Raw genomic sequence first — 72,089 nt, forward strand, 5'->3', positions numbered from 1 at the left:
ATATGTTGCCATATATTTTATTCCATGCGCAATACTTGTGCACAATTGTGTTTGCAACACAGATGTGGCCTTTCAGTCACTATTTACATTGTTTTCCAATTATTTGGACTTATTTGTTTTGGAAATGGCCTGATATTGGTAAGATTTGTGTGGTTTATGAAATTTCTGTTGCAATGTAAATAGGTAACTGGTGAGCCCGATGCAGTGAAGAGAGCATTGTTTGCAATTTCAGCAATCATGTACAAGTTCAGTCCAAAGGAAGAGATTCCTCTTGACACCAATGTGCCTGAAGCCCCTCCAAGCATCATTATCCCTTCAGACGTTCCTATTTATCATGCTGGTGGACTCTATCCAAGTGTAGATCCTATTGTCCCATCCAGATCTGTTCCTCCTGTCCTAGGTGCTACACATGTTCCGGAACTTTCAGGGTATGCTGATGCAGGGAGCACTTGGCCTGTTTATTCTTCTGCCCTTCCTGTAGTTTCTGGTTATGGTGGTACATCAAGATCAGAGGAGTTAATTGTGAGAGTGCTGTGCCCCTCTGACATGATTGGGCGCGTTATTGGCAAGGGAGGGGGTTCAATAAAAAGTGTGAGACAGGCCAGTGGTGCTCGTATTGAGGTTGATGATAAGGCTGATCGTGATGAATGTATCATCTCCATCACCTCAACAGAGGTATAGCTTTCTTTCTGCTTCCTTTTTATTTATATTCTGACTTCTTTGTCAAGTGCCCAAAAGTTAGCAGGAGGACAGGGAGAAACTGCTCTGCCGCTTGATTTCCTCACTGTTTTTAACTTTGATTGGGGAATTGTAACCCAGATCAAGTTACTACACACGCGCACACACACACACACATATATATGTACATTTGGATCATCTCTACGTGCTATCATGGGTTTGTAAAATACCTTTATTTTTTGAAGAATTGTTTTTGACTTCATTTATTGTGCCCCATTTATTTTTATTTTGATGACTGTATGTAATGGCATCTAAATACCATCATTTATCTGTATCCATTTATTTAATGTTGGATCATGTTCTGAGTTGTTGGGTTGGGAAACCTGCTGTTGAGGGTATTCTTCATTCCATGTGTATTGATATTTTTGCACCACTTTTTTTGGCAGTCCATGGATGACATGAAATCCATAGCAGTTGAAGCGGTTTTATTGCTGCAAGGGAAGATAAATGACGAAGATGATGACACTGTAACTATCCGGCTTCTTGTTCCATCTAAAGTTATTGGTTGTATAATTGGAAAAAGTGGTTCAATCATAAATGAGATCCGAAAGAGAACTAAAGCTGATGTCCGTATCTCCAAAGGCGAGAAGCCTAAGTGCGCTGATTCCAACGATGAACTTGTTGAGGTATATTTCATGCTGTTTCGATAAGCTTTTTAGTATAATTGGTATTTTTGTGTAGCTTTACCTTGCTTTCCGTTCACGTGTTTTGTTCTGCATAGGTGGTTGGGGAAGTTAGTAGGGTGAGGGATGCACTTATTCAAATCGTTCTGCGGCTTCGAGATGACGTCTTAAAAGACAGGGAAGGTGGTCATAATACTTCTGCTGGTGCCGATTCTATGTATTCTGGTGGTACTGGTTTTTCTATGCCTTCAGTTTTGCCTAGTGTTCCCCCAGTTGCTCCAATGGGTTATGAACAGAGAGCTGAATCTGGGAGTGGTTTAGGCATGCTTTCTTCAGGCAGCCTTTATGGATATGGATCTTTATCAGTATGTCAATGCTGTGGCATTTGATTTCTTTGTTATTTCCTTAGTGTTATGGTCATTTGATATTTTTAGATCTTGTTATTCATTTTTTTTCCAGTTGCAAGTTTTCTTTGGTACATTAATGGCAATGTGCTTGCTTATTTTTCTATATTGTTTTAATATTGTTACTTAGGCATTGTTTCCTAAAACTGAAAATTGAAATATACAAAACTGAAAACTTTAAAAGTTGAATTTTTTAATTTGAAAAACTGTCTGGTATCTACTGCAATTTATGTGCTAAATAAATTTAATCAAATTATTTGATATGTAAAAAAAGTAATACTTTGAAATTTATTAATTTTTCCTTTACACTTCATATCGTGGTGGTGATTTGGTAGCAGCGTCGTGGTGGTGGTGTTGCGAGACAGTGTTTGTGTAGTAAGATAGTTGCGGCAATGACAGTGGTAGTGTTGGCATGACGGTTGTGGTTATAAGGAAGTGGTGTGAGGTAGGATAGAGTTGGTGAAGATGGTGGTAGTGGAGTGAGTGATGGCGGCAGTGGCGGTTGTGTGATGGTATTGATGGTGGTGCTAGTGATGAAGTGATGGCGGAGGTAAAGGGGTGGCTGCGGCGGTAATAGTGGAGTGACAGTGATGGCGGCGATGTTGTGATAGTGTTGGTGGTATATGGTGGTTATATAGTGGTGGTGCTATAGTGGTGACAATGGCGGCAGTGGTGATTGTGTTGATGGTGAAAGATATTGTTTGTCTCACCTATGAAACCTGTTGATTGTAATTCTTGACGATTAGATGCATTTTTAGGGAAACATGTTAATTAACTTGTCAATGTCTCACCTCTGAAACATATTGTTAATTATTTCATCGATGTGTGGCCTATTGTCTAGTTTTTCAAATTTCAAGTTATTTTTTTGTGGGATTTATTGTTTGCTCTTTTTCCTGCATTGGTGTTTATCTCAGTATTTTATTATTTAATTTTTTCACTGTTTTGTCCACTTAATTAATTTTTTAACTCCACCCCTGTTCTTGTGGTTCTTATTTGAGTGGCTGTTTCTCTTTTGATAGATGGGAGACAATGGCTATGGATCTTTGTCTTCATACTCGTCAAAGATGTATGGAGGGTTAGTATTATTATGGCCACGAGTTTCTTACTATATTTCCCTTCTAATTTGATCCTGATGTCTTTATACCATATATTGTAAACAGATTGCCGCCTCCATCAACTTTTGAGATGGTGGTTCCTGCTCATGCAGTGGGTAAAGTGATGGGTAAAGGCGGGGCTAATATAGCTAACATCCGTAAGGTTGGTTCTTTCTTTCTTCTTTTCTTAATCCACTTAAATTTTGGTTGATTATCTTTCATACGGAGGGAGCTCACATTTTGTTTGGCGGTCCATGACTAACATTCATGGGGATCGTAAACTTGAGGATTAAATCACTATATCATTGAGGCAAATATCATACAATTTAATAGTGGTGCCATTAGCATCAAAGAGGGGAGGTGGACTAATGTGCTCGACATCTAATTTGGTTGATTTAGGGCATAGAGTCATAGATTGAACCCTATAAAATGTCTCAGCCTTTTTCGTGTTCGATGCCCAATACTTTAGTCTGCTTCAACTCTTGTTTTTTAACTGTCCATCAGATTTCATCCTGAGATACAGTTGATGGCCAATACTTTAGTCTGCTTCAACTATTGTTTTTTAACCGTCCATCAGATTTCAATCTGAGATACATAATTGCTTCTTGGCGACTGATTATCTATCTGTTGGGGAGGTTACTTGGGCCCATAACTAACCTTGAACTCACACTTTGATCAAATGACATTCTCACTTGCACTTGTTTCTCTTCCAGATATCTGGAGCAGTTGTAGAGATCTCTGAATCCAAATCTTCCCGGGGTGATCGTGTGGCTCTAATATCTGGCACATCTGAGCAGAAGCGTGCAGCTGAAAACTTGATTCAGGCATTTATAATGTCTACCTAAAATACGAGGATGCTTCTTGGTATTTGAAGGTGAATTCTGGTTTAGATCATGGAGCATTCTCCCTCAAATGTTTACTCTCTCTAGTTCCTTTAGGTCATTTCTTGGAGAGGGCTTCATTTCTAGGTTTTGTCTGTTGCAATCCTGTTTTTTTTCGTAACAAAGCCTATCAAGATTGTGCCGGAAGATTCACTGCAGGCTCTATTTTCTGTGGATATAGGTTGTCTATGTTGCTTAATCGATTCTTCATCTGCGGCTGTCTTAGAACTGATAGGATCTTCTCTCCTTTCAAAGTGTTTTATTAATTCTTATCCTTGGTTAGTGTGGATTCCATCTTATTTGCAGATACTGTTTTGCTCTATAACTTTGATGTTCGTGCCAGAGTACTTTCAGTAATAACCATAATTGTCGGATTCATAATACATGGATGTTTTAATTAGTGTTGCCATACAATCCTCTTATTCTCATCTTCTTGAGAAGATATCCTGTCTGATGCACAATGAAATGAACTTGGTTCTAAACTCTTTTTCTTTTTACTTCCCTGACTTGGTTGACAATTACAGATTAGTTTCACAGAAAAGGTACACCTCAATTTCTTGAACTAATGACTTATGCATGCTATATGGCATTGTCCTTTCCCCCGTCTTTCTTCTAATTTGAGTTCTGTGCTTGACCTGTTTATATGAAGAATCTTCAGCTAAAATTAAGTCACGAGAATTGTCGTTTCTTCAAATTCCAGCTGATGCTTTGTCTTTGTTGGGATTCCTTTATAACTTATGCCATCATGAATCTTTTTTGGAAATCTAATTCTGTGATTCCAGAAAAATCAATAAATGCTTTTTATCTAAAAACTTGTCAGGATTGATGGCCTTCTAATGGTCTTTTAGAATTTGTCTATTAATCCTGCCAACCTTTTCCATTCTTAGTTGACTGTTCAATAGAAATTGTGGCTCACAAGAATATACTTAATAGTCCTTGGTTATTTTGTGCAAAGGAGCTTTCCACCTAATTTATTACACCTCTCTGAATGAACCTCACTGCTGCCTTCTGGATTCAGCATTGGAGCTCTTCCTTTTTTTATATAGCCACCACTCTTATATTTTCAAGTGATTGGGTTCCCAATGCCTTCGTATGGCTTAGTTCTTTGATTCATAAATCTCTATTGCTTTGGTATTAGGACCAAAGAAAAAAAAAAAACCCTAGAAGCATAAAAGTTTTCTTGGGTTTTCAAGTAGCCAGTCTGGTTTGTGGGAGCTTCTATTGACACAACAAAATTATCTCCTATTCATCCCTAAGTGTGTATTTTTTAATTACAATTTTCTATCCCTTTCTAAAACTACCATTAAACCCACAAACACTTGAAACCCAATTTGTCTGCACAACCATCTTTTACACCCCTCTCCTTTCAAACCGTAACTCTATTGCACCACCAACCACCACCCTCGGCGCAGCTACTGCCACCACCTCTGACTACCAACAGCGACTGCTGCCACCTCCGATGACTGCAATGCCCGTTCCCCTACTGGCGATCCCCCTCTCCCACTGCAACCCCCCTTCCCAACTGCAAACCCCCCTGCAACTCTCTCCTCCCTACCCTTCTCTCCTCCCCTGTCCTTTTTAACGTCCCACCCATCCCCAACCCCTCCCCCTCCATTTGGTGGTCGGTCGTTGAATGAACACCATTGATTTGGCATGAAGAAACCAAACGAAGGCCATTGGTTCAGCTTCGGTTGTCTGGACCTGAACATTGGCATTGAATTGGTTCCATGAAGCCACACAGAAGCCATGGGTTGGCTCTTGTTATCTGAACTTTTTCTTCTTTTTTGAAAATCCTAGATTTTCTCTCTCCCCTCTGAAAATTCTATATTTGAAGTTTGGGGTGCGTTGGGGGGCTGCAGGGTGGTTGCCACTGGGGTGGGCGAGAGCTGCAGAGGGGGTAGGTCACTGGGATTGGATAGAGCTGCTGTGGGTCGAGGCTGCGGGTTGGTGGTCACTGGGGTAGGGGAAGGAGGTCGGGGGTGGGAGAGGGCTTGGAGGTGGTGGCGGCTGTGGTGGTTGGCAGTTATGGTTGAGGTGGGTGTGAGGTTTGAAAGGTGCAGGGGTGTAAAGAGATGAATGGAGGTTAGTAATGAGGGTATGTTTGAAATTATGAGAGGTGAAAGGAGATAACATGAAGAATTTTGAATTTTTGATGGGGGTTTAATTAAAAAATGTGTAAGGAGATCATTTTGTTGTGTAAGTAGAAGCTCTGGGATAAATATCCAACCCACCCAACCCAGTCCAATTCTCTGTTTCACTGTACTTCGTGTGTTTTCTTCTATCATATTGCTACTTATCAATGCATCGTTTTGGTGTGTTTCTACTCTTTGGACCTTGCTATATACTTGCCTTGCAGGAGATAGCTTAGTTGCCATTGTTCTATACTTCCTATTTAATTAAGATAACAAAAAATACCCATCTGACTTGCACTCCTGCGTAACCTGACAACTGTATTACTCTGTTATGAACTACTCTAGACTTTTTTCCATATTTCATGAAAAATATCTCGTGTTTCGTTCCCATTCCCATCAGACTGAATACTATGATTTGCATTTCAAATAGGCATGAATACATCTATAGGATAACTTTGGCCTTGAAAGTTATTTGGACTTTTTATATGATATCCGTGATTCCTCTATCTATTGTCTCTTCAATTGGGTATATGGCCGTTTTGGAGGGATTCTTCTGCGGGGTTTTGCAGTAGCTCTCTAACTTACCGCTTTAAAGCTTAATGTCCTGTATACTGGGTACGAGTCTGTTGACTTTTTTGAACTAAGGATATAAGTTTGCAGCCTGTCTTCTACATTTAGTAGTAGTATTTCCACTCTGACCTAGAATCTATAGCGTATCTCTAAGAAATCAAGCTGAATATAATCTATCTTCATTCATTTTCTTAATGAACAGCTGTTAGAAAGATCAGTTACAGACCCATAACCCCATCCTTTTAGTGTTACATCTGAACTTAGCTGTAGTCTACCAGACAGATATTGTTTTTGTAGTGAAATGTTGGTGATGACATCTTTCTACTCCAGAAAAGTTATGCTTGCCTTTAATATGTATCAAGGCATCAAATGATACTCTGTTTCTATCTACTCTTGTAGTCTGTTTAGCGCGTTCGTATCTTTCTTCTTGCACCATTTTCCCTGTGGCATATGCCTGTATCAGTTTATCGTTTCAGAACTTAAGTGGGTGTGTTTGGGAACATTGTAGTAATGCAGTGGGTGTGGTAGGTTTTTCTTTTTGGGTGGTGGGGTGTTTGTGCCACAGTTTTGGGTGGGGGGACGGAATTGGTTACAATATAGTTTTATGTAGTGATAAGCACAGAGGTAGTGGCAGCTGTGGCTTCTTCTGGGAAAAAGGTGACTGGAAAGATTGATTTATGTGTGGCCTTACGTTCGGGTTGTGTAAAGCTTTTCTTGTACACTTGGATTTCATTATTTTTGGTTGCTCTGGTTTCAAGCCTTGGTGGTTTGAGTGCTGAGGTTGAGAGGGGTTATAAAGTGTATTTGGAGTTGGAAGTATTTTGGAAAAAAAATTTTGCTTTTGTTTTTGTTTATTTGAGGATGTGTAGGGATATGATTAATTATCTTTGAGCTATGTAGAATTATTAGAGAAATTTATTTTATTTTAGCTGTTTCATATGGATTTATAAGGTTGTTGAGTGGAGAAGAATGATTCATGTAGCCGACTCTATTTGATGGGACTTAAGTTTTGTTTGGTTTGATTTATATGAATTTATAAGGTTGGAAAATCAAATCTCAAAAGATTTATTAAAATTTTTATCAAATATCTCACCTAAGCGTGGGTCTCATGCGGGACCCGCATGGTGTGGGTCCCACACATGTGAGACATTTAAGTAGAAATCTCTAGCATTTTCTGAACCAGTTTATACGTATTTGTCAGTTATGGCTTTGCTTAGTTTGTTGTCATTCTTTCATATTTTCCCCATTTTCATTCCTTTATAATAAATTTTTCTCATTCTCTATTTCCCATGGGTACCATCCTCCCCATTTCTTAATAGGTATGGATTTTTCTCCACCCACTCTAATCCCCATTTTTATTTTTTATATTTAATGTTAACAACCATTTTTTTATTTTATTTTATTTATTTTAAGGTTCACAACAAAAATTAAATATATCTTCAATTTTTTTTCTTTTTTTTAAAATATATTTAATGTTAACAATTTTTTTTTTTTTTTTTTTTATTTATAAGGTTCACAACAAAAGTTAAATATAACTTCAATCTTTTTTCTTTTTTTTTTAATATATTTAATGTTAACAATCTTCTCTTTTTTTTTTTTTTTTATAAAGGAAATAATGATAAAAAAATATAAAATTTAAAATAATAATTTGTATCATGCTAGTTTTTTTTCATGCCTCATCTTTTAATATTTCTTTATACACTTTTTATAGGTTTTAATTTAGATTTGCATTGGTGATTCAAAATGTTTGTTTCATAAACTTTGTAATAAAAGTTATTCATGTAAAAAATTAATTTTATTGGACAATTATAAATTTGAGAATAAATTACATTTTTGTTTTATAAAACAAAATTTGCATAGTTTTGTTCGGAATGCAAATTTTTTTTATTTTTTAAGAAAAAATATGTAAAAAAGATAAAAAAGAATGAAAAAAGAATTTTAATTTTATTATATAATTTTTTTGACTATATTTGCCAAATGGATAAAATAAATTGCATTTAATGCAAGGATTATGAATAGGGGTCATTTTACGAAGTTTTTTTTCAAAAAAATATATTTTATTGAAAATAATTTAAAATAATTTGATTTTTCATAGCAGTGCAAGTGGGTGAACACAAAAATTATATTTTACTTTATAATTTTTACTGGACCTTTATTGAAACGGTATTTATTTTAAATTATTATCATTGAAACATAAAATGTTCAGGATTTTATTTTTAAAAAAAAATTTCTTCAATATTATTTTATCTCAATTCAATGCAGAGTAAGATCATTTTTAATGGTAAATATCAAATTTAAATTTTATTGTCAAATTTTAACTATACTATAAGATCTTATTTTAATATTGGCTTTTTTTTTTTTGATACAATCATCATCTCTCTGCCCAAATTTCATGGATAATAATATCAAAATTTGACAATTTCAATAATAATTTTATTGGTGCACCCAACTACTATAATATATAGTTATGGCAATTCTATTAGCCAATTTCACTGAAATGAAAAAAAAAAAAAAAAAGAAAAAAAAAAGTAGTCCATTTTGGGCAACAAAAAACAATACGGTTATTATTATACTAGTTTTGAGATAGGATTTTTTAAAATCTAAATAGTTGGTTTGAAAAATCATGTTTGAAGTTAAATTCTGAAAATATATTTTAATTAATTTGTTATGATTTTTTTAAAATCATAGTTTTAAAACAAAATTTCAAATTAAAATTTTAGAAAAAAGCTTAAAAATAAATTCAAATTTACTTACATTTTAGAAATAAATAGGATGAATTACACTCATTTCTCTTAAGATTTGGGGGAAAAAAAAAACATAGTTAATTTAACATTTTTGACAAAAGTACACTGTTCTTTTCGTAAGACTAAATCGATCGAAATTAATGCAATTGTAATAAACAAAGACAAATGCATATGTTAGTAAAAAAGTGATAACAATAATATTTTTAAATTAGTGTTGAAAAGGGCCTAACTGTTATTGAATTAAAAATTCAAGAGAAACAAATATAATTATGTTAAAAACGTGGGACTAAATGTAGGCTCATTGGGCATTAGGTTTGTTGGTCGAAAAAGCAAAAAAATTAAATTGCCACATTATATATATATCAATTAATTATTTTTTTTCACAATTATTTATTCACACAAAAAATTATTCAGAAATAACTTTTTTATTTGATAAAAAAAAATCACTAAAAGAGTCAAATTTCCAAATGGGATCACTCCTTTTCTTTTTTCTTTTTTTTTTTGGTTTGAAATTTTCAAAAATAATTTTATGAATTTTCAATCTATATTTAAACCAAAAATAGTAGTCACTCTACTTGGTTTTGGTTTTTAGAATTCATTTTTTCAGATTTTTTTTTTATTTTTCCTTTTTTTCCATTGATTTTTTTTAATATTTTAAGTAATTTTTTTTTAAAAAAAAATTTAGACACACCTAAGATAAATATACTTAAAAAATATAATTTGTGAAAAAAATCTTTAAAAAATTTACTAAATACAAACAATATTAAAATTTAATATAATTTTCGCATTTTTATTTATTTATTAATTTTTTAAAATATTTTTTCACAAAAATTTTACTTTTTAGATATATCTAAGGAAGGTGTATCTAAAAAAAATAATTTTTTTTTAAATTTTAAAAATATTGACTAGAAATAAAAAAATAAAAAAACTCAATTTTCAAAAAATTAAAACCAGACACCCTGAGTATTTTTTGTGAGTGTATGTCACTATGGCATTTGTATTTTATCATAAAATGTATAATTTAATCATAAAATTTTATAACGTTAATCACAAAATGAATAATTTAATCATAAATTAATATAACAAAAAAATATTATAACCAAAGTCACAGAAATATTTTATTACTCTAGTTTGTGACGAATAATAGTACTCCCTCCATCCCAAAATATTAATTCTTTATTCTATTTTTTATTATCCCAAAATATTAGTTTATTTTCAAAAATTAAGCATAAAAATAATATAAATTTTTCATTTTACTCTTCTTTTTAATTCATTAATAATATATGAAGTACAATTATATTTTCATCAAAAGATAATTTTAAAAAATTAATTTTTTAAAATGTAATAATTATCCTATCAAAAAAATTAAAACCTTAAAAAAAAGAATTTCGACTTTAGAAACTTGGTTTTTGGTTTTTTTTTTTTTGTTTTTTTTCATTACAAAACAAATGTTTTACAAAATTAAAAAAAACAAATCAAAACAAAAATATCACATTAAATTCTATAATCATTTCATTTTTCTTTTAACAAACATCATACTCAACTAAAAAAAAATCCAACTACCTTTTTAAACACACAATTTCTACTCCAATAAAATCCTACAATTAAAAAAACTCACTTCCCAAGACTCAAGATTTTGGCCGTGGATACTTTCTGTTGGATATTGACATATTGTCTAGTCGATGAGAACTTTGGGAAATGTAGCTGACATTTGCCTTTCATCGCATAAAAACAACGATCGACAAAAAAAGGATAATTACTCGAGAGAGAGAGAGAGAGAGAGAGAGAGAGAGAGAGAGAGAGAGAGAGAGAGAGAGAGACGGAGAAGTGGAATTTCATCGAAGAAAGTTGAGTAATCGGATGTACAGAAATAGAAGTGGTTGAAGCATAAAAATCGTCATCGACAATGGCTTCCAAGAGGCATTTGCAGAGTTTGTTCAACAGAATTTGCAGGGAAAGTAGAATTATTAAGAGTTTTGGTGCTCTCTCTGAAAAAACCATGCCTTCCTCTTCTCAACACCTCATTAATTTGGAATATGAATGCAGTGCCCACAAGTAATCTCTCTCTCTCTGAGATCCTTTCCATATAGTCTATATCTGGATACACAATTTTATTTTTATGTTTATGTTTATGTTTGCGTTTGTAAATTTGTATTTTCTTTTTGGCATCTCATATTGGATATGATGTTTGGTTTGGATAGAATTATTGATGGCTTAGGATACTTCTATTTTAGTGGTGCTTGGATTGAGTGATTTGAGTAAGAAATTAAGTGAAAGAGAACTCTTTTCTTATATAAGTGAAGTGAGAAATGGTAAAAATTTGCGACAAAGAGAGCTATTTTAGTGGTCATTTTGGTCCCTATACCTTCCATTGGCTCAATTTTGAGCTTAATTTTAGATTTTGTGTCAATTTAATCCGATTGATAACCTCGTTAGTGTTTTTGATACAAAATTATTACTGAATTGGTTAAGGTTAATCACTGAGTTGAGTAACTTTATAATTTTACCCTAAAAAACATGACATATGCCACTTATGTGAATATTTTCCATAAAAAAATACTAAGTGTTGTAATCAGTTGGACCAAATTGAGACAAAATTATAAATTCAAGGTCAAAATTGAGCCAAATGAAATTATAGGATCAAAATGACACAAGGGCTAAAATACAGGACTACGGTCAAAATTTGTCCTATTTTATTTTATAGGTTTTATTTCTCATCGAAAGTGGTGAGAGATTTTGTGGGAAACAAACGGATATTTGGTGGTGAGATTTAGTGAGGAACAGGCTGATTGGTTTTATATCTCATCAAAAGGGCCAGTGCTGTATGTCTGGCCCTTCCCCGTTGCAACTTCAGAGATCTAAGTTTTGCTTAATTGCAAAGATATAAAATTGAAAAAGGTTTACATAATGTTAAGCTGATAAAGTATTTCTACTCTTTCTAAGAAACCGTGGCTAAGAAACTATTATGTATAGTTGCTTATGTTGAGTTCTATCTTTTGAACCTGCATCACTTGTTTCAGAGAGTTGTGAAATATAAAATATACAATTGCCTACTCACATTTGTTTTGAAGTTCAGTTGGATGCATTCGTGCTTAGAACCCAAATTGCAGAATAAGGCTGCTACAGGACAAAGAATCCAGAATTATAATACTTACTTACCAGTCTAAAGTTCCTTTATCGTGTATATTTTCTGAAACAAGATCAATAAACAAGAGGCCAAAAAAACCATTGGGAAAAACCACCATGAAGACAGATAGAGGATCCATTGTACTTGAGCTTGCAACTTCAATGGAGTACTTGTCATTCTGATTTGTTGTCATCTGCTTTCTCTGTTAAATTGTGAAGGAAGAAACATGATTGAAACACCCCTTAGCTCATTTGAATGACCTCTTCCTTATTCCCTAGAACAGTGTAACTTTTATGCTGAAGCAATTTTCTTGTACAAAAAAGTTCAAATGGTGCCAAGTTTCCCCTTCAGTTATCATTTTAATAATTTTTTTCTAAAAGATCATGTACAGTAGTTAGCTTTTGTATTAGAAGAAAATACTGGAAGAAATGCATAATATGGTATACTACCACAAACGTATCAAATATATGTAGTATACTACCACAAGCGATAATTTGATAGAAGAATAACAGCTTTCCATACCAAAAAGAAAGAACGATTTATTGCTATAGATAGGCCAAGCTCATTGTGTCTTGTATATATTGCATGCGTCTTGCTAACAAAGAAAAAGACAAAAATTAAAAAACAAAAAGCACTTGTCACCAATTTCAAAACACTTTTCATTGATTTAATTTTTTTTTTTTTAAAAACATTTTCACCATTTCCAAAATGCGTTTTACACAAATTCCAATATTGAAGCTTGCCCCAAGGCACTTGTTAGCATTTGCCTATGAAGCACGGACACCTCTTCGCAGGTTGCGTACAGTTGTCCGACACATGTTGGACATGGACACACTCCAAACACATGTCAGACACGCTGGAAAGAGTTGGACATGCTGGGACACTTTGGACACGCTGCGGACACTTTGGGACACGCCGGGGACACTTTAGGAACACGCTGAGTACTATTTTTTTCAAAAAAAATTATAATTTTAAATTTGTTTGCTAAAACAGCATACCTAAAGTTGATAAATTTGATGAAAATTAAATATTTAACATAAAATACATATTAAATATTTAAAAATATTCATATAATAAAAATATATATTTTGAACGTGTTCCCAACGTGTCGTGTCCTGCACTTTTTGAAAATTTACGTGTCTGTATCATGTCCGTGTCATGTCATGTGACCATATCCGTGCTTCTTAGGCATTTGCCATGTTGTATAACATCCATCATTGATGTGGGTTATTTAACGTGTCTTGGTGGATTTTTACTTATCCAAGTCACTTTTCTGGCTGAATCACAGTTATCACCCCGTTCCGATTGTATTCTCTCAAGCGAAGGGATCATCTATATGGGATCCTGAAGGCAACAAATATCTTGATTTTCTCTCAGCCTACTCTGCGGTTAATCAGGTGAGATTTAGGGGCTGTTTATTTTAGTTAGTTATATCTTCATATATACCTTGTCAGAGAACCAACATTGTACTGGATGTATCCTTTTGCCTGCCAGGGGAGGGTTTAACAAGTTCATCTTGGGAGGCCAATGTAAATAGGAAGGTAAAATTGAAAAAAGAAAAAAGAAGATGAAGTGTTTTTAAAATTATATGCATGCTAAAGACACTTACCTACTTGAGTAAGCTATACTGCCCAACTGAAAAAGTGGTTACATATGACATTGAAATTTCACTTAAATTGTCAAACTTCTACAATTTTCTGAGAAAATTGGCCATTGGACTCTAAAGCTTAAAATTTGTAGAAATTTTCAAATAAGTTAAATGACAATGAAGAAATTTGAATATATATATATATATATATATGTATGAGATTAAAAAAATGAGACATACAGGTTTTTATTTTAAAACAAGTTTGCAGCTGAGGGGAAACTGAATTTGTAAGCCATGCCTACTAGATGCAATTCAAAGGTTATGATTGTGTGATCAAATTTTCAAATAAATAATTGTTGGACAATCTTCACTGTATTTAAATAGATTAAATTCTGTTGTGTACAAAACAACAACAAGAATATAAAGAAATAAAGAAAAGGAGAGAATTTGTTTGATTACAAAAATCAAACTCGAAATAATAAATAAATAAATAAAACCACAGATTTTATTTTGTTACAAAAACAAAATTAAAATCTGATTAAATAAACAAATAAAAACAGAATAAAATTAAACAACTTACTTGGTTAATTTATTTGAATAACTTTTCTGATCAAGTCCAGTGTTTAACACTGTGTCCTTAAGACAGATTCGTCTTCTCCACGGTGCTTTCAGAATTTGGACGTCTATCTCCCAGGATGAAATGATCTTACCACAAACAATAGCAGCACTACAAATTGTTTGCCTTACGAACACACTAAGTGTTTACACTCTTTCTTTCGGAAATAAAATGCAGCAAGATGAAGAATATAATTTGCAGAGGATGGAGTACGAAAAATTGGAGTCAAATCCAAATAGGAGGCTAGTCTATTTATAGAGGTAAAGGTGGCTCTTGGTTTTGAATTGAACAGGTATGAAACCTGTTAGTTTCAAATTTGAACAGATTTGAATCTGTTGGGTTAATTTATTCAAACAGATAAAAACGGGAAGGGCTCTGTTTGGATGAGCAATAAATCCAAATCAGTTTAATTCTGTTTGAAAACGGGAAGGGCCCCTGTTTGGATGAACATAAAATCCAAACCAATTTAATTTGAATTCTGGATTTTATTTTAATAAAAAATAAAATTAAATTCAAATGTTTTTGGCCCAAAAAGATTAAAAGCCCAACCACACACCCCGCACCCGCGCCCAAGCCCAGGCCCAACCCAGCCCAGGCCGCCCGACCGGACAGACGGCGGCGGCGGCGCGCGTGTGGTGATTTTGGGTCCAATGGGTCTAGCCCATTTTGCCCATAACCTCTCCCTCTAAAACACTTGGGTACCCCTTGGGGCACACCCCAAGTATCTAACCCAAGCCTTATAAACCCTTTCAAAACTTCCCACCAAATCAATGTGGGACAAGCCAATTTACAACCTTAAGGAATTTCCACCAAAACTCCATTTCCATGGAGCACACTTTGGCTTCAATTTCCCATTCACTCGGTAATGGTTTTGAGCAACCAAATATACCACGTGAATCACAACGCGGCATAGAACGCGTTACCACTTTGACCCGAGTAAATCGACACTCGGGGCCCACCTAAAAAATAGACCAAACTTGAGAAAAAATTCTGGTTTTTACCCAGAATTTTTCTACCATTTCCAACAATCCCCCACATGAATGAAATTTGATGACAACGGAAATGCAACAATATGCAGACTTAACGAAAGAGTATAAGTCGAAAATATCTTGCATCAGGATAGGTAGTTTTCGGCCTTGAACCTTCCCTAGTGATAACCTATCGGACTTACTGGCTAACCAATGGACGCGATGCCTTGAATTGTTCAGCCGTTTGTGTAAGCCAAGACAATAGATTTCACACAAAATATCTTCTAACACATCGTGGTTCTCACTGTTGTGTTCATTTTGGCCTTGAACGCACCTGGTTTTCATGAGTATTTCTAAAGAATATAGCCTTTTTCATTCTCATAGAACCGGCCCCAGTTCAACACTCATATAGGTGATTCTTATTGTGAGTATCTCCTTATACTCGTCTTGATTTTATGCCTTAATCAAGATATAAGTAATCATTAAAAGCAAAGCTTATCCTTATACCCCTGCAGACAACATATGTTGCAGATATCACTCTCACTATAGGAATGGGTAGGAATTTTAATCCCTTGGTGATTTCTGGCGAACCATACATAACTTAGTTGTCCCTTTGAACTTACTTCTTGGGATCTCCAGTCATATAAGTAAGGTTACCATTATGACGACTCTTATGTAATAGGCTTTAATCCCATCCCCTTTGATGAACTATACACTAGCTCTTTTGTCAAACCTTTTGTTAACGGATCCGCAATATTCTCTTTAGATTTTATATAATCTATTGAGATTATTCCGTTTGACAACAATTGCCTTACGGTATTATGTCGACGACGAATATGTCGTGACTTACCGTTATACATGTGATTCTGTGCCCTGCCTATTGCAGATTGACTATCACAATGAATGCAAATAGCTGGCACAGGTTTTGGCCACATTGAAATGTCTTCTAAGAAGTGACGAAGCCATTCTGCTTCTTCACCTGCTTTGTCTAAAGCAATGAACTCGGATTCTATTGTGGATCGTGCGATGCAAGTTTGTTTCGTGGATTTCCAAGAAACAGCCCGCCCGACCAGACGGCCGGCGGCGGCGGCTGCGCGCGCGTGTGGTAATTTTGGGTCCAATGGGTCTAGACCATTTTGCCCATAACCTCTCCCTCTAAAACACTTGGGTACCCCTTGGGGCACACCCCAAGTATCTAACCCAAGCCTTATAAACCCTTTGATAACTTCCCACCAAATCAATGTGGGACAAGCCAATTTACAACCTTAAGGAATTTCCACCAAAACTCCATTTCCATGGAGCACACTTTGGCTTCAATTTCCCATTCACTCGGTAATGGTTTTGAGCAACCAAATATACCACGTGAATCACAACGCGGCATAGAACGCGTTACCACTTTGACCCGAGTAAATCGACACTCGGGGCCCACCTAAAAAATAGACCAAACTTGAGAAAAAATTCTGATTTTACCCAGAATTTTTCTACCATTTCCAACAATAATCTCAACTATGAAATGTTTCTATTATACTTGAATGAGGTATGAACTGTCAACCATTTAGACACCATGATTACATTTTGTGCATTCCCATTTTATGATATGTCTATAATGTTTTGAAAACGAAAATTGGTACCCAACAAAATTTTATTCACAATTTAAAATTTTTTATAAACATGAAACGAAAAATAATCATAAGAAACAACATCCAAACTTAGTGAAGAAGTCTCAGCATTATTTTATTCTGGCTAATATTAAAATAAAATTAAAAAAAAAAAAAAAAAACCACAGCTCTTGAGTACCAGGTGCAATATATAAAAGTATAAGAGGTAACGATATGGCTGTAATTCAGAGTTCCTATGATGAATCATAGGAGTTTCGGCCGCACCGGTCACATACATCTGAGGTTGTTGGGGGAACTGTTTTCGGCTTTGACTTCTGCATCTCTGGCAGATCGATTTGCAAAACGTCGTGCAGTGCCTTTGAGCCCTCTTGGAGCTCCTCCAAACTGAAAGTTCCGAATTAGGTCAGAAAATCACATGATATCAAATATGTAAAAACGAAGTACAAATAGGAAGCTATGGACACTAATTTCTCGTCATACAGTCCATTAATTGTATCTATCTCAGAAATTCAGTTACAGACCGTGCAAAATATAAGTCAGAAGTATTAACAGTTAAAACATGTGAATTCTGCACGGGTGTACGACAAGTTCAGAAATTTAGGAAACATTCAGTACTGGTAAACTGGAAACACACAAGATATATATCAGTAAAACAAAGTCACTGCGCAAAACAAAGTCAACAAACTTTTATATTTACCTCATTTGGTATTATCTCGGGTCTCGTATGTATGCTTTTTAATCTAACTCTACACGCCACTCATGCAATACAGCATTCTCATTTAAAATTTGCTCCTTTTGTCATGTATTTTTTTATGCGAAGTATTTAGTTCCATAAAACAAAGTCACATTTTTGCCGCCAAGTCAAAATCCCTTTTTTTTTTAAATTGTGTGTTCGGGAGCAAGGGGAATTACAACATCCAGGGAAAAGTGGAGAACATAAAGGGTTATCATGGTCAATCCAAATACTTAGTATGACGCTTCATTGAGTTGAGCTCAATGCATCACTTCAAAAGTGGCATGAACAATTGAAAACTTCGGATTGACACAGTTGTCAACAGGGTATGCCCGGTGAAGACGTCACTAAACCATGATGATCCTGTGAATAAATATAAGATTTTAACATATTGAAACCATAAAACATTCATCAAGCATCGATCCTTACCTCATGCAAAGGGGAGGAGTGAGTCGAACAATGGTATCGTGAGTAGGCTTTGCGAGAATTCCTCTTTCCTTCAACTTTATACATATATCATAAGCAGAGATGGGGAACAAATTCTTGGTGTTAAGCTCCACAGCATTAAACAGGCCTTTTCCCCGCACTTCCTTTATAACATTAGGGAATTGCTGTTGAACCTTGTTTAGCTGATGCCTAAACTCCTCTCCCATTTTTGCCGATCTGCAGAGTAACAAGTAGTGAAGAGAGAGAGAGAGAGAGAGAGAGAGAGAGACAACAGTAACGAATTTACATTATTGAACAGGGAAGACCAAGTCAGATTCCCAGATGACGGGGCTAGGAGTGATAATATCACAAACTCAAGGGGTTAAGTGTATCTAAGTAGTTTAACAACTTTTCATAGATTGAAGCCTGTAGAGCTGCAAATGAACCAAGTTGTTCATGACAGCATGGGTGTGGCTTGCTAAAAAGCTCATTCATGTGTTGTTCATTAGTGAAATGAGCCGAGCTTGAACATTAGACTAGAGCTCATTAGCTAAATGAGCTGAGTGAAGCTAAATGCCAGCGCAACCATTGCAAGCCCAATAATAAGCCAAGCAAATCGAGTAAAGCACAAGATAAACAATTGATGACAAAACTCAACTTACGAATGCCAAGCACAAGAAATTCACCTTTTGTTCCGCCAACTAGAAGAACTGACATTTAAAATATTAGGGAGTTCACTCAATGTACTAATAGTATATATAATAGAAAATCAAACTTAAAAATAAAAAATAAATCAAATCAAATGAACACTCTTTGAATTTAGTTTCTTCCAAGTGCCCCGTGTCTGATGATTATAGCATAAGTCTTGCTATCCTAAACACCAGGGAATAGGATTAATACCTCTCAGCGAGTCGCTCATCTCTGATAACCTCTAGTGAAGCAGCAGCAACTGCACTAGCCAAAGGATTTCCGCCAAAGGTGCTGATAACAATGTAAAATCAAAACCATGTCAGCTTCTGCTAAATGCAGCCTCATAGCAATATTATGAATGACAGAGTGAAAAAGATAATACAGATCGGACATAAACGGGAGCTTTTATTTCACACACACATTATCTCAGTTCAGAAATCACCTTCCGAACAAAACTTTATGATTCAGCTATATCTCTGGTTGATTTTGGAACTATTGGTTTTCATTTGGAAGTTGATTTCGGAACCATGTAGTTTTGTTTAGAAATCAACCTCCGAATGAAAAATGGTATGTGAACTGAGAGAAAGTTGTATGTGAAAACAAAGCCTCCCCACATAAGCTGATGAACATACCAGTGTAACCTTATAATCTCCAAAATATCATATTTGAACAGTTTCGAGTTGGTCAGGAAGAGCTACTACAAGCCTAATGTTTTGAATCAAGTGACAGTTATATTAGAAGCTAAAATGAGTCCATTCATGATGTTCAAGTAAAGCACAATTCAATAGGGAATTCATGTATTAAAACCAGAACTTTATCCCTACTTAGCATCAAAATTGAGATGGAAAACTAAAAAAATTAAAAGAAAAAGAGCAGCTTGTTCATTTTTAGCTAACTGGGGGAATGTAATGTTCTAGCTATAAATCATAGCCATTATTTCCTTCAACAAGAAAAGTAGACAATGTATGCTCGACATCCATAAACTCGTTCTTTCATTTGTTGAGTTCTCTTCCTATGACTTCTCAAAATTCAATTGTGCGGCAGCCAAACTAGACCTGGCCCACCACCCCCACCAAGTTATATTCCAGAGGTGGCATGACATATTGAACCAGTCAAACACATCATGCAGAGAAATGAACCCCAAAGATTTATTCCAAGTTTCTATGTACCAATAGACTATGCTTACGACACAGTAATAACCCAAAATAAATGGAATAATAACCACGCCTAACTCAAACAAAAGCTGTAACCAGTCTATCTGTGATTGAACTGCATTTGGGGTTTGGGTACTTGGCTACTTTTCAAAATCAAGATAGCTCTTGGTAGCTTAACGCTGTAATTTGTTAAGTAAGCAACATTCAAATTCAGTAGCAGGGAAACGAAAATGGACCCAACAAATTTATCAATAAAAGTGAGGCAGTCATAAGTCTGACCTTCCATGCTCTCCTGGCCTAATACAAAGCATAACATCTTTGTCTGCAAGCACTGCACTTACAGGAACCACTCCACCACCCAATGCTTTTCCTAGTATCTGAACAATGTAACCATAAAATAAGTTATCTTACAGCATGGAAGCAAATTTAAGCTGTTAATAAAATATTCACAGATACTTTAGACAATACAGGGTTTCATATAGTATTAGTAACACAAAGTTTGAAAGAATATTGCCTCACACACACTGAGAAAATAGGCATTTTTCTTGAGATGTCAATACATGTATAAAAGAATGAAAGTTCTTCATACTAGCGTAATTGGCGGGCCGAGCTTGAGGATAGTTACATCCTAGATTGATTTCATCACTTGGTTTGGATCAAGTTACATAGTTGCCACAACAACCTCTCGAAAACAAGTGTTTTAGACTTTAAATTTATGAAACATGATGACAGAACTGAAAATAAAATAAAAAATGTAGATCTTGCACATTGAAATTTCTCTCTTCCTGTAACTAAGCCCTTTTCTTAGTGCTGGAGAGAAGATCCATGCCTTGAGATGTAGAAAAGGAATAAATAAAACATCTACAGAGAAGAACCAACTTGCAAACCAAATTCATGAAGCAAATATCTTACCAAAGAAAATTTCTAAAGCAAAGAGTTAAAATACATTTACCGATAGATTTAGTTGACTTGGTTGATATGGTTTCAGATATAATATAAACAATAGGGTTAAAACTTAAAAGTTAGCCACATTCAAATCAAATAGTGGGGTGTATGAATCTAATATGATAAAAGGCCTTACTACAACATCTGGGCGAACTTCTTCCCAATCGCAAGCTAGCATTCTTCCTGTCCGTGCCAAGCCAGTTTGTATCTCATCAGCAACCATTAAAATATTGTATTTTGAGCAAAGATCTCTGACAGCTTTTAGATAACCATCTGGAGGAATTATAACCTAACAACAAAGTATGTGAAACAAAATTATCTAAAGGTAAAGAAATTAAGAAACAGAAAATAAATCACTAAATTATACATCCATGCCCCAGCTAGGGCAGGCCAAACTACCATAGAACTTGTTTCAAACAGTATATCACAAAAAATAAAAATAAATAATATATATCTTCCATTGAGATTGAAGAAAATGGCTACGACTTAGCCTAAAATAATGAGCCAGTTTGGCTAGAAGCGACAAATTATAATATATAAATTATTATCCTATCATTGCTTGTTGCTCTGATTGAATGAAAATATAAAATAAAAGCACATTTCCAAATTGATCATATTTTAAGTTACCAAGGACACATACCCCAGCCTCTCCTTGGATAGGTTCAAAAAGAAATCCGACTATCCGATCTCCTTTTTCTGCATACCATGAAAGAGAAATAATATATTTGCATCATTCATATTCTAATCTGCCAAAGTTGACATAACATGGCATTTCATAAGAACAAGATTTCTTAGGCCCAAAGTTGTGAGCAAAATATTTCATTGTAATTTAAAAATATCATCATAATTGACAAAATTCCCATGTTTAGAAACCTTTAAATATCTTCTCAAGACCAACTTCATCACCAAAATCAACTTTGAGGTGGCCAGGCAACAAGGGCCCAAAACCACGAGTAGCCTCATTGTCACAGCTCATAGAAATAACAGCCAATGTACGACCATGGAAGCAGCCACAACACGAGACAATGATAGCCTGCGAAAAGACATTATTTGAATAAAAAAATCGAAAGCGCAAATAGGATGTTATACTACTTGGCAACAAGCCAACAAAAAACATTAAATGCTAAAATGTTAAAAAAGTAATTGCCATAATAAACCGGGAAATTTATTAGAAAATCCTCTTTCAAGTACTTGTATCCCAATTAGTTCATAAGATATTATTGTATTCCAATAAGTCCTATTATTTTGGACATTTGATCCACCAAATCCTAATTCTCATATTTAAGGTATTTTATGGACAATTTTACCCTTACAAATATTTTTTGTACCCTCAGCAATTTGATGATATGAACATTCACATTAAATAAATTTTACAGTGTGAATGTTTACATCATGGAACATACACACTATCAATGTGAACATTAATGCACGCTTTACCTTATTATTATTAGGGGTATTTTGGTAACTATGTCAACCATAGGACTTAATAGAATATAAGAAAATAATTTGGACTAAGTGGAACATAAGTAGGTAAAGAGGGATTTATGAATAAATACCCCTAATAAACCAGGCAAATGCTAACGAATGCCCTCGAGGCATTGTTTAATATTGGAATTGGGGTGAAAAGTGTCTTGAAAATAGGTGAAAAGATTAAAAAGCGTATTGATTTCAATGAAAAGTGTATTCAATTTAATAAAGGCGCATCGTGTTCTTCTCCTTTTTTGTCTTTCCTTGTGCCCTATGGGCACTTGTTTTGCAAGACCCAATAAACAATGCAATAATAAATGCAGACTGCTATCTGGATTAATGAACCCCAGAAATTTGTAGAAAGGGATGAAAATAAAGAAAAAAATACATTGCTAAATGAAATTAAAAATTCCACCAACATGACTCCAGAAATTTTAGGTATGTTTAAAACAGACATTTGGAGTCTAAGATAAAGAAGGAGACGGATCGAGGAATTTTCTATAAATGATTATCATAACTAGTACACCTAAATCAAGTATGTGAGTTCCTTTTCTAAAATAAATAAATAAATAATAAAAATTTGAAGAAGCACTGTTTTTAAGCATAAGACATCGGGATGAAGACGTATTTAGTACCTCATCTTTGGGAATCTTTTTCTTCTCATAGCCCCATTTCCTTGCCAACTTCAGAGCTGTTTCTACACCTTCGGCACCAGTATTCATTGGTAAGACCATTTCATAACCAAACATGCTGGTTAGATGCTCTGCAAATATTGGAAATCTGTCATTATAGAAGGCTCTAGAGCTAAGAGTGAGCCTTTCTGCCTGTTCTAGTAATGCTTTAACAATCTTTGGATGACAATGTCCCTGCAGAAAGAAGCTATTAAGTTAGAACTTAACCTCCGTTTGCTATGCAATGCAATAAAAAGAAAGTGAAGTGAACCAATACAATAAGTCCATTCAAGTGTAGGCTATAAATGTTTATAGACGGATCTCTTCATCGCCTTTGGGCTCTATCAACATGTTGGTGTCAAGACAGATGTAAAGAACAAATAATCCCTTCAGAAGTATTCATTTCCTACAACAAACTTCTATATTATCCTATAGGCTGCCCTCTCTGATGCAAATGTATACATCTCCATAAAGCATGTGCAAATGCAATGCAGATACACAAGACACAAGCACTCTTCAATTTCTTCTCTTTTTTTTTTTTTTGGAAATTTTAAGAAAAAAGTAGCGCTAAAGAGAGTTTTTATCAAAATATTACTATAGAGAACAATTCAATGGCAAGTTGTGATCATGCTACTTAATCCTTCACTCTTGCAAGATACTTCTGATTTGTATATATAATTGTTCTCTACCTATTTTAAAGATGGTAAAAAAAAATCTTAAAAGTACATAATAAATAAGTCGAGGTACATGATATGGAGAGATATGAAAACAACACACAACACATATCATGAATGAACAACTACGGCCCCAGCGCCACAGCTATTGTGTAAGAAGATTTGCTAGTGCTTTTGCTTTAGAATACAACATGAGTATTATGTGTTTATCGATACAGAAACCTTGTTTAAGCTTTTTACAATCTTTGGACTAACCTTACAAGAATTTTCTTTCTTTCTTTCTTTCTTTTTTATGGATACCCATTAAAAAAAATAAAAATAAAAAATAAAAAAATGGGAATGCACAAAATGTAATCATGGTGTCTAAATGGTTGACAGTTCATACCTCATTCAAGTATAATAGAAACATTTCATAGTTGAGATTATTTATTTGAAAATTTGATCACACAATCATAACCTTTGAATTGCATCTAGTAGGCATGGCTTACAAATTCAGTTTCCCCTCAGCTGCAAACTTGTTTTAAAATAAAAACCTGTATGTCTCATTTTTTTAATCTCATACATATATATATATATATTCAAATTTCTTCATTGTCATTTAACTTATTTGAAAATTTCTACAAATTTTAAGCTTTAGAGTCCAATGGCCAATTTTCTCAGAAAATTGTAGAAGTTTGACAATTTAAGTGAAATTTCAATGTCATATGTAACCACTTTTTCAGTTGGGCAGTATAGCTTACTCAAGTAGGTAAGTGTCTTTAGCATGCATATAATTTTAAAAACACTTCATCTTCTTTTTTCTTTTTTCAATTTTACCTTCCTATTTACATTGGCCTCCCAAGATGAACTTGTTAAACCCTCCCCTGGCAGGCAAAAGGATACATCCAGTACAATGTTGGTTCTCTGACAAGGTATATATGAAGATATAACTAACTAAAATAAACAGCCCCTAAATCTCACCTGATTAACCGCAGAGTAGGCTGAGAGAAAATCAAGATATTTGTTGCCTTCAGGATCCCATATAGATGATCCCTTCGCTTGAGAGAATACAATCGGAACGGGGTGATAACTGTGATTCAGCCAGAAAAGTGACTTGGATAAGTAAAAATCCACCAAGACACATTAAATAACCCACATCAATGATGGATGTTATACAACATGGCAAATGCCTAAGAAGCACGGATATGGACACATGACATGACACGGACATGATACAGACACGTAAATTTTCAAAAAGTGCAGGACACGACACGTTGGGAACACGTTCAAAATATATTTTTTTATTATATGAATATTTTTAAATATTTAATATGTATTTTATGTTAAATATTTAATTTTCATCAAATTTATCAACTTTAGGTATGCTGTTTTAGCAAACAAATTAAAAATTATAATTTTTTTTGAAAAAAATAATACTCAGCGTGTTCCTAAAGTGTCCCCGGCGTGTCCTCAACGTGTCCTCAGCGTGTCCCAAAGTGTCCGCAGCGTGTCCAAAGTGTCCCAGCATGTCCAACTCTTTCCAGCGTGTCTGACACGTGTTTGGAGTGTGTCCATGTCCAACATGTGTCGGACACCTGTACGCAACCTGCGAAGAGGTGTCCGTGCTTCATAGGCAAATGCTAACTAACAAGTGCCTTGGGGCAAGCTTCAATATTGGAATTTGTGTAAAACGCATTTTGGAAATGGTGAAAATGTTTTTAAAAAAAAAAAAATTAAATCAATGAAAAGTGTTTTGAAATTGGTGACAAGTGCTTTTTGTTTTTTAATTTTTGTCTTTTTCTTTGTTAGCAAGACGCATGCAATATATACAAGACACAATGAGCTTGGCCTATCTATAACAATAAATCGTTCTTTCTTTTTGGTATGGAAAGCTGTTATTCTTCTATCAAATTATCGCTTGTGGTAGTATACTACATATATTTGATACGTTTGTGGTAGTATACCATATTATGCATTTCTTCCAGTATTTTCTTCTAATACAAAAGCTAACTACTGTACATGATCTTTTAGAAAAAAATTATTAAAATGATAACTGAAGGGGAAACTTGGCACCATTTGAACTTTTTTGTACAAGAAAATTGCTTCAGCATAAAAGTTACACTGTTCTAGGGAACAAGGAAGAGGTCATTCAAATGAGCTAAGGGGTGTTTCAATCATGTTTCTTCCTTCACAATTTAACAGAGAAAGCAGATGACAACAAATCAGAATGACAAGTACTCCATTGAAGTTGCAAGCTCAAGTACAATGGATCCTCTATCTGTCTTCATGGTGGTTTTTCCCAATGGTTTTTTTGGCCTCATGTTTATTGATCTTGTTTCAGAAAATATACACGATAAAGGAACTTTAGACTGGTAAGTAAGTATTATAATTCTGGATTCTTTGTCCTGTAGCAGCCTTATTCTGCAATTTGGGTTCTAAGCACGAATGCATCCAACCGAACTTCAAAACAAATGTGAGTAGGCAATTGTATATTTTATATTTCACAACTCTCTGAAACAAGTGATGCAGGTTCAAAAGATAGAACTCAACATAAGCAACTATACATAATAGTTTCTTAGCCACGGTTTCTTAGAAAGAGTAGAAATACTTTATCAGCTTAACATTATGTAAACCTTTTTCAATTTTATATCTTTGCAATTAAGCAAAACTTAGATCTCTGAAGTTGCAATGGGGAAGGGCCAGACATACAGCACTGGCCCTTTTGATGAGATATAAAACCAATCAGCCTATTCCTCACTAAATCTCACCACCAAATATCCGTTTGTTTCCCACAAAATCTCTCACCACTTTCGATGAGAAATAAAACCTATAAAATAAAATAGGACAAATTTTGACCGTAGTCCTGTATTTAGCCCTTGTGTCATTTTGATCCTATAATTTCATTTGGCTCAATTTTGACCTTGAATTTATAATTTTGTCTCAATTTAGTCCAACTGATTACAACTCTTAGTATTTTTTTATGGAAAATATTCACATAAGTGGCATATGTCATGTTTTTTAGGGTAAAATTATAAAGTTACTCAACTCAGTGATTAACCTTAACCAATTCAGTAATAGTTTTGTATCAAAAACACTAACGAGGTTATCAATCGGATTAAATTGACACAAAATTTAAAATTAAGCTCAAAATTGAGCCAATGGAAGGTATAGGGACCAAAATGACCACTAAAATAGCTCTCTTTGTCGCAAATTTTTACCATTTCTCACTTCACTTATATAAGAAAAGAGTTCTCTTTCACTTAATTTCTTACTCAAATCACTCAATCCAAGCACCACTAAAATAGAAGTATCCTAAGCCATCAATAATTCTATCCAAACCAAACATCATATCCAATAGGAGATGCCAAAAAGAAAATACAAATTTACAAACACAAACATAAACATAAAAATAAAAATAAAATTGTGTATCCAGATACAGACTATATGGAAAGGATCTCAGAGAGAGAGAGATTACTTGTGGGCACTGCATTCATATTCCAAATTAATGAGGTGTTGAGAAGAGGAAGGCATGGTTTTTTCAGAGAGAGCACCAAAACTCCTAATAATTCTACTTTCCCTGCAAATTCTGTTGAACAAACTCTGCAAATGCCTCTTGGAAGCCATTGTCGATGACGATTTTTATGCTTCAACCACTTCTATTTCTGTACACCCTATGGGAACGATATCGCTTCCCAGTCTCACCCATTCTTCTATATCAATAATTGCCTCCTGATGACACCAGAAATAAGTTTCAAAACTAGCCATCCATCAAAATCAATGAAAAGGAAAGAAAAAAACCGAAGTTTGACTTATAATCTTTTGTATAATAATAAATATCTTATAGAATTGAATGCTAATTGTATTAGTCTCAGTTCAGTCACCCCAAACAACAAATCCCACAAATTCTTATCAATGAAACAGAAAAATTCAGAGTCAAGAGAGGTAGAAAAGAGAGGATCTGAATTTGTATAAAATTCATAAGACCCATTAATGAAACTGAAAAAAAAAATTAGAACTTTAATAGAGATAGATGGTTAACTCAGTTAAACAAAACAAGAATTCTTGAGAGAGACAGAAAGAGAACTGTGAGAAGACAACAGTTTCAGACAAACAAGGTTACAACACATAAAAAAATTGAAAAAAATAAAATAAAATAAAATAAATCTAGTAAATAGTTTATCGGATACAAATCCAAAGAGCGAAGAGTCTTTCAATAAACAAAAAATACAAATTATAAGAACTTATTATAACCCTAATTCGCTAACGCTGATATACTGTTGGAAAACCTAGGAAACGATCGTACCTGCTGATGAGAGAATCCAATTGAACAAAAACCCTAGGCGAAGGAAACACGAAGATGCTTAGAGAGAGAGAGAGAGAGAGAGAGAGAGGGCGCTGAGCGATGAAGTTATAGATTGCGAAAGCATTGGTAAATTCGAGGTACTATCTAGGGTTTGAGATTTTCGAACCGGTTCAATCCGGTAACCTTCGGGTTTTTTAGTATGTTTGCTTTTTGATCTGTGGATAGTGGGCCTGTAGTTTTTTTTTGAATCGAGTGGGCCTGTAGTTGGACCGGGCCATCTCCTTTCTTTATATATTTTTTTGTTAAATTAGTAAAGACCTTGGGAAATTAACTACTTTAGTTAGTTATTTAATTTTTTGAACTATTTTAATTTAGTTAAAATAATTGCGTTTTTTTTTGTAGTTTATTTAAGTAAGAGAAAAAATGAAATAATTATAAATTAGATGTAATATTTTATCTTATTAATTATTTTAGTCTATTTTATTTTTTAGTGGGTTATTTTAACTCAACCATTTTCTCAAGCACTCCAATTAACTCATGTAATTTTAGTCTTCGTTTGGGAATAGCTAAAATAGTCTGGCTTTTTGGCTATTTTAGCCTGGCCTTTTTACCCTCGTTTGGTTTTTGTTTTTGAATTTTGTGAAAAAAAATGTAATGATTATGGTTTGAATGTGACATTTTATCTTATTAATTTATGTAGCTAATTTTGTCTTTTGTGTTTTTTTAACCAAAAAATCAAAACCAAACATAGTTTTAATTAGGACAAAGTGCATCTTAATTTCTTAAATTGATTTTAATTTTATCTAATCATATATTTTGACCTAAAAAAATAGAATAAAATAAAATTACATACGTCCATATGAGTTATAGTCAAATCAATAAGATTTTAAATGGTTAAAGAAAACATGTAATACAATATTTTAAGACGATGATAAATATTAAGATTGTTATAGATTGGGGAGGGGAAATGTGAAAGGGAAAATGTGGTGCAACTCTAAGAGAGGGATAAATGCCAATTAACGACATTGAGCTCAATTAAGTGGAAGAGTTTATGACTGTATTTGTCATGTTTCGTGCATAAGGAGAACACATTATGGGAGAGTTAACTCAGCCAAACATGTTGGAAAATGGCTTTATATAAATCTTATTTTTTGTTAACTTTTAGCATTAATTAAAGTAGGATTCAAGCGTTATTTTAAACGTTTGTAATTGTAGTCGTGTTTAATGCCACGCAGTGAATAACATCATATATTTGATTACTCAAAATCATTTCCGGATGAATAAAAATTCAACGTGCAATTTCGGATTCGTGGATATAGCTTTAGGTGAGTTTCTTACACATTTGTAAAATGTGCTTGTCCCACATTGGAAAAGCTTAACGATTTATATGGGTATATAAACTCTAGCTTGGGATACTTGGGATAGGTCCCAAGGGGTACCCAAGTTTGTAAAAATGTGAGGTTATGGGAAAAGTAAGCTAGATCCATTGGACCCAAAACAAAAACCATACGCGCGCCGCTGTCCATTTGGGTTGGGCTTATTCGACCCAATACTTATCTTTTTGGGCAAAAACCATTTGTATTTTATTTATTTATTTTTAATTTTGATTTCAAAATTTAAAATAAATTGGTCAAGTTTTTTTCCTTCACCTAAACAGATCCCGAACAAGTTCATACCTATTGAATCCACTCCGAACAGGTTTTTCTACCTGTTGAATTTGTCTGAACAGGTTTCCTATCTGTTGGCACCTATTCGGAAAAGCCACATGTTCTCCTAAATACACCCTGCCATTCCAGCAATTATGGGCATCCAATTTTTCCTTAGCATTTCATCTTTCTTCTTCAAGTTCGTCTTTGTGCTCCTATATCTATCTACCATTTTAGTTTCTAAGAAAAATGAAGAAAGAATTACAACATTGTTTGGTTCGCCAGACTTGGTCTTGTAGTGCTGCAAATCAAGTAGATAGTTGTTGCATCCGGGAAAGTAGACACCGTTAAATCTCGAAGCACAGAAGCGAGGGCAAAATCTATTTTAAAGAGATTGTATCCAACACAAGACTTGACTTATATTTTCTGTAAGCAATTGATTTGGAATTTAGTTTATATAATTATTTTTTGAATTTTTTATTTTTTATTTTATTGTTTATTTTTATTTATACATTTATTTACACATACACACATCCACTGTGGGAATAACAATCTTAAAGTAGATTTCTTTTTTTTATTATTTGTGTATTAGATAGACGAATATTTTGTTTTGGGAAATTAAATAGTAGTCATATACTGTTTAATTTCTTAAATAGTAGTAATATGCTATTTAATAATTTCTTTGATAACATAGTAGTCATATACTGTTTATCATTGGAATTTTGTTACAAAATATTATTCTGTATATTTTGTGTGTAAATTCTATTCTGTATGAATTTGTGATTGATACATTATTATTTCGTCAAAAATATGAATATTGAAACAAACAGTACTGAGACTGTTCGTACTTCGACCCCCATACCCGTTGTGCCAATGATGACTCCGGCAGTACTAGTAAATCATGGGGAGAAGCCAGAAAAATTCAATGGAAATGATTTTAAAAGATGGCAATAAAAGATAATGTTTTATGAAGCTTCGGCACTAAACGAGGGAGAAACTGACTGGCAAGTGGTTGTCGTAGTCAATGCATGGAAACATGGTGATTTTCTGTGTCGGAATTATATCCTCAATGGGTTAGACAATACACTGTACAATGTGCATAGTGTCAAAAGCACTGCAAAAGAATTGTGGGAATCTTTAGATCATAAATATAAGACAAAGGATGTCGGTACAAAGAAATTTGTTGTCGGTCGTTTTTTAGATTTTAAAATGATAGATTCCAAAACAGTTATTAGCCAAGTTCAAAATCTCTAATTAATTCTCTATGACATACATGCGGAAGAGATAGTTCTCAGTGAATCTTCCAAGTATCGACAATCATTGAAAAATTGCCACCATCCTGGAAAGAATTCAAGAATTATCTAAAGTATAAGCGCAAGGAGATGAAATTAAAAGAACTAATAGTGCGACTCAGAATTGAGGAGGACAACCGTGGTTCCGAAAAAAAGTCAAGAAACCATGTCATGCAGGCTAAAGCAAATGTTGTGGAACATGGACAAGGGTCCCAAACAAGGATCCACTAAAAAGATCAACAAAGGAATCAATAACGGGTTCAACAAAAGATTCAAAGGCAAGTGTTTTGTGTGTGGCAAATATGGACATCGCACTAAGGATTGTCATGTTCGCAAGAACGGAGGGAGTTCAAGCAGAAAGCCAACACAAGCCAACATAGCTGAAGATTTTTATCTTTCCGATGGAATGACAGACATCAATCTTGCTGCAGTAGTCTCTGAGGCAAATTTGGTGGACAATCCCAAGGAGTGGTGGATGGATACTGAAGCAACCCGTCATATCTGTACAGATAAGAAGATGTTCACAACCTATAAAGTGGTGAAAAATGGGGAACAACTTTTTATAGAAAACTCATCTACATCAACTGTAGAAAGACGAGGAAAGATTATGTTAAAAATGACCTCAGGGAAGGAACTCACTCTTAACAATGTACTCCATGTGCCGGAGATTCTCAAGAATTTGATTTTTGGGTCATTGTTGATCAAGAATGGGTTTAGATTAGTCTTTGAATTTGATAAGGATGTACTCTCCAAGAGTGGAATGTATGTGGGGCGAGGTTACATGAGTGATGGGCTTTTTAAGCTCAATGTATTAACTATTGTACCAAATTTGGCTATTAATAATAAGAACATATATTTTGTTTATATTGCTGAGTCTTCTTTTTTATGACATAGTAGATTAGGACATGTTAATTTTAATTATTTGCGTAGACTTGTTTCTTTAGAATGTTTACCAAACTTAGAATTTAATCCTAATCATAAATGTGAGATTTGTGTTGAGGCAAAACTCACTAAGGCATCATTTAAAGTAGAAAGAAGTATTGAACCTCTAAGTTTAATTCACATAGATATCTGTGATTTAAAATTTGTTTAAACTAGAGGAGGTAAAAAGTATTTTATTACTTTTATTGACGATTGCACTTGATATTGCTATGTTTACTCATTGAGAAGTAAAGATGAAGCTTTAGAAGCTTTTAAGCAATATAAACTTGAGGTTGAAAATCAACTTGGTAAAACTATTAAGGTAGTGAGGAATGACAAAGGTGGTGAGTATGATGTACCATTTAAGAAATTTTGTTCTGAATATGGTATTATTCATCAAACCACTGCACCTTATTCTCATCAATCAACTACAGTTGCTGAGAAAAAGAATTGAACTCTTAAAGAGATGATGAATGTCATGTTGATTAGTTCAGGGTAACTTCAGAACTTGTGGGGGGAGACGATTTTGTATGCTAACTTTATCCTTAACAGGGTACCCCACAAAAAAATCAATCAAAACGCCTTATGAAGTATGGAAAAGTCGACGACCTACCTACAATTACCTCAAAGTATAGGGGTGTTTGGCTAATGTGGCAATCCCTAGTTCGAAAACGACTAAGACAGGACCAAAAATCATTGATTATGTGTTCATTAGTTATGCAAATAATAGTAGTGCATACAGATTTTTAGTTCATAGATCTTTAAATCCTAATATGCATGTAAACACTATTATTGAGTCAAAGAATGCGTTGTTTTTCGAACACATTTTCCTTATAAGAAGACTGAAGAGGTTAAAACTCTCAAAGCTGAAGAGAGAAGTTCAAATAAAAGAACTTTTGATACTGCTATAAGTAGTAGTGAAGACCAAAATGATAATGATGCAGATGAACCTAGACGTAGCAAGAGGGCTAGGATCTCTAAATCATTTGCTCCAGATTTTCTGACATGCCTGTTAGAAAATGAGCCTCGAAACTTCAAGAAAGCAATGTGGATATAAGTGGATACTTGGGAAAGAGGCTGTAAATAGTGAAATTGAATCAATTCTACAAAATCATACTTGGGAACTGGTAGATATTCTACTAGGGTGTAAACCTTTGGATATAAGTGGATATTCAAGAGAAAAACGAAAACAGATGGTTCAATAGATAAATAGAATACGAGGCTTGTTGTTAAAGGATACAAGCAAAATGAAGGCCTTGATTTTTTATATCTATTCACCAGTGACAAGAATAAAATATATTTGCATGCTAATTGCGATTGCAACTTCGTACAATCTGGAGATACATCAAATGGATGTTAAAACAACCTTTTTGAATGGCGAGTTAGATGAGGAAATCTATATGGAACAACTGGAAGGGTTTCAAGTTCCCGGCCAAGAGAAAAAAGTTCGTAAACTTGTCAAATCCCTTTTATGGATTAAAACAAGCTTCGAAAAAATGGCATAAAAAATTTGATCACCCTATGCTTTCGGATGGTTTAAGATAAACGAATGTGACAAATGTGTCTATGTTAAAAGCACAAACAAAGGCTATGTCATAGTTTGTCTTTATGTGGATGACATGCTAATTATTGGAGCAATAATGACATGATTAAATTCACAAAGAAAATGTTGAACAAAAAGTTTGACATGAAAGATCTGGGAGTAACAGATGTAATTATAGGAATAAAAATTACTAAAACATCTAAATGATATGCTTTATCTCAGTCTCATTATATTGAGAAGATTCTGTAGAAATTTAGAAAGTATGACGACCGTTTTGCTAAAACACCTATTGACATTAGTCTTTATTTGTCAAAAAAATACAAGTGCAAGCATATCATAATTAGAATACTCTTGGATAATCGGAAACTTGATGTACTTAATGAATTGCACTAGGCCAGATATAGCCTATGTTGTAAGCAAATTGAATAAGTACACAAGTAATCTAGGGTCCGATCATTGGAAAGCGATAATTAGGGTACTTAGCTATCTAAGGCATACCCAGAATTATGGCTTACATTATACCAAATATCCAGCAGTACTTGAGGGGTACATCGATGCAAATTGGATATCGGATACGAAAGACTCAAAATCCATTAATGGATACATCTTTACCTTAGGAGGTGCTGCAGTCTCTTGAAAATCCTCCAAGCAGACATGCATAGCAAGGTCGACAATGGAATATGAGTTTATTGCATTAGATAAAATAGGAAAAGAAGCAGAATGGCTTCGTAATTTCTTAGAAGACATTCCAATGTTGTCTAAACCTGTGCCAGCCATATGCATTTACTGTGATAGTGAAGCAGCAATAAGACGGGCACATAATCATATGTATAACGATAAGTCTTGACACATTCGTCGAAGACATAATACTGTTCGGCATTTGCTCTCACATAGAATAATTTCCATAGAATATGTAAAGTCAAGGGAGAATATTGCGGATCTATTGACTAAAGGGCTGGCCAAATAGCAAGTGTACCATTTATCGAGGAGAATATGATTAAAACCTATTGCTTAAAAGTCGCCATAATGGCAACCCAACCTAGTTGACTGGAGATCCCAAGATCTAGGTTCAAAGGGACAACTGAATTATGGATGACTTCATGTATCAGTAAGGAGGTTTTTCTCCTACCCATTTCTATGATAAGAAGAGTGATACCTGCAACGTTAGTAGGATAAGCTTTGCTTTTAATGATTCTTATAGCTTGGACATCCAAGTGGAGTATGGCAGGATACTCTTAATAAGAAGTCACCTATATAAGTGCGACCTAGGCCGGTTCTATGAGAATTGAGAAGGCTAAATTTTCTAGAGCACTCATGAATTACCAGGTGTTGTTCAGGGCCAAAATGAACACAACCGTAAGAACCAAACTGTGTTTGTAGATACACTATGTGTAGTCTATTGTATTGGCTTACACAAACAGCTGAATAGTTCAAGGCATCGCGTCCACTAGTTAGCTAGTAAGTCCGATAAGCTTTCACTAGAGGAGGTTCAAAGCCAAAAGCTACCTATCTCGATGTGGTGTATCTTCTTAATGTATTCTTTCTTTGTCTGCATTTTGTTACATGTCTGTATCATGAATTTCATTCATGTGGGGGATTGTTGGAAAATGGCTTTGTATAAACCTTAATTTTTGCTAACTTTGAGCATTAATTAAGGTAGGACCCAAGCGTTATTTTTAATGTTTCTATTGGGTTCATGTTTAATGCCGCGTAGTGAACAACATCGTGCATTTGGTTGCTTAAAACCATTTCCGGATGAATGAAAATTCAACGTGCATTTTTGGGTTCGTGGATATGGCTTTAGGTGGGTTTCCCACACATTTGTAAAATTTACTTGTCCTACATTGGAAAAGCTTAAGGATTTATATGGGTATATAAACTCTAGCTTGAGATACTTGAGATGGGCCCCAAGGGATACCCAAGTTTGTAGAATGAGGTTATGGGTAAAATGGGCTAGACCTATTGGACCCAAAACAAAAATCACACACGCGCACTACCACCGTCTATATGTTCGTCCGGTCGGAGCTAGGAGCGTCAGAGTAACTCCAGTTTTGTCAAGCCAGCCTATGTGCCTCACTGCGAGGTTCCGAGCCTATCGTGTTAAGGCTTAGGGGTGTTTTTGCAATTCCCCCTTCTGCACCGTCTCACTATTTTGTATAGACTGAATGTTTACCGTACTGTTTAATAGGGTTGAGTCCCTGGTCGGAATGATTGTAAATATTGTGCATACTGTTCTGTACTGGTTACGTATAATGTGTGAAAAGTCTTTTTGCATATAGACTGTCGCAGCTCATTGGGCATTGTTTATTTACTGTTTTGGCTTCCGCCAGGCCCTGTACTCTGTTTTACTGTATTACTGTCCTGCAGGCCTTCGGTAATCTCGGATTACTGGCCGGTTACGGTGCTAAACCCATAGGGCCGGGTTTGGGTCGTGACAGGCATGGATGAATAATCCCTTTGAATCAACTGATATGTGAGAATATATGGAAATACTTTTAGGAGATTCAGTTTTTAATATATATTTAACTTTTAAAGGAAAATATAAGGAGACAATTAGACAGCTTAAAGGACTAGGAGATAACCCATGGAATTTTACCAGTTTTATAAATGAAATGCTTATAGGATATGACCCTTCTAGAAGAAATGATTATACTCAAAATATAGCATTAACTGAGTTGGATCAGATAACATTAAGAAGTTGGAAATATGTTGTACCCTTTACCAAAGAATATTTAGCCATAGCAGCCAAAACTGAGACAAGTTTTGATGAAGAAATAGGAAATAAATATTTTAGGAAATTACCAGAAGAATTAGGAAGAGAGATAGAAAATAAATGAACAATTTATTATGCCAACTTACCAGCAAGAATAGCATCAGGAGAAGTAAGCATAAGAGGAGTTTTAGGAATAGGACTTATAATAGTTTTCAAATTTTGAAAGCTTAGAGAAAAATGTATAGAAGTTAAAATACAGAAAGATTTGAAAAAACAAAACTATGATTTTTGTAGCAACATAATATATACTCCTCAACAATATGAAGATAAATATAATAAGAAAAAAATATAAAAAATATAGAAAAGAAAAATATTGGAAGAAAAAATATAGAAAACCATAGAAAAAACAAAAATTCATTAGGAAGAGTAGAACTTTTAACAGGATAAATTATAAGCGACCACCTAAAGAAGAGAAAGATAAAAGAAAACAGAGACATGTTAGAAAACCTAATAGTAACAAATGCAATTGTTTTATAGGTGGAGAATCTAATCATTTTGCAAAAAACTACCCAAAAAGACAGAGGCCTAATACTAATAAACAGATAAAAAGACTACATATTATAGAAGATTTAGAAGAATATATAGTTAGCATAAATAGTGATGATTCAGAAGTCTATAGCATAGTCAGTGATTATGGATATTAAATAGAAGTCAGGATATCAAATAGAAGCCATAAGTTCAGATAGTGATTCAAAAAGTGATACAGACATAGACAATCTTTTAGGACAACTTAACCAAGAAATATGAATACCCCATTCTCATGATAATTTTTTTATGATGGAATGCAATGCAGATACTGAATGTCAACATAATTTTCAGATAGATTAGGATTTGATACTACTAGATGCAGTTATTGTAATTGATTTCCTGCTAAATGTAAAAGAGCTCAATATTTATTATGCAGTATAACCTATTATATAATTTGTCTAGAAAAATTAAATATGACACACAAGATAACACTAGAAAGTAACGTTGAGATGTGAGAAGATCATAGTATAGAAAACAAATAATTACAACTAACAATTGGAGAATTAGAGATATAAGTAAGAGAACTTAAACTATAAATATATGAGATAGAAACTAAGACTAATTTTAACATAAAATATTTAAAAGTAAAAAATAAATAGCTTAAACCCTAGATAGAATAATTTCATACAATACCCTAAAAAGATAAAGGCCCCGTTAGGTAGAACTGTGGAAAAATAATTATAAATTATAACTTAACAGATTATGGCTTATAGCTGTGAACATAAGCTGTTAATCTGTTTGGTGCAGCTGTGGGATTGTTGATTTAAGCAGTATAGTAGTATTTGGTTAATAAGCTGTAAAATACCTTTTTACTGTATAATTGTCCTTTCTGCCCTTATATGATATAAAAATGATTATTTTATCATTTTTTTCAGTTTTCATTTTAAAAAAATTATTTCATTAATAAAAGTTAATATAATTTGTATTAATTAGTATCAATTAATATAAAAATTGATACCTTTGATAAAAATGTAATGGAAGTATTATTGTTACAATTTTTTTCCATTATAAATTAATTAGTATCAATTAATTGCTTAATTAGTATCAATTAATAATAAAATTATTAATTAGTATCAATTAATGGCTTAATTAGTCTCAATTAATTCTAAAATTATTAATTAGTATAAATTAATATTAATAATTAATTCATTACAAAAGTATACAATATTAATTTATTAATAATTAATACCAATTAATATTGATTTTTTTAATTAATATTGATTTGTTTCTTTTTCTTAAAAAATATACAATTTTTTATTTTTAATTAATATAAAAATATTAAATTTGAATTTATTAATAATTAATATTGACGAGGGTATTTAAGTAATTTTAGTCTCTCACACCAACTGTGCGCTTAAGTCGAAAATTTAAGCACCCCTAACCAGCTTTTGAGATAAGCTGAGAAATAACTAATTTAAATTATAAACTGATTAACTTAAACTACACCAAACACAACATTTTAATTTAAATTAAGCTAAAATGTAAAATAAGCGACTTATAAATTTTGCCAAATACGCCTAAACTTGTTAAAGAATAGGAACTCTTTGAAAAAAATAAACTTGTTGAAGAATAGGAACTCTTTAGAATTAGTTGCTTTTCATTTTCATCCCCTCTCCAAGCCCTAGGTTTGACACCAACTCCGATCGAGCCCCCAGCACCGACGGAGATAGTGTCCGATTGATCCCTCTCACCGCCATCGCGAAGCTTCCATTCTACAGCCCCATTGTCATCGCTAGGGTATTGCAAAGACAAGATCATATCAATCAATATTTCCAAAAAAAGGTTAATCATTGTTTTCTATTTGATTTTATTCCTTCAGTATAGTAGTAGTAGATTGAGGATTTTTTTTCTACTTTAGTTCTAAGTTTTGAGAGTATAGTAATGGGTTTGATGCTAATCGAGAGATAAGAAATTTGATTAAAGTCTTGTTTTTTATTATGAAATTTAGCTGTGGAAACCCATATTAAAATACATTCCTTTCAAGTATTGTTTTTGTTATGAAATTGGATTAAAATTGATAAGAATTATCTTATGAAAGAGAATAATATGTGAAGTGTACATGAATTAGTTCTGCAATTTTCTAGCTTAACAAATAAAATTGAAGTCAAAATTTTAATAGACCAAGCTGAGATTTTTTCACTTCCAGTGTCTAATTTACAGCTATTTGTTTATATTGTAAATGTAATTATACTACCTTATGTTGTTACTCTCTTTTGTGAACCAGTTGAATTATGAAGATAGTTGGATGAGATGGAGCAAAGTAATTGTAGTGATTATGAGTGAATTGAGATTCGCTTATTCTATTCTAATTTTATGATTTTTAATATGATGGGGATATTGACAATGGGCTTTATGTTTACCAAAATTTTGTTTTTAATTTTTCAAACCAAGTATGTTTAATGTATGCGGATGTTCAGTTTGTTTTTTTTGAATGCTTTTTTATCTATCAATTATAATCCACTTGTCAATTTTTATTTTTTTATTAATTTTTTAAGGATGTTGTTCTCGAAGGATTCAACGCAATTGGTTTGACATATTTTGTAAGGACTTCGGTTAGGGCCCCGAAAACTCAGGGCTGGCCCTTTTCTGTTTAAAGAGATGAGATATGATGGCAAAATTATCCTTCCAATACTCACAAGGACAAAGTTTTCATCAATTAAATCACACCAAACTCAACCTTATCCTGGGGAACGATAATGTGCAGCCGGGGCTCTTGAATCGGCCCAATCAGATGATGACAAATTAGAGGCTATGTAGTGCATTCGTGGAAAAATTATTTATTAGTTGATTCTGGGAATCTCAATCACAAATTTTTATCTCTCATTTTTTTTAATTACTTAATATAAAACTATGATTCTTCACTTTCTCCATTACAATAAATGCGTCATGTAGTGATGATCAACCAATAACTTTTCAACAATGCTATGTATCATTAAATTTTTATTACTAACACCACCATTAATGATGTGACAAGTAAAAAAAAAAAAATTAAGACACAAAACACATGTGACAGTAGGTCCTAGTGCAACCACTAATTAGTGGTCTTTATCATTTTTCATAACTTTTAGCAGAGGTGACGTACGCCGTAGTAGTGTATCCAATTCTATCCTATCCTATCATCTATTGGATTTCATACGTGTACTCCACTGTAAACTCTTCAATCAAAAAATTTTCAAAATCAAATCGTGGAGAAACTTTGTAGAATTATATAAAACTATACAGCTTGTTTGATTCTAATTTTTAAAAAATAGTTTTCAAAAAATTTTAGTTTTTTATTTTTTTTTATTTTAATGTTTTCAATCAATTTTTTTAATATTTTAAGTAATTATTTTCAATTTTTAGACACACTTAACATAAATATAATTTAAAAATATAATATTTGTGAAAAAAAATCTTTAAAAAATACATAAAATATCAAAAAATATATTAAAAAAATACAACAATTCAATACATGTTTCGTATTTTTGTGTATTTATTAAAAATTTCTACTCCAATAAAATCCTACAATTAAAAAAACTCACTTCCCAAGACTCAAGATTTTGGCCGCGGATACTTTCTGTTGGATATTGACATATTGTGTAGTCGACGAGAACTTTGGGAAATGTAGCTGACATTTGCCTTTCATCGCATAAAAACAACGATCAACAAAAAAAGGATAATTACTCGAGAGAGAGAGAGAGAGAGAGAGAGAGAGAGAGAGAGAGAGAGAGAGAGAGAGAGAGAAGGAGAAGTGGAATTTCATCGAAGAAAGTTGAGCAATCGGATGTACAGAAATAGAAGTGGTTGAAGCATAAAAATCGTCATCGACAATGGCTTCCAAGAGGCATTTGCAGAGTTTGTTCAACAGAATTTGCAGGGAAAGTAGATTTATTAGGAGTTTTGGTGCTCTCTCTGAAAAAACCATGCCTTCCTCTTCTCAACACCTCATTAATTTGGAATATGAATGCAGTGCCCACAAGTAATCTCTCTCTCTCTGAGATCCTTTCCATATAGTCTGTATCTGGATACACAATTTTATTTTTATGTTTATGTTTGTGTTTGTAAATTTGTATTTTCTTTTTGGCATCTCATATTGGATATGATGTTTGGTTTGGATAGAATTATTGATGGCTTAGGATACTTCTATTTTAGTGGTGCTTGGATTGAGTGATTTGAGTAAGAAATTAAGTGAAAGAGAACTCTTTTCTTATATAAGTGAAGTGAGAAATGGTAAAAATTTGCGACAAAGAGAGCTATTTTAGTGGTCATTTTGGTCCCTATACCTTCCATTGGCTCAATTTTGAGCTTAATTTTAGATTTTGTGTCAATTTAATCCGATTGATAACCTCGTTAGTGTTTTTGATACAAAATTATTACTGAATTGGTTAAGGTTAATCACTGAGTTGAGTAACTTTATAATTTTACCATAAAAAACATGACATATGCCACTTATGTGAATATTTTCCATAAAAAATACTAAGAGTTGTAATCAGTTGGACCAAATTGAGACAAAATTATAAATTCAAGGTCAAAATTGAGCCAAATGAAATTATAGGATCAAAATGACACAAGGGCTAAAATACAGGACTACGGTCAAAATTTGTCCTATTTTATTTTATAGGTTTTATTTCTCATCGAAAGTGGTGAGAGATTTTGTGGGAAACAAACGGATATTTGGTGGTGAGATTTAGTGAGGAACAGGCTGATTGGTTTTATATCTCATCAAAAGGGCCAGTGCTGTATGTCTGGCCCTTCCCCATTGCAACTTCAGAGATCTAAGTTTTGCTTAATTGCAAAGATATAAAATTGAAAAAGGTTTACATAATGTTAAGCTGATAAAGTATTTCTACTCTTTCTAAGAAACCGTGGCTAAGAAACTATTATGTATAGTTGCTTATGTTGAGTTCTATCTTTTGAACCTGCATCACTTGTTTCAGAGAGTTGTGAAATATAAAATATACAATTGCCTACTCACATTTGTTTTGAAGTTCGGTTGGATGCATTCGTGCTTAGAACCCAAATTGCAGAATAAGGCTGCTACAGGACAAAGAATCCAGAATTATAATACTTACTTACCAGTCTAAAGTTCCTTTATTGTGTATATTTTCTGAAACAAGATCAATAAACAAGAGGCCAAAAAAACCATTGGGAAAAACCACCATGAAGACAGATAGAGGATCCATTGTACTTGAGCTTGCAACTTCAATGGAGTACTTGTCATTCTGATTTGTTGTCATTTGCTTTCTCTGTTAAATTGTGAAGGAAGAAACATGATTGAAACACCCCTTAGCTCATTTGAATGACCTCTTCCTCATTCCCTAGAACAGTGTAACTTTTATGCTGAAGCAATTTTCTTGTACAAAAAAGTTCAAATGGTGCCAAGTTTCCCCTTCAGTTATCATTTTAATAATTTTTTTCTAAAAGATCATGTACAGTAGTTAGCTTTTGTATTAGAAGAAAATACTGGAAGAAATGCATAATATGGTATACTACCACAAACGTATCAAATATATGTAGTATACTACCACAAGCGATAATTTGATAGAAGAATAACAGCTTTCCATACCAAAAAGAAAGAACGATTTATTGCTATAGATAGGCCAAGCTCATTGTGTCTTGTATATATTGCATGCGTCTTGCTAACAAAGAAAAAGACAAAAATTAAAAAACAAAAAGCACTTGTCACCAATTTCAAAACACTTTTCATTGATTTAATTTTTTTTTTTAAAAACATTTTCACCATTTCCAAAATGCGTTTTACACAAATTCCAATATTGAAGCTTGCCCCAAGGCACTTGTTAGCATTTGCCTATGAAGCATGGACACCTCTTCGCAGGTTGCGTACAGGTGTCCGACACATGTTGGACATGGACACACTCCAAACACGTGTCAGACACGCTGGAAAGAGTTGGACATGCTGGGACACTTTGGACACGCTGCGGACACTTCGGGACACGCTGAGGACACGCTAGGGACACGTTGAGGACACGCCGGGGACACTTTAGGAACACGCTGAGTATTATTTTTTTCAAAAAAAATTATAATTTTTAATTTGTTTGCTAAAACAGCATACCTAAAGTTGATAAATTTGATGAAAATTAAATATTTAACATAAAATACATATTAAATATTTAAAAATATTCATATAATAAAAATATATATTTTGAATGTGTTCCCAACGTGTCGTGTCCTGCACTTTTTGAAAATTTACGTGTCTGTATCATGTCCGTGTCATGTCATGTGTCCATATCCGTGCTTCTTAGGCATTTGCCATGTTGTATAACATCCATCATTGATGTGGGTTATTTAATGTGTCTTGGTGGATTTTTACTTATCCAAGTCACTTTTCTGGCTGAATCACAGTTATCACCCCGTTCCGATTGTATTCTCTCAAGCGAAGGGATCATCTATATGGGATCCTGAAGGCAACAAATATCTTGATTTTCTCTCAGCCTACTCTGCGGTTAATCAGGTGAGATTTAGGGGCTGTTTATTTTAGTTAGTTATATCTTCATATATACCTTGTCAGAGAACCAACATTGTACTGGATGTATCCTTTTGCCTGCCAGGGGAGGGTTTAACAAGTTCATCTTGGGAGGCCAATGTAAATAGGAAGGTAAAATTGAAAAAAGAAAAAAGAAGATGAAGTGTTTTTAAAATTATATGCATGCTAAAGACACTTACCTACTTGAGTAAGCTATACTGCCCAACTGAAAAAGTGGATACATATGACATTGAAATTTCACTTAAATTGTCAAACTTCTACAATTTTCTGAGAAAATTGGCCATTGGACTCTAAAGCTTAAAATTTGTAGAAATTTTCAAATAAGTTAAATGACAATGAAGAAATTTGAATATATATATATATATATATATATATATGTATGAGATTAAAAAAATGAGACATACAGGTTTTTATTTTAAAACAAGTTTGCAGCTGAGGGGAAACTGAATTTGTAAGCCATGCCTACTAGATGCAATTCAAAGGTTATAATTGTGTGATCAAATTTTCAAATAAATAATCTCAACTATGAAATGTTTCTATCATACTTGAATGAGGTATGAACTGTCAACCATTTAGACACCATGATTACATTTTGTGCATTCCCATTTTTTTATTTTATTTTTTTTAATGGGTATCCATAAAAAAGAAAGAAAGAAAGAAAATTCTTGTAAGGTTAGTCCAAAGATTGTAAAAAGCTTAAACAAGGTTTCTGTATCGATAAACACATAATACTCATGTTGTATTCTAAAGCAAAAGCACTAGCAAATCTTCTTACACAATAGCTGTGGCGCTGGGGCTGTAGTTGTTGATTCATGATATGTGTTGTGTGTTGTTTTCATATCTCTCCATATCATGTACCTCGACTTATTTATTATGTACTTTTAAGATTTTTTTTACCATCTTTAAAATAGGTAGAGAACAATTATATATACAAATCAGAAGTGTCTTGCAAGAGTGAAGGATTAAGTAGCATGATCACAACTTGCCATTGAATTGTTCTCTATAGTAATATTTTGATAAAAACTCTCTTTAGCGCTAATTTTTTCTTAAAATTTCCAAAAAAAAAAGAGAAGAAATTGAAGAGTGCTTGTGTCTTGTGTATCTGCATTGCATTTCCACATGCTTTATGGAGATGTATACATTTGCATCAGAGAGGGCAGCCTATGGGATAATATAGAAGTTTGTTATAGGAAATGAATACTTCTGAAGGGATTATTTGTTCTTTACATCTGTCTTGACACCAACATGTTGATAGAGCCCAAAGGCGATGAAGAGATCCATCTATAAACATTTATAGCCTACACTTGAATGGACTTATTGTATTGGTTCACTTCACTTTCTTTTTATTGCATTGCATAGCAAACGGAGGTTAAGTTCTAACTTAATAGCTTCTTTCTGCAGGGACATTGTCATCCAAAGATTGTTAAAGCATTACTAGAACAGGCAGAAAGGCTCACTCTTAGCTCTAGAGCCTTCTATAATGACAGATTTCCAATATTTGCAGAGCATCTAACCAGCATGTTTGGTTATGAAATGGTCTTACCAATGAATACTGGTGCCGAAGGTGTAGAAACAGCTCTGAAGTTGGCAAGGAAATGGGGCTATGAGAAGAAAAAGATTCCCAAAGATGAGGTACCAAATACGTCTTCATCCCAATGTCTTATGCTTAAAAACAGTGCTTCTTCAAATTTTTATTATTTATTTATTTATTTTGGAAAAGGAACTCACATACTTGATTTAGGTGTACTAGTTATGATAATCATTTATAGAAAATTCCTCGATCCGTCTCCTTCTTTATCTTAGACTCCAAATGTCTGTTTTAAACATACCTAAAATTTCTGGAGTCATGTTGGTGGAATTTTTAATTTCATTTAGCAATGTATTTTTTTCTTTATTTTCATCCCTTTCTACAAATTTCTGGGGTTCATTAATCCAGATAGCAGTCTGCATTTATTATTGCATTGTTTATTGGGTCTTGCAAAACAAGTGCCCATAGGGCACAAGGAAAGACAAAAAAGGAGAAGAACACGATGCGCCTTTATTAAATTGAATACACTTTTCATTGAAATCAATACGCTTTTCAATCTTTTCACCAATTTTCAAGACACTTTTCACCCCAATTCCAATATTAAACAATGCCTCGAGGGCATTCGTTAGCATTTGCCTGGTTTATTAGGGGTATTTATTCATAAATCCCTTTTTACCTACTTATGTTCCACTTAGTCCAAATTATTTTCTTATATTCTAATAAGTCCTATGGTTGATATAGTTACCAAAATACCCCTAATAATAATAAGGTAAAGCGTGCATTAATGTTCACATTGATAGTGTGTATGTTCCATGATGTAAACATTCACACTGTAAAATTTATTTAATGTGAATGTTCATATCATCAAATTGCTGAGGGTACAAAAAATATTTGTAAGGGTAAAATTGTCCATAAAATACCTTAAATATGAGAATTAGGATTTGGTGGATCAAATGTCCAAAATAATAGGACTTATTGGAATACAATAATATCTTATGAACTAATTGGGATACAAGTACTTGAAAGAGGATTTTCTAATAAATTTCCCGGTTTATTATGGCAATTACTTTTTTAACATTTTAGCATTTAATGTTTTTTGTTGGCTTGTTGCCAAGTAGTATAACATCCTATTTGCGCTTTCGATTTTTTTATTCAAATAATGTCTTTTCGCAGGCTATCATTGTCTCGTGTTGTGGCTGCTTCCATGGTCGTACATTGGCTGTTATTTCTATGAGCTGTGACAATGAGGCTACTCGTGGTTTTGGGCCCTTGTTGCCTGGCCACTTCAAAGTTGATTTTGGTGATGAAGTTGGTCTTGAGAAGATATTTAAAGGTTTCTAAACATGGGAATTTTATCAATTATGATGATATTTTTAAATTACAATGAAATATTTTGCTCACAACTTTGGGCCTAAGAAATCTTGTTCTTATGAAATGCCATGTTATGTCAACTTTGGCAGATTAGAATATGAATGATGCAAATATATTATTTCTCTTTCATGGTATGCAGAAAAAGGAGATCGGATAGCCGGATTTCTTTTTGAACCTATCCAAGGAGAGGCTGGGGTATGTGTCCTTGGTAACTTAAAATATGATCAATTTGGAAATGTGCTTTTATTTTATATTTTCATTCAATCAGAGCAACAAGCAATGATAGGATAATAATTTATATATTATAATTTGTCGCTTCTAGCCAAACTGGCACATTATTTTAGGCTAAGTCGTAGCCATTTTCTTCAATCTCAATGGAACATATATATTATTTATTTTTATTTTTTGTGATATACTGTTTGAAACAAGTTCTATGGTAGTTTGGCCTGCCCTAGCTGGGGCATGGATGTATAATTTAGTGATTTATTTTCTGTTTCTTAATTTCTTTACCTTTAGATAATTTTGTTTCACATACTTTGTTGTTAGGTTATAATTCCTCCAGATGGTTATCTAAAAGCTGTCAGAGATCTTTGCTCAAAATACAATATTTTAATGGTTGCTGATGAGATACAAACTGGCTTGGCACGGACAGGAAGAATGCTAGCTTGCGATTGGGAAGAAGTTCGCGCAGATGTTGTAGTAAGGCCTTTTATCATATTAGATTCATACACCCCACTATTTGATTTGAATGTGGCTAACTTTTAAGTTTTAACCCTATTGTTTATATTATATCTGAAACCATATCAACCAAGTCAACTAAATCTATCGGTAAATATATTTTAACTCTTTGCTTTAGAAATTTTCTTTGGTAAGATATTTGCTTCATGAATTTGGTTTGCAAGTTGGTTCTTCTCTGTAGATGTTTTATTTATTCCTTTTCTACATCTCAAGGCATGGATCTTCTCTCCAGCACCAAGAAAAGGGCTTAGTTACAGGAAGAGAGAAATTTCAATGTGCAAGATCTACATTTTTTATTTTATTTTCAGTTCTGTCATCATGTTTCATAAATTTAAAGTCTAAAACACTTGTTTTCGAGAGGTTGTTGTGGCAACTATGTAACTTGATCCAAACCAAGTGATGAAATCAATCTAGGATGTAACTATCCTCAAGCTCGGCCCGCCAATTACGCTGGTATGAAGAACTTTCATTCTTTTATACATGTATTGACATCTCAAGAAAAATGCCTATTTTCTCAGTGTGTGTGAGGCAATATTCTTTCAAACTTTGTGTTAGTAATACTATATGAAACCCTGGATTGTCTAAAGTATCTGTGAATATTTTATTAACAGCTTAAATTTGCTTCCATGCTGTAAGATAACTTATTTTATGGTTACATTGTTCAGATACTAGGAAAAGCATTGGGTGGTGGAGTGGTTCCTGTAAGTGCAGTGCTTGCAGACAAAGATGTTATGCTTTGTATCAGGCCAGGAGAGCATGGAAGGTCAGACTTATGACTGCCTCACTTTTATTGATAAATTTGTTGGGTCCATTTTCGTTTCCCTGCCACTGAATTTGAATGTTGCGTACTTAACAAATTACAGCGTTAAGCTACCAAGAGCTATCTTGATTTTGAAAAGTAGCCAAGTACCCAAACCCCAAATGCAGTTCAATCACAGATAGACTGGTTACAACTTTTGTTTGAGTTAGGCGTGGTTATTATTCCATTTATTTTGGGTTATTACTGTGTCGTAAGCATAGTCTATTGGTACATAGAAACTTGGAATAAATCTTTGGGGTTCATTTCTCTGCATGATGTGTTTGACTGGTTCAATATGTCATGCCACCTCTGGAATATAACTTGGTGGGGGTGGTGGGCCAGGTCTAGTTTGGCTGCCGCACAATTGAATTTTGAGAAGTCATAGGAAGAGAACTCAACAAATGAAAGAACGAGTTTATGGATGTCGAGCATACATTGTCTACTTTTCTTGTTGAAGGAAATAATGGCTATGATTTATAGCTAGAACATTACATTCCCCCAGTTAGCTAAAAAAGAACAAGCTGCTCTTTTTCTTTTAATTTTTTTAGTTTTCCATCTCAATTTTGATGCTAAGTAGGGATAAAGTTCTGGTTCTAATACATGAATTCCCAATTGAATTGTGCTTTACTTGAACATCATGAATGGACTCATTTTAGCTTCTAATATAACTGTCACTTGATTCAAAACATTAGGCTTGTAGTAGCTCTTCCTGACCAACTCGAAACTGATATGATATTTAGGAGATTATAAGGTTACACTGGTATGTTCATCAGCTTATGTGGGGAGGCTTTGTTTTCACATACAACTTTCTCTCAGTTCACATACCATTTTTCATTAGGAGGTTGATTTCTAAACAAAACTACATGGTTCCGAAATCAACTTCCAAATGAAAACCAATAGTTCCAAAATCAACCAGAGATATAGCTGAATCATAAAGTTTTGTTCGGAAGGTGATTTCTGAACTGAGATAATGTGTGTGTGAAATAGAAGCTCCCGTTTATGTCCGATCTGTATTATCTTTTTCACTCTGTCATTCATAATATTGCTATGAGGCTACATTTTGCAGAAGCTGACATGGTTTTGATTTTACATTGTTATCAGCACCTTTGGCGGAAATCCTTTGGCTAGTGCAGTTGCTGCTGCTTCACTAGAGGTTATCAGAGATGAGCGACTCGCTGAGAGGTATTAATCCTATTCCCTGGTGTTTAGGATAGCAAGACTTATGCTATAATCATCAGACACGGGGCACTTGGAAGAAACTAAATTCAGAGAGTGTTCATTTGATTTGATTTATTTTTTATTTTTAAGTTTGATTTTCTATTATATATACTATTAGTACATTGAGTGAACTCCCTAATATTTTAAATGTCAGTTCTTCTAGTTGGCGGAACAAAAGGTGAATTTCTTGTGCTTGGCATTCATAAGTTGAGTTTTGTCATCAATTGTTTATCTTGTGCTTTACTCGATTTGCTTGGCTTATTATTGGGCTTGCAATGGTTGCGCTGGCATTTAGCTTCACTCAGCTCATTTAGCTAATGAGCTCTAGTCTAATGTTCAAGCTCGGCTCATTTCACTAATGAACAACACATGAATGAGCTTTTTAGCAAGCCACAGCCATGCTGTCATGAACAACTTGGTTCATTTGCAGCTCTACAGGCTTCAATCTATGAAAAGTTGTTAAACTACTTAGATACACTTAACCCCTTGAGTTTGTGATATTATCACTCCTAGCCCCGTCATCTGGGAATCTAACTTGGTCTTCCCTGTTCAATAATGTAAATTTGTTACTGTTGTCTCTCTCTCTCTCTCTCTCTCTCTTCACTACTTGTTACTCTGCAGATCAGCAAAAATGGGAGAGGAGTTTAGGCATCAGCTAAACAAGGTTCAACAGCAATTCCCTAATGTTATAAAGGAAGTGCGGGGAAAAGGCCTGTTTAATGCTGTGGAGCTTAACACCAAGAATTTGTTCCCCGTCTCTGCTTATGATATATGTATAAAGTTGAAGGAAAGAGGAATTCTCGCAAAGCCTACTCACGATACCATTGTTCGACTCACTCCTCCCCTTTGCATGAGGTAAGGATCGATGCTTGATGAATGTTTTATGGTTTCAATATGTTAAAATCTTATATTTATTCACAGGATCATCATGGTTTAGTGACGTCTTCACCGGGCATACCCTGTTGACAACTGTGTCATTCCGAAGTTTTCAATTGTTCATGCCACTTTTGAAGTGATGCATTGAGCTCAACTCAGTGAAGCGTCATACTAAGTATTTGGATTGACCATGATAACCCTTTATGTTCTCCACTTTTCCCTGGATGTTGTAATTCCCCTTGCTCCCGAACACACAATTTAAAAAAAAAGGGATTTTGACTTGGCGGCAAAAATGTGACTTTGTTTTATGGAACTAAATACTTCGCATAAAAAAATACATGACAAAAGGAGCAAATTTTAAATGAGAATGCTGTATTGCATGAGTGGCGTGTAGAGTTAGATTAAAAAGCATACATATGAGACCCGAGATAATACCAAATGAGGTAAATATAAAAGTTTGTTGACTTTGTTTTGCGCAGTGACTTTGTTTTACTGATATATATCTTGTGTGTTTCCAGTTTACCAGCACTGAATGTTTCCTAAATTTCTGAACTTGTCGTACACCCGTGCAGAATTCACATGTTTTAACTGTTAATACTTCTGACTTATATTTTGCACGGTCTATAACTGAATTTCTGAGATAGATACAATTAATGGACTGTATGACGAGAAATTAGTGTCCATAGCTTCCTATTTGTACTTCGTTTTTACATATTTGATATCATGTGATTTTCTGACCTAATTCGGAACTTTCAGTTTGGAGGAGCTCCAAGAGGGCTCAAAGGCACTGCACGACGTTTTGTAAATCGATCTGCCAGAGATGCAGAAGTCAAAGCCGAAAACAGTTCCCCCAACAACCTCAGATGTATGTGAACGGTGCGGCCGAAACTCCTATGATTCATCATAGGAACTCTGAATTACAGCCATATCATTACCTCTTATACTTTTATATATTGCACCTGGTACTCAAGAGCTGTGGTTTTTTTTTTTTTTTTTTTTTTTTTAAATTTTTTTTAATATTAGCCAGAATAAAATACTGCTGAGACTTCTTCACTAAGTTTGGATGTTGTTTCTTATGATTATTTTTCGTTTCATGTTTATAAAAAATTTTAAATTGTGAATAAAATTTTGTTGGGTACCAATTTCCGTTTTCAAAACATTATAGACATATCATAAAATTTTTGTAACTAAAAAAAAAGGTTTTCATTTGTTTTGAAAATAAGTTTTCTTTTTCTCCCACCTCCTTTTTACTATCTCACCTCGGCGACTCTCACCTCCAACCATTGTTGTCAATTGCTTCTTCTAACCATTGTCACTGGCAGCTGCCTCCTATTTAAATGTCACTTGGCGCCATTTGAATGTCACTTGGCCTCGATTTGAAACCTTGGCTAAGGCCTCAAAAATAATTGGGCCACCCCTTTGCATTGACGGAATAATGTCAAATATATTTTTTTTTATATTTAATTGTTCTAGACCTATATGAAAGTGTGAGTGGGTATGAGAGAGAAAGGTACTAACAAAGTGATATTGAATAATTTAGAGAGAGCGGGAAAGGGGTTTGATTTTATCCCTTATCACGTACATAGAGTTAGGGGTGTTCGTAGATCGGTTTTTAACGATTCGATTTATGATTTAGACCTGTTTGTATGTTTGTGGTTTAGGAAAAATTGAATCTATAATCGGCCGCAATGTGAGTTGTGGTTTGTATGAATAGGGTTCGCGAATGTAAGGACGGTTTGCAAATTGAGTTTTTACCTTTAAATTTTTATTTATTTATTCTTTTTTTAAAATTTTTTTTAATTTTTTTTTAATTTTTTAAAATATTTTTGATTGCGGGAGATTCAACACTATTCTCCATTAAAATTGGATTACAAAAAATTATGGTTATTTGGGATGATCTAAATAGGTATAATTTTTAACTTTTTACGAAAAGATGTACAGAAAAGTAAAGAGGTGATATGACTCAAATAAAATGTACTTATCTAAGGAGTTGTTTGGGATGATCTAAATAAGTGCACTTTTTGACTTTTTATGAAATATGGGTTGGGTTTAAAGTGATGTGGTAGAAAGGTAATGTGTCCGTCTACCACATCACTTCAAACACAACTCACATTTCACGTTTTTTCGTAAAAAGTTAAAAAGTATACTTATTTAGATCATCCCAAACAACCCCTTAACTATGATAGTGACTTTTTGACTTTTTGTGTTATGCCAAACTTAGCCTAAATTAGTGCACTTATATCCATCATGTCAAAAAACTAATATAGAAAGAAAAAAAAAAAATCACATAACTAGATTTACAAAAAGTTAAAAAAAAATCAATTAAATAATAAATATTTCAAACAAGACAGTGTGCGAAATTATTATAATGTTATAATATTAAAACTTACCAGTTTGATAATCAGATTAAAGTGAGTAAGAAAAGAGAAGATTAGGGTTATATATTTACAAAACTTATAAGAAAATCTGATGGTCTAGATTTAAAAAATAAAAATAAAAATTGTATACAAATGCGGGTGGGTGAGTGCTGATAAAACCCGCGAACAGCAAAATAGGAAAATCTTAAACCGCATCCGACCTTAATAATTTTGCGAAACCGCCCATATAGGTGAGGGCGGTTCAGATTGGACGATTTTCGCAGGTCAAATAACCCTATACCCAACCCTATTTAGAGTAGGTTGGATTTTCGCAGGTCAATTTTTAACTTTTAATTTCTTTTCAATTATATCACTTCTCTATTTTTTATATATATATATATTTTTTAAAACAATAAAAAAAGTTAAAAAAATTAATTTTTAACTTACTAATATATTAGTTGATTCTATTTATAAGGTGATTTTTTTTTTGAAACTTTTTACATGACATCTCTTTCGTCGTTTTTGTTCAAAAATAAAACTTTTGATATTTCTTAAAATTGGTTATTTCTAATTGTCAAAATTAAATTTTTTAAACCAGATCATCAAAATAAAAACAAAAAATGGAAACATAACCCAGCATTACTGTAATCTATATTTGCTGTTTCATATACGCATTTACACAATTTATTTGCAATTTTACTAACTCTCAATTTCCAATCACATTATTTTGTTTCTTTGATTTATTTGCATTTGCCAAATAATAAAAGATATCATCCAGCCAAAAAACACAAAAAAACAAGGATAAAAACTGGTAGCTCGAAAATCGTGGCTCGAAATCGGCTCGAATTGCAAAACGACATCGTTTTGCAATTCGATTTTTTTTTTCTTTTTCTTTCTTCATTTTCTTCTTCTTCTTCTTCGTTGAAACCAGAAGAAGAACAGAGGGGAAGAGGAGAGAGGGAGCCTCCGCCGCCTCCGCCCGCCGTCCTCGTCGCGAGGAGCGAGGAGCCTCCGCCGCCTTCGCCCGTCGCAGAAGCTGGGATCGTCGCAGCCCCGACTCCGACCCCGACTCCTCCTCCAGCCATTTTTATGGCCCCCTCCCCTCCCTCCTCCTTCCTTCTCCTCCTCCTCCTCCTCCCTCCTCCCTCTTCCTTCTCCTGCTGAAAACAAAAATCGAGCCACTCTCGAGCCACAAGATTCGAGCTACGAATCACTGCCGAAAAAACAAAAATCAAAATACAATTTAATTATCTAGTATATTTTTTAAGGAAATTTAGTCAAAATCCCTCTATTGGACTCTTATTTGGTGAAAAGGATAGTCCAATTTATTTTTCTTCATAAACCCCTCTAAGGAGAAAACACATAATTGAGTAAGGACAAAGTAAAATATTTTCCCCCCCCTCTCATTTCTTGGACAATATTTCGAAAGTAACATGTTACTGTGAACCAGAGTAACATGTAACTGTCAAATAGAGTAACATGTTACTGTGAGACATCGTAGCATGCTACTGTTAAATAGAGTAATTGTCAAATAGAGTAACATGTTATTATGAGACAGAGTAACATGTTACTGTTAAATAGAGTAACATGTTACTGTTATTGTTTACATTAATTTCAACGGTAATAATTTTTTTAAAAAAAGAATTTCATAGTCAATATCGACCATATTTAATAGATCTTGATGAGAGAATTTTAAAAATATTAATTTTATTAAAAACTAACATCTACATTAAAAGTTATAATATTTTAAAATTTAATATTTTGATAATAGTAATATTTGTTGAACTTTCAAGGAATTTTTTTTTAATAGAGTAACATGTTAATGTTATTGTTTATATTAATTTTAATGGTAATAATTTTTTTTAAAAAAAATTTCACAATCAATATAGATCTTATTTGATAAATCTTGATGAGAGAATTTTAAAAATATTAATTTTATTAAAAATCAATATTTATATTAAAAGTTATATTATTTTGAAATTTAATATTTTGATAACATGCTGGCTTTTTTGGCTTTCGAAGGTTACTTTCGTAATTATGAGCGTGCCAGCAAGGATCAATCAGTCCTTACAAAATTGCCAAACAATTATTCAGACGATTGTGTTATGGTTCTTTCGGCCTCAATAAAGAGGACTTTTACTGGTGGCTTACTGGTAATTTAACTTCAGAAAATTTGAACATAAGAACAGTTAACTAAACTGGAGGATTTTATTAGTAGTAAAAGAACTTACAATGATCTCAGTTCCGTAGAGAATTACAGCGGCAATATACTCGACAACTACTCCTACAAATGAAGTGCAACGCAGAAACTTAAAATACAGGAATATAAAGGACAGGAAATAACACTGGAATATGTAAAGTGATTCGTTAGATTTTTCTTCGTCCCTTTCTCTGAAGTCCTTCCTGCTATTTATACTCTCCGAAGGTAACCATCGAATTGTACTTCAAACCGTCGAACTGCTCCTCCGTAGTTGCTGATCATGCTACCTTATAAGTAGTTCCACTACGCCTTCACTTGCAGTTAGGCTTCCCCCTTATATTCGAATTTGAAATGTGAGCAACCATTGAAGCCACGTCACTGTACGTCTCTTTGTTGATCTGCTACTACTCAGATCTTATAACAACCAATATTAATTGCCACGTGTATGATCAGGATCGAAGACCTACCTGGTCTCCCCATATTACCCTCACTTCGCCACGCGTCGGATTGTCACTGGCTTAGTACAAAATGTGTAGCCAACATTACCCCCCGCACTAATATACCCAAGACTTGGTGATATTAGTGGATCAGAGTCCCTTTTTCCCACGTCTTAGAACGTGCATGGGTTTTGCATCTTCCTAGAAATGCAACTGTCACACACCATCTGTATTAATACTCTCGTCTTGATCCTTAAGTACTTTCACTGTCTTATTATTCGAACAGACTGATACATTTCATGGCCAAATTAATTCTTTCTTCCAATGATGAAGCATACGAAGAGTCATATGTCGATGTTATTCCTCGTCGAAAGCATGCATTTATTAGCCACCTTTACCCACCTTTCTATATTCAGGTCATGGACGCCTTTGCAAACTACCAACCTTTGGATTACGAACACATTGCTCTTAATCCTTTGATTCAGGAGGCTAAAATCAAAGACATAAGAATTTTCCCTTCTGACCTACCTTTACAGTTCAAACAATCCGCTCTCAAACCTCTGATTCGTAAAATTACAAATATGGATTTGAACAACTCTTCTTCGCAAATTACTGTATGGGATAAAGCTGCAGCTGCTTCCTCTTCTGGCTCTTCTGGAAGTTCTGACTGGACAAACTGGTCAGTACCTGAGACTGCTGATTTAAGGGAGCGAATCCACCACCATTTTGTTGAGTTCACTGACCCTTTAGAGTTTCCCTCCTATGCTCGAAGTTCAGTTGTTTATCCTTATGTGCCCATTGACCATCGGCGTAGTCTGGAGGAGAATCTTCTTGTAGCATGGTATACATCTTCCATGCCTACAAAGATAGTGCACACTGCCCCACGCCCAGAAGAAGCCCAAGGGTATAACCCATCATTCTTAGCCCAGAAGGCGAAGCTCTGTTCTTCTGACTGGCTTGATTATATTAATGCCTTTGTTCCTTCTGCCCCCGTATCATCCCCGGAAACAGAAGCGTCCACATCTTCTTCTTCGTCCCCCGAAGTTGAAGTATGCACACCTTCTCCCCCACCAATTCTTTCCTGGACAGAGAAACTAAAGATTGCTCTATCCATGGAGAAAGTCTTTCCCCCTTATAAACCTCCACCTCCTCCTACCTCAGCTGAGCGGAAACAGGCTCTACTCCTGCTTGCAGCCTTTTCTCACTTGCCTTTCAATGTACTCGAGGATGGAGTCCCTCTCACAAACCTTCAATGGGCTTGTGATATTCTGACTAGGGGTCATGTCCTTAATCCCCTTGCTCAGGCAGAACTTCACATGTTTCTAGACCAACTTCCATTACTCCTTCACTGGCATCGCAATTCTATGGCTACTACACAATCGTTAGACCAGCTTTCGTCCCTTCGAATTCATACTCAATACGAAGCAGAGAACTTTATGGAAGAATTCAATGATTTCAAGAATAAAGACTCTGCCTATTGGGATGATTTAGACATTGATGAATTGGAACAAGGGTTAAGAGAAGTGGCCTTCGAAATAAAGGCTGAAGAGCTCTACTATGAAGTGAGAGCACATCAACTTATGCAACCAATGGTAGAAAATTTAGAAGATAGAATAAGGAAAGAACAAAAGTTCATTGATCATTGTTGGACCAAGTTTCATGATCTTGTTATTTATTCCATTCCTTATTTTTATGAGCTCGAGTTCATACCGAGATAGGGTCAGCTGATGTAATCACTCTGATCTTAATATAGACAAAATTTGTCTCTGTTTGACTCTGTCTTCACTTGTATTTTTTTTACTTGTGTTTTAAAAGTCAACTCAGAGCTTTCGAACAATTTCATCCTTTAAATTTGGACTTAATTGTTTTAAATAAAACACTAAATGAGCCAATTGTAACCTTTCCAATTTGTGGAGTTGAGTTTTGGCTGATTTTCAATTGGAAACAATGCTTCGAATCTAACAATCTTACATTCAAAACCTGTTTTGACCATAGTCAACATCTAGTCATTGTCATTATTGCTTTTGATGTTTCGAACGCCAAATCCCATCCTTAAAGAAACTCAAGTTTTGCTTCGAAGGACATTACTTTTATTAAAGAAACTCAAGAAACAGGTCTTTAAGCCCTTTTCAAAATAAATACTCGAGTATTTTTATTTCTTGGGTAGGGCAACCCATTTCGAAGCTGGCTTCTCTGTTTTCGAAGCCGTTTGACTTGGCTTCGAAGCAAAATATCTTACTTCGAAGCTAGCCTTAACAACCGGGCTTTGTTTTTCCCTCCAAAAGCATCAACGTTGAAGGAAGCTTTTGTACTCGTACTTTTAATACTTAACAGCTCATGTAATATATTTTCAAATACGAGGGCTTTAAAAACCCTTTTGTTTCGTGTTCTGAAATCACCTGCTCTTCTAATCGCACAAACCCCTTTTATTATCAATCGTCGGCTTCTCTTTACTTCCTTTCCCGAAGAAGAACATACCGTCAATGGCTTCTCCTTCAGTATCAGTCGTAGAGCGTATGAGCCCATCTGTGGCCCTGAAGAGAATTATTGACGCGGAATGCGAAAAGTACAAAGCTGGGGAGAAGAGCGCTATTGATGGACGCATCTTTGTCCCTCGTCGCCATGTGCAGTCAGACTATGTGCTCGGGCCCATATTCAAAGAAGTCCTCACTGAGCTTCCAGCCCTGTACCCCCGATTGGAAAACCAATGTCTTCTCTATGAAGGTGGTCTTGACTGGAGGAACTGGAGGACGAATCGCCCCCACTGATGCTGGCCCACGGTGAGACCAGAGTGGCAAGAGTGGTATGATCGGGTTATTCCTGCTAGGACCCTGGACCTTCAAGAACTCTGCCTTCTCGATGCTCTCAGACTGTCTAGGGTAACTATTTCAGAAGACCCTTTCCTTGTTCCCGCTGCTCTATGTTTTTGGAATCCTGTCTTTAACTTTTTCCAATTTAGATGTGGGATGATGGCCCCTACTGCTCTTGATATTTGCCATTTACTGGGACTATCTCCTATTGGCACCCCTTTCGGACCAGATTATCCTGATTTAGCGGTCCCCTTCTCTCTCCCCTCCTTTAACTCATCTTATAGTGATTTTGCTAGGGCTGAGAATAAAAAACAGGGCCCTGTAACTGATAGGGAATTTTTTTCTTTCTTATTGTATTGGCTTTGTAAATTCCTTTTTTGCACTTCTTCTCAGAGAATTATGCCTGAATTTGCCCCTCTTGCCAAAGCCTTTGTTTTACAGAAAAAGGTGGCCTTAGCCCCACATGTTCTAGGGCATGTATATAGAGTCTGCTCTCTTTTTTGTGAGAAACCCTTAGATGCTAATCAAGGGGGGCCATTCTGGATCCTTCAGTTTTGGCTTTTCGTCTATTTTACTGAATTACAATCCAAATGCCTTAAATTTTCCGAGCCAAACCCTCTTACTCATGGCATAAAGATAGCCAATGCTTCACTTTACCCTTCTACCTTTGCTTTTTACTTCTCTTTCTTTCACCAGCTTCCAGCCTCCCTTCCTGCTTACCGCTTTTGCCCCTTCGAACCTTCCATTGGTCCATCTTGGTTGAGGAATTTTCTGAGTGACCAGTCTTGTACTTTGCTTGCTCACATGGATATATGGGCTTCCATTCTAATTCCCATAGAGCTATTTATCGGGACTTTAAACCCGAAGGCCTATAAATGTATTGCTGAACCTTACTGTCCAGCCTAGTTTGCTAGACAATTTGGCCTTTCACAAGGAGTCCCAATACCCCTCTGCAGCAACACAAATCTCAGCCTCACCAGAAGGGACTTGAAAGTCCGGAAAACCAGGCTAGAAGAAGCAACTTTGAAATTTGTAGATGACTTGGCCAACTTTGAATACACTCCTTTCATTCCCCAAGGTACCATGTTGAAGAGGTACCAAAACTGGTGGGTGACTAACATGGAGATTTATCTGGCCATTCCACCTTTAAGCCTACTAACAGTGTTAGATGTGACCAAGCCCAAAGAAACCGGGGAAGTCACTTCTTCCACTGTTTCAGAATTGGCACATGCTGCTCCTGCTGCTTCAATTCCTCCCAGAGTCACTCGGGCTGCCTCGAAGAAAGGTATACTCTTGTCTCTTCTCCTTTCGTCTTTCATAATGCATTTTGCCTTATCTTTAATTCTTCTTTTGTGGAGGTGGCCCATCACAAAAGAAAAGGAGCCTTTTTGAACTCGAGAAAGGAACATCCAATGTTCAAGGGGAAGAAAAGGACGGATCAGATGAAGAGGAAGAGTTACTTTTAAAAAGAAAGAAAAAGGTGATCGTCTTTTCATCCGACTCGGTAACTGCCAGAGAGTCAGAAGATGAATTCATTACTCTGGAATCTAGATCGCCGCTTGAAGAACTTGAGGGAAAAGTTGAGAAAGAAATTGAGAAAAAACAGACCCTGCCAATACAGAGGAAAAGGAAAAGAAAGATGACTGTTTCTCCTTCCGATATGGTCGAAGACTCTGATTCTGAGACAATCGCCAAGGCCATAGAGAAGAGAAAAAAGGTGTCTGCTCCTGTTCCTATCTCAGTCGAAGATACCATCGAAAAAGCAGTCATCAAGACAATAGAGCAAGAACATCCTAAAGCCATGATTGTCTTTGAAAGAGCTGAGAAGAGGCGGCAGCAACAGTTTATGAGAGATGAACCTGCTGCTGCTGACACACTACAAAGGGAAACTGTAAGAAGACAACAGACTGCCAGAGCTTATACCCTTCACAGTTCCCCCATTATCGCCGATACTTCTGGAGCAGGTAATTTTATGCTTTTTGCGATTTTTCCCTCTGTTAGCCCTTGGTATCAAGATTTGACATTGCCTTACATTTTTTCCTCATGCAGCAGCAACTTCTGAGCTCATTTTCCCGATGGAACCTCTCTCAGTTTCATTCGAGGCAAATCAGACGCAGGATACAGGGACTACTCAGACCATACTTCCATTTTTGGGCTTTAGATTTTCTACCCTTTTCCTGAGGCCAAGCATTCCTGTACCTTTTCCTCTTGGTTTGGCTCCCTATCTTTCTAACTCGACTCTTAACTTTCCTCAATCTACTTCTTTACTGAGCCTTGCTCCTCTCTCCCCTTCCAAGGAGGCTCCAAGTGCTACCTTGTCTTTGATGAGTGCTGACAGTTCTCCAATCCGTGACTCACCATCTTTACCTAGCTCCAGCCCTCCTTCTCTTGATTCATTGGTGACCAGGACCATGGAGACCATCAAAGATGCTCCACCCATTTCTCCTGTTGCTGTGTAATCTTCTGTGTCTCCCAAGACAACTCTTTCTGCTCCCCTCATGTTTACTGATGAGATTGATATTTTTGAAGGAAGATTAGCTAGTCTTTTTGACATCACTTCTACTTCTCCAACATTCGATAAGGAGACTGAGCCATTAGTTTTAGCTGATTCTTTGCTGGAAATCTTTGAGAGTTCTCCTTCCTCTAGCAGCCAACCTTCTGTGCCTTCGATAGACTTGGACACCTGTCTAGACCTGCTACTTTCTTTTTCGAGGATTCCCTTCGAAGCTCTACAAAGGCCTATAATAAAAAACGGGTTTCTTCAATGCTGCAAACTTGCTGAGCAGTCTGGTATGGATGTCTCTAACCACCTATCCCAGGCAGTAGCTACCATTGATTTTTACATCAGCATCTGTCATGCTGCCAAGGCCGCAGATGAGAAATTGGCCAGAGATCAAAGTTTTGTTTCTCAAGTGCATACTGAAGTATCAACGCTTAAGGAACAACACTCCTCTGCCTCTCACTTCCGAACTCAATTGCTGGAGAGGAAGGCTCAACTCGAAGAGGAGCTTTCTGCAGTGAATCAAGCCTTACTCCGAACTGACCTCAAGCTGCAAATCACCAATCAAGGACTGGCTGATCAAAAGAAAGATATGACTGCAGCTATTCAACTGTTTGCATCATTTACAAATAGGAAATCTGTTGTACAAAAACAGCTAAAACATTGTAATGATTTTTGGGCCAACTTGTGGCACAATGTACTCGACTCTTTATAAAGTATTTCCTTGTTTATGTTCTTGTGCTCACTGTTTATTTTGTTCCCTGTGTTTCCCAAATAGTTGGAAAATAAGGTTTTAAATATCTGCCATTAATCTTTTTGGGATGCACATAACCACTCAGATCTTTCAAATGGTATGCCCCAAAAGGAAAAACTCTATAAATTTGATATGGTCCTTCCCAGTTAGGTGACCATTTGCCAAATCTATGGCTTCTAATCCCTATTGGGAGTATTGTTTTCCACACCAAATCACCTTCATCAAAGCCAATGTGTTTGACTTTCTTGTTATAATTTTTGGCTGCTTTCTTCTTCTGAAAGAGAATGCTATTTAATGCCAAAATTCTAGCCTCATCTATATCTTCTAATTCCAAGCACATACTTTGATAGTACTGCTCAGGATCCAACTGGTCTTGACATCTTACCCTTAAGGATTTAACATTAATATCCACTGGTAACACTGCGTCATGCCCATAAACTAAGGCATAAGGAGTGACTCCTGTGCTTGACCTTGGGGAAGTTCTATAAGCCCACAATACATCTAATAATAAGTTATGCCAATCTCTCGGATTATCTTCCACAACTTTTTGTATTCCCTTTTTTAAGGACTTGTTGGATGACTCAGCTTGACCATTGGCTTGTGCGTAGTATGGAGTGGAATTCACAAGGCTAATCCCGAACTCAGCCACAAAAGACTTCACCATTTTCCCATCAAAAACAGTCCCATTATCGACCGTTATCGTTTGTGGGATGCCAAATCTATGAATCAAATCTTTAATGAACCCAATAACCTCTGTCTGATCTACAGCTTTATATGGTTTGGCTTCGACCCATTTGGTGAAATAATCAGTAGCCACCAAGATAAAACAATGATGCTTCGAAGAGTGAGGGTGTATTTTCCCCATCATATCCATGGCCCATCCTCTAAATGGCCAAGGCTTTACTACTGCATGTAGATCAGTTATGGGCACATGCCTTATTGTACCATGCCTTTGACATGCCTAGCAGCCCTTTGCATATTCTATGCAATCTTTAAGGATAGTCGGCCAATAATAGGAATGTCTTCGAAGCAGCCATCTCATTTTTACACCAGGCTGATGTGCACCACAGATACCTTCGTGAACTTTAGCCATAGCTATTAATGCTTCTTTTGGCCCTAAACATTCTAACAATAGACCATCTCCCCCTCTTTTGTAGAGATCATTGTTGTATATGATATATTGCATAGATTGCAATTTAATTCTTCTGCTAGCTTTCGAGGATAGGCCAGCCAAGTATTGTATTATTGGATGTCTCCAATCCTGTTCTTGCAGATCATTATAGTTGATTTCCAAGACTATATTCCTCTCACACAAAGGAGGTATAGGTTTTTGATATGTCGTTTGGCTTACGTCCCAATGGGTACCATCTTTACTCTTGAAATTCGAAGCTTTCTGCGCCACATCGTTAGCTCTATTATTCAAGAATCTTGGGACATAAGTTACATTTACTATTTCAAACTGAGAGAGCAAATGTAATGCGACGACATAATAAGGCAGCATACTTATACTTTGACATTTGAAAATCCCTTTTACTTGGTTAACGACCAATTGGGAATCTCCAAATACGTCAACTGCATGTACTTGTAATCCAATAAGAATTTCCAATCCTACTATCAAAGCTTCATATTCAGCTTGATTATTAGAACAAGCAGTTCCATCTATTCTGAAACCATGTGTGGTTTCAATTCCTTGTGGTGACTTGATTACTATACCAATTCCAATTAGGCCATTGGCTTTCAATCCATCGAACCACATTTGCCATGGTTCGACACTAGCCATACTGAGTTCCATTATTTCTTGACTCTCTGTTTGAGATGGATGGTCTGCCAAAAAATTGGCTAAACCTTGTCCTTTCACTGCCCTTTCGGGCACATATTCTAAGTGAAATTCTGACAAGGCTAATACCCATTTGCCAATTCTTCCCCTCAACATAGGTCTAGATAACATGTATTTAACCAAATCTGTGGTTGCAATTACCAAGACAGTTGTAGGCAAAAGGTAATATCTTAATTTCATTACAGCAAAATACAATGCAAGGCAAAGCTTTTCTACAGCTAAATATTTACATTCGCAAGAATTTAAAAACCTACTAAGGTAATACACAGCTTGCTCCTTGCCTTCCTCATTGTCTTGGGCCAAAAAAGCTCCCAATGAATCTTCTGCTGCGGCTATGTACAACTTCAAAGGCTTAACGCCATTTGGTGGCATCAGTACCGGAGGGTTGGCCAAGTAGGCTTTGATTCCATCGAAAGCACTTTGATGCTCCGTTGTCCACACAAATTCCTCTTCATCTTTCAGCCTTAATAAAGAAGAAAAAATTTTAGTTTTCCCTGCAGTGTTAGAAATGAATCTTCGAAGAAAATTAACCCGACCAAGGAACTTTTGCAATTCTTTCTTACTTGATGGAGGTCTGGCTTCAATGATGGCTTTGGCTTTATTCTGGTCGATCTGTATTCCTTTCTTGTGTACTACATAGCCCAAGAAGTTTCCAGATGATACGCCAAAAGCACACTTAAGAGGATTAAGCTTCAATTTGAACCTTCTCATCCTTTCAAAGGCTGCCTCTAAGTGAAACAAATGTTCCTCCATGGATTGGGATTTAACCACAATGTCATCAATATAACATTCCAAATACCCACCAATAAGGTCATGAAAGATAGTGTTCATAGCCCTCTGATATGTGGCCCCAGCATTCTTCAGGCCAAACGGCATTTTAATCCATTCGAAGGTCCCAATATTCCCAGGGAACCTAAATGCTGTCTTGTGAACATCTTCCTCCGCAATGCAGATTTGGTTATAGCCTGAGTGTCCATCCATCATTGATAAAATGTGATGTCCTGCTGAGCTATCTACCAACAAATCTACTATAGGCATAGGATATTCATCTTTTGGAGTTGCCAGATTTAAGTTTCTAAAATCAATGCATACTCTCATTTTGCCATTTTTCTTGACTACAGGTACAATATTAGATAGCCACTCAACATACCTGGCTGTTCTGATAAAGCCTGCCTTGAGTAGTCTAAGAATTTCTTCCTTGACTTTCTGGATCACCTCTGAACCCATTCTTCTTGGTTTTTTGTTTGTATGGCTTGAAGTTAGGCTTCATGGGAAGCCTATGTTCCACTAATGACCTATCCAATCCTGGTAGTTCATTGTATGACCATGCAAAACAATCTTTATATCTTCTTAGAATAACCAACAACTTGTCCTTATCGGGAGAACTCAACCTAGCACTTATATAAATGGGTTGTTGTACAGAATCTTCCCCCAAATTTATTTCTTCTAAGGGGTCTTGTATCTGAGTACCTACTGAAACCCCTTCTTTGATCTTCTCTGACTCCGCAGGAATCTCCTTGCTGTGTCTTGCTTCCAGGCTCTTTGATTCCTCCTCTTTATTTTCCTCCTCATGGACAAAATCTGTCCAAAAGGATTCTTCTTCCTGTATCTCTTGGACCTTTGTTTCTATGTCCAATGCACAGTATTTATCAAGAGTTAAAACTCTGGCTTGTTGCTGCTCCCACTTGCAGCCAATCGTCATGACTTCTTTCTCCTGCTCTCGAACTTTCTGGACTATTGACTTTATGTCCAATATTGAAAACTTGATTAAAGCCAAAGACCTGGCTTCTGGTGCTTCATCTCGCTGCCTATAACCAGGCATCATTGTCATCTTTAACCACTAGCTCTTCATCAGCACTCTCCTGGACTAGTTGCTTCAGGTGTGCTACCTCCTTATCAGCCGTTACTTCGGCTGAGCCATCGAATTCCATCAGTAAACTAAGCGGTGCCACGCCATCAATATACAACTTGGCTTCTGCGAAATCTGCACAGGCTATGAAAGGTTGAGGATCTGCATTAATTTCCTCCGTCTTTCCATTGCCTAGAGCTATTATCATTTTCTGATGCAAAGAGGAAGGCACACATTTATTAGTGTGGATCCAATCTCTACCAAGTAAAGCATTGTACTTCGCATTGCTATCGATGACGAAAAACGCCGTCATGCAGTCCTTGGTTCCCACACTCAGGTTGATGGGTAGAATTCCCTGGGCCATCTGCTTGTCTCCAGCAAAACCAGCGATGGTCGTACTGGTTGGAATCAACCTGGGATTCCTCTTTCCTAATTTCTTCAAGGAAGATTTCGGTAATAAGTTCACCGCCGCTCCATTATCCACCAAGACTCGGTTTAACTGAACCCCATCGAAGAAAGCCTTAATGTACAAAGGCTTAACATGCTGCGTCATGGAATTCGAGGGATATTTGAATGGATACGAGAGGTTAATGCTTACCACTTCCTCGCTCTCATATTCAGCTTCCATTGGGGTAACCATTTCGAAATTATCTTGCACCATACTCGCTTGTGAATCTTCACTAGAGACCGGAATTGGATCAGCTTCCTGCCCCTCTTGATTCTCATCTCCAGCTTGGAATTCCTGTGGTAGTATGTGTACCATGTTTACTGATACCGGGGGAAACGAGCCAAACTGGATAGCTGGTTGTACCTGTTTTCCCTCTTGGTCACCTTGGTCAATTTCTTCAGAAACATCCTGCATGATGCATTCCGGTGTTTCGTTACTAACGGGTCCCCTCGAATGATTTTCCTCAGCTGGCTTTCCAACCAGAAATGTTTGCTCAGCCATGAAGGCTTCGAACATTTCTTCTTCCACCATTTCTTTCTTCTGGCTAACGCCACTATCTCCTTCCGTTTCGCTGCCACTCTCCATCAGAGCTTTCTCCATCCCTGCTAGACTTTCCTTCTCTCTGGCCTTTAGTTCAGAATGAACCTTGGCCAACTGTTCTCTGCTGCAGTCCACCTCGTTTTGTGTAACTGGCTTTGAATTATAGTCTGACTTTTGATTCTTCTTTTCTCCTATATGGATCATCGAAGAACTTTCTCCACTTTCTTTCAGGTCTCTCTGGTATTGGGTGTACCTACGCTGAATTTTTCTCCTTTGTGATCTGGAAATAACGGGGACCATATCTGGTTCCCTCGTTCTTGGGTGTTTCAGCAATACCCAGTTATTGGGGGTCACCAGAGGAGGCTTAACCATCCTACTTTGATTTCCAAAATTCCTTTGGGAAGGCAGTTCCCTAGGTTTGTTTTGCATCACAAACCAATCTGGGACTCCGGGTACCCACGAACTTACTGACTCAGACGTTGAACCGCCTCTTTCTTGTTTCGAGGTCCCCTTCGAAGCTGGCTGTGAAGACAATTGTTTGGCCCTGTCTCCAAGCTTTGAGCCTAATTCAGGTTCTCGATGATGGTGATCATTTTCTGTTTTTCGTGAAGCTGGCCCAAGGGGCCAATTCCTGGCTTTGATACCAAAACCTGAACTCTTCTCCAACCTTCTTTCAGAGTGACTACTCTCCAATCTGTAATAGTTAGGTGATCTGGACTCATAGAAGGGCCTCTTGCCTTCAGCATATATTCTGTTAACTGCAGGTTCGACCACTAATGGCTGCTGCCTAACATTAGCCGGATACGGCCTTTTGTTATAAGCATTGGTTGGTTTGGGACGCCTCTGCACATCCTTGTAGTACTGCTTCCCATCGACTGGAAGGCCTTTCAACCACTTATAACTCACATTCGTTGCATTACGGCTGCCTCTAGGGAGTCATCATCCAGTGCTTCGTCATCAGAGTCTTCCCTCTGATGTGGGAAATCTCGTCCCATGGCTGGTGGACTTCTAAGGTCTTTTTTGGTTGCTGTCTGGTTGGCCACATGCATCTGTACATTGACTTCCTCCAATTCTTTCAGAGACAAGTTCTGAAAGTCTGACATAATGACATTGGCTGCCACCTCTCCAATTTCTGGAAATGGATTGCTATCGATCCCCATGGCTTTTTCAGCTTTGGCTGGGAGCTTCAAACTCCCCTTCCGAATTTGTTCTTGGATCCTGTCTCGAAAAACAACACAGTTTTTAGTCGAGTGAGACCAAGAATTATGCCATTTACAATATATTTTTCCTTTAAGTTCATCAAGAGATGGAATTTTAACACCCTTTGGTAACTTAAGGAAGTTGGCCGCAAGCAAATGATCAAAAATGTCATCTGCCTTAGTTAAGTCGAAAGAATATTTCCTGTGGAGATCTTTCTTTTTAAACTGCTGGTCAATTGTTGTATATTTATGGATTAATGCTTCACAGATCATAGGCTCTTTTCCCACAATCTCTGCCGCATCAATCTCATAATTAGGATCTTTGTAGTATGTCCTATATGATGCATTATTTCGATCCTGTTCCTCTTCTAGTAATGCTTCATATCTAGATACTTTATAAGTCAGTTCCACTAAATCTCTAAACTCTGTTGAATCAAACTTCTTTCGAAGCCTGAACTCTAGGCCATTTTGGGCCAATCTTACAAATTCAGTTTCTAGCAAGATTACTCTACATTTATTTCGAGCCCTCTTAAATCTGGAAATAAACTGAGTGGCCTTCTCTTCAGGCCTTTGACTCAATCTGGCCAAGTCTGCCATGGAAACTTCTGCCTCTGATTGGAAGAACTGGGCATGAAATGCCTCTTCCATTTGCTGCCAAGTCTGGATGGAGCTAGGTGGAAGGTTAATATACCATACAAATGCTCCTCCGGTCAGAGAATTTGGGAATAGTCTCAACTTTATATAGTCATGGTTGGTAAATTCACCACATTGGGCGGCAAACCTAGCAATATGTTCTACTGTGGATTGGTTTCCATTCCCATGAAAGAGGACAAAATCTGGTATCCTGAAACCTCTTGGATATTCATGTACCCTATCGACCCATTCTGGGTATGGTTTTCTATACACAGGGGTTTGGACCCCCCGAGCCATTGGTCCACACAACTCCCTAACTATCTCAGTGATCTGGTCCCTAGGGACCATATTTTGTGCCTGCTGAACCACCACTGGGGGAACAAACACAGGATTTGGTGGACACACTTGTGCTTGTGATCCTCTTGGTCCATAAGGTGGTTCATTTGGGACTGGCTGTCCCTGTGGTAGAGGGTGCTGTTGGGGGTGTAGGTAACCTCTTTGAGCCTGTCCTGCGAAAGGACCCACGAAAGGTGCTGGAACAGGTATTGTATCCCTTCCACTTGTAGGAAAACCTTCCAACCCCTCGGGTATAAATTCGAATACAGGATTATTGTACCCCCCCTGGTACCAGGTATGGCTTCGAATGTGGGATTTGGAATCATTCTTATGCCATTTTCTTGTACCGGGCCAGATCCACCAATCTGCATGGCTTCACTGTTGAACATTGAGGCATTCTGGCCTGCTACAGGCGTCGAAATGGGTTCGTACCAAGACTGAGGTGGTAATCTTTCATGAATCTGATTACTAGTTTGACCATTAGAATGTCCATTAGCTTGCATAGGCTGTTTGTCTCTAGCCAATCTTGGCTGAGAGACATTCACCTCCTCTATGTGTCTTACATTCGTTGGTTGGTGGTTATTCATTCGATCCAAAAAGGATACTGCCCACCTTTCCATTGTGTTTATTAATTGTTGTCCCATGGCATCTACCAAGCCGCCCCACGGATTGACTGGCTGAGTAGATGGGACACTGGATAGTCCAATTCCTTGGTCTCGTCCACTATTACGAACAAATGGTATTTGCTCTGAGGTATTGGTCTGTTCGACCATGGGTTCTGATAGGATAGGAGTTTCCACAGGATGTGTTATCACATTATCCTCTGGATTGGATGTCTCCACCTCTCCTTCCACACCTTCTTCCAAACGTTCATTTTCTCCTTGTCTCCTACGTCTAGCCATTTTGTTTTTAAAAGGTCCCACTGGGCGTGCCAAAAATATATGTTGGCTTTTTTGGCTTTCGAAGGTTACTTTCGTAATTATGAGCGTGCCAGCAAGGATCAATCAGTCCTTACAGAATTGCCAAACAATTATTCAGACGATTGTGTTATGGTTCTTTCGGCCTCAATAAAGAGGACTTTTACTGGTGGCTTATTGGTAATTTAACTTCAGAAAATTTGAACATAAGAACAGTTAACTAAACTGGAGTATTTTATTAGTAGTAAAAGAACTTACAATGATCTCAGTTCCGTAGAGAATTACAGCGGCAATATACTCGACAACTACTCCTACAAATGAAGTGCAGCGCAGAAACTTAAAATATAGGAATATAAAGGACAGGAAATAACACTAGAATATGTAAAGTGATTCGTTAGATTTTTCTTCGTCCCTTTCTCTGAAGTCCTTCCTGCTATTTATACTCTCCGAAGGTAACCATCGAATTGTACTTCAAACCGTCGAACTGCTCCTCCGTAGTTACTGATCATGCTACCTTATAAGTAGTTCCACTACGCCTTCACTTGCAGTTAGGCTTCCCCCTTATATTCGAATTTGAAATGTGAGCAACCGTTGAAGCCACGTCACTGTATGTCTCTTTGTTGATCTGCTACTACTCAGATCTTATAACAACCAATATTAATTGCCACGTGTATGATCAGGATCGAAGACCTACCTAGTCTCCCTATATTACCCTCACTTCGCCACGCGTCGGATTGTCACTGGCTTAGTACAAAATGTGTAGCCAACATAACAGTAATACGTATTCTTAATAGGGATTTTTATTGATAAATCCTATTTAGAAGTGTTTTAACCCAAAAAGTCCATGAAAGAATTTTTTAACCCATTTAATCCTATGTATGTATAGTTTTATTCCATAAAGTCTTTTTTCTTGATTTACACTATTTTCTTGGACACTTGTGCCCTTATATTTAATTTTGGTACCCTTATAAATATTTTTTGAACGGTTAGCAATTTTATGATGTGAACATTCATATTTTAAAATTCACATTGGTAGGTATGTAAAATTGGCCCGTGAGCGGCCCGAAACCCGCCTGCGAGCTGGGGTGGGCCCGGCCCGTTGACAATGTGAATATTCACATTGACATGTTAACATTCACATTAATAGGAGTATAAAATTGGCCTGCATCCCGTGGCAGCGCGAAACCCGCCGGCGGCCCGGGGCGAGCCCGGTCCGGCCTGTTGACAATGTGAATATTCACATTGACATGTTAACATTCACATTGATAAGAGTATAAAATTGGCTCACGGCCCATGGGCGGCCAAAAGCCCCCCCCGCGGCCCGGCCTGACCTGGCCCGTCGACAATGTGAATATTCACATTGACATGTTAACATTCACATTGATAGGAGTTTAAAATTAGCCCGCACCCCGTGGCTGCCCGAAACCTGCCCACGGCCCGTGGCCAGCCAGGGACGGGCCCGCCCCAGCCTGTTAACAATGTGAATATTCACATTGACATGTTAACATTCACATTGATAAGAGTATAAAATTGGCCAGCGGCCTAGGGTGAGCCCGACCCGGCCCGTTGACAATGTGAATATTCACATTGACATGTTAACATTCACATTGATAAGAGTGTAAAATTGGCCTGCAGCCCGTGGGCGGCCCGAAACCCGACCGCAGCCCGACCCGTGACATTGTGAATATTCACATTGACATGTTAACATTAACATTGATAGGAGTGTAAAATTTGCCCGCTGCTCTATAGACGTCCCCGAACGCCCCCGGGAGGAACGAGGTCCCCCGTTCCGTTCGATATTGGGCTCACTACAATTCAGGACTCTAAAATTGTCACGGTTCTAAGTCTGAACCAAAGAGTCCAAATCCGGCAAATCATTTTGAGAAAACAAATTTTTGAAAGAAGTGCCAAACATGGACTGCTTTGCCAGATACAGAGTCGCCACCTAAATATTTTATTTTGGGGAAATTTAGGAAACCCTGACTCGTTGCCTAAGGCCACGTGTCCGTCATCACCAAAGTTGCCTTGGCTCGGGAAGTTGGGTACAATTGGGGAAGGTCACTTCGTGAGTACCCCCGTTCGCCCGATCAAAGATCGGCCTCTACTAACCATGATATCTATTTTTGAAAACATTATACGTTCTTATTCCAATTATTAGCTTAGATTTACTATGTGATGCGCACAGCATACAAGTATAGACTGGGTCACCTGAATTGGAGCAAAACATTTCATGTTTGTTTATTTGAAAATGGTTTGATGGTGCTACCCGCAAGTAGGCTAAGACGTGGATTTGCCACCCTCAGGTGGGCTTTAGAAAACATGATTTTGCCACTATTCAGTGGGCTTAAAACACACATTTGATGAATTGTTCCAATTCAAATAACCCAACCTTCACCCACAGGCATTCAGGCAGTTATATCACATAAGCATATATCCTCATGGTAAGCATGCTATTCATGGCAGTCACTCACACGCATGCAAGGATGCTAAAGCATAAAAACTTACCGGGTACTCCAAGCCAAAACAGAAACTAATTAGAAATCCATGCATGATCCTAATTATACAGAAATGCCTAATGCAACACATGCAAAAGTGCAACTATAGCAGGCTCGGCTATTCTAGACATGGCATATGAAATGCTACAGCTAACATGTATTCAACTTGGAATTGAAAATACAATGCAGTTAGTATGATGCGCCGAGCCCTGTGCATGCAAAACAGATGAATGAATGCAAACATGCTATCATACTGTATGCTAATTGAAATATGCCCTAATTTAACCATCACAAGCTGGTAAATAAAAGAGAGAAAGGCGTGGGGTTGGAAGACATACATCACACACACGCACACTTATTACAATATTGCCCTCGCGCAGAGGGTCCGAAAGAATAATACAGTCCCAAATGAATATTACAGTCCAAATAATTACAAAATCCTAATTAATTTACAAATTTAACTAAGAAAGCTGTAAACTAGCATGCAAGCTAGGGACTGCCTCGACTCCGCTCCGGATGATGAATGATGCATGCTCGGGTTGCTTGGCACGGAAATCCACTGCGATGTCCCAATTAGCCTTTGTTTGCGATTGATGCCGGAATGCTGTGCAAGGCTTTTGAAAGGCTACTGATTCTTGATTTGCTACAACAGAGAGCAAGAAAAGGGCATGGCAATGTATTTTCACAAATGTATGTATGCCTCGATCCTCGTGCCACCAATCACGCATCTCGATGCATGATGGCTGAGGAGTCGAATTGTGCAACTATATATGAAATGAATGCACATATGGACACAACAAGGCCTAGACTCCATCATGGATAATCCGGAGTGTCGGCGACCAGGAATTGAGATACGTTCCGTCACTCGGAGTACGAAACGTACCTCGTTTTTCGTGCTCGGGCTAACTCCTATC

At 35.8% G+C, this 72,089-nt stretch overlaps 3 protein-coding genes across 7 annotated transcripts in view; 2 read left to right on the forward strand and 1 right to left on the reverse strand.

The window, feature by feature from the left end:
* The window catches only part of LOC114274616 (KH domain-containing protein At4g18375), a 9,593-nt gene extending 2,228 nt beyond the window's left edge, over positions 1-7,365 (forward strand). The window contains 6 exon segments of the mRNA XM_082886361.1: positions 184-675; positions 1,125-1,364; positions 1,460-1,726; positions 2,785-2,840; positions 2,926-3,022; positions 3,573-7,365. Of these exon segments, the coding sequence (XP_082742487.1) occupies positions 184-675; positions 1,125-1,364; positions 1,460-1,726; positions 2,785-2,840; positions 2,926-3,022; positions 3,573-3,704 (1,284 nt within the window). The 3' untranslated portion in view covers positions 3,705-7,365.
* A 9,744-nt stretch (positions 7,366-17,109) lies between these two features.
* On the reverse strand, positions 17,110-28,406 carry LOC114294609 (ornithine aminotransferase, mitochondrial). 2 transcript variants are annotated; one of them, XM_082886362.1, is made up of 11 exons: positions 28,147-28,406; positions 27,319-27,572; positions 24,825-24,933; positions 23,155-23,385; positions 21,926-22,085; positions 21,693-21,748; positions 21,189-21,341; positions 20,387-20,484; positions 19,164-19,244; positions 18,267-18,500; positions 17,110-17,488 (listed from the first exon to the last, which is right to left on the reverse strand). In XM_082886362.1, the coding sequence occupies exons 2-11, from the start codon at positions 27,465-27,467 to the stop codon at positions 17,338-17,340; spliced, it is 1,422 nt and encodes a 473-aa protein (XP_082742488.1). In that variant the 5' UTR covers positions 27,468-27,572; positions 28,147-28,406; the 3' UTR covers positions 17,110-17,337. The 2 variants fall into 2 exon arrangements, with proteins under 2 accessions (XP_082742488.1, XP_082742489.1); XM_082886363.1 differs by lacking the exon at positions 24,825-24,933 and having other exon boundaries at positions 28,147-28,333.
* A 12,160-nt stretch (positions 28,407-40,566) lies between these two features.
* Positions 40,567-51,005, forward strand: LOC145798512 (ornithine aminotransferase, mitochondrial-like). 4 transcript variants are annotated; one of them, XM_082886365.1, is made up of 10 exons: positions 40,567-40,807; positions 43,192-43,300; positions 44,735-44,965; positions 46,035-46,194; positions 46,372-46,427; positions 46,779-46,931; positions 47,636-47,733; positions 48,871-48,951; positions 49,609-49,842; positions 49,909-51,005. In XM_082886365.1, exons 1-10 carry the CDS (start codon positions 40,659-40,661, stop codon positions 49,922-49,924), a joined length of 1,287 nt encoding a protein of 428 aa, XP_082742491.1. In that variant the 5' UTR covers positions 40,567-40,658; the 3' UTR covers positions 49,925-51,005. The 4 variants fall into 4 exon arrangements, with proteins under 4 accessions (XP_082742491.1, XP_082742490.1, XP_082742493.1 ...); XM_082886364.1 differs by having other exon boundaries at positions 50,620-51,005; XM_082886367.1 differs by lacking the exon at positions 43,192-43,300 and having other exon boundaries at positions 40,568-40,807.
* The last annotated feature ends 21,084 nt before the right edge of the window (positions 51,006-72,089 follow it).

The sequence above is a fragment of the Camellia sinensis genome, chromosome 9, assembly GCF_055761805.1.
Source record: "Camellia sinensis isolate YWXY chromosome 9, ASM5576180v1, whole genome shotgun sequence".
NCBI classification, from domain to species: Eukaryota; Viridiplantae; Streptophyta; class Magnoliopsida; order Ericales; family Theaceae; genus Camellia; species Camellia sinensis.

Bases quoted from the DNA above. Each gene is read 5' to 3' on its own strand.
- LOC145798512 (XM_082886364.1), top strand. From the start codon at position 40,659: ATGGCTTCCAAGAGGCATTTGCAGAGTTTGTTCAACAGAATTTGCAGG. The intron at 40,808-43,191 runs GTAATCTCTCTC...GCTGAATCACAG, and splicing joins TATGAATGCAGTGCCCACAA to TTATCACCCCGTTCCGATTG. The intron at 47,734-48,870 runs GTCAGACTTATG...CATTGTTATCAG, and splicing joins AGGCCAGGAGAGCATGGAAG to CACCTTTGGCGGAAATCCTT.
- LOC114294609 (XM_082886362.1), bottom strand. From the start codon at position 27,467: ATGGCTTCCAAGAGGCATTTGCAGAGTTTGTTCAACAGAATTTGCAGG. The intron at 24,934-27,318 runs GTAATCTCTCTC...GCTGAATCACAG, and splicing joins TATGAATGCAGTGCCCACAA to TTATCACCCCGTTCCGATTG. The intron at 20,485-21,188 runs GTAAGGCCTTTT...TACATTGTTCAG, and splicing joins AAGTTCGCCCAGATGTTGTA to ATACTAGGAAAAGCATTGGG.